The sequence below is a fragment of the Schistocerca nitens genome, chromosome 4 (genome assembly GCF_023898315.1).
Source record: "Schistocerca nitens isolate TAMUIC-IGC-003100 chromosome 4, iqSchNite1.1, whole genome shotgun sequence".
Taxonomy (NCBI): Eukaryota; Metazoa; Arthropoda; class Insecta; order Orthoptera; family Acrididae; genus Schistocerca; species Schistocerca nitens.
Genome location: NC_064617.1, coordinates 159,416,029 through 159,488,117, shown reverse-complemented (window position 1 = coordinate 159,488,117; position 72,089 = coordinate 159,416,029).

The window sequence follows — 72,089 nt, the reverse complement described above, 5'->3', positions numbered from 1 at the left end:
CTGTCAGCGTGTCTTCGGTTACTACCACAGGCTCCATGGAGGCACAAGAGATTGTTTCCCACAGCATAACACTGCACCCACCAGCCTGCTTCCGTGGTGCACCGCCGTTTGCCTCGATGATAGCGTTTCCGGAGACGACCATCAACCTAGTGCAGCAAAAATGTGATTCACCCGATGAGCCGAGAGGTTGGACGATCGAATCCTATTGGTTCTGTGCTCACTGCAGTTGTAATTGACAATGTCGTTGGGTCAACATGTGAACACGTAGAGGTGATCTGATGCGGAGCTCCATGTTCAACATTATACGATGAACAATGTGTTCTAAAACACCTGTCTGTACACCAACATTATGCTCCTTCATCCATTCTACTTTTTCTAAGCGTCGTGGAGTCAAACCATTTAGCTTGTAGTGGTCGTTTCACTTTCCTTCTACCTCTTTGCGCAGATGTTCACGATAGTAGCAAGTGAACGTTAGACTAGCTTCGTCGTTTTCGAGATACTCATTCATAGGTCTGAGAACTAGTAATCAATAATCTGCCCCTCTTCAAAGGCACTTACTTCAAACGATTTCGCAATTTGCAGCCCATTTCTTCGGTAGGGTGTTCCCCCGTTCATGTCTGCTCCGTGTTTGTTACCGCGTCTCATGCTCGCTGCGCCACCAGGCGGCTTCCAACGTCGCAGTGGGCAATGATAATATTGTTTTGACTGTTCACTGTGTTATAGACTGCATTTACCTGTTCACATTATATGACGACGCTGTGTATAATGTATGTCTTTCTTCGCCGATTTTGCGGAAAATCTCTTCTTTCCTTACCACATCGGTCCATCTAATTATGAATATTCTTATGTAGCACCACATCTCAAACACTTCGATTGTCTTCTGTTCCGGTATTATTACTGTCCATGATTCTCTACCGTACAATGCTGTTCTCCCAACGTACATTCTCACTTTGATTCTTCAACTTAACCCCTATGTTTGACACCAATAGGCTCCTCTTTGTCAGGAATGCCCACAACGCCGTTGATAGTCAGCCTTTTGTTTCCTTCTTGCTTCCTCCGTCACCGTTCATTTTTCTTCCACCTTACATAATTTCCTAATTAGGTCTGCTTTCAGATCAACAATTTTGACATTAAGTTTCTCGATATTCTCGTCTCTCCTACCTCACATAATTTTTTGTTTTTCCTTTTTACCCTCAAACCATATCTTGAACTCATTACGTTATTGTTTTCATTCAACAAATTCTGTAATTCCCTTCACTTTCTCTGAGAATAGCAATGTCATTAGCGAATCTTGTAACTGATATCCTTTCACCCTGAATTTTAATCCTACACTAGCACCTTTCTTTCATTTCCACAATTATGTCATCCATGTTTAGGTTGAACTATAGCGGTGCCACAATGCACCTCTCTTACATAGTTCTTAATCGGACCCCATCGTTCTTGGTTGTCGTACATATTGCGTATCACCCGTCTTTCCCTATAGCTTTCTCCGATTTTTCTCAGAATTTCGAACATCTCGCACCATTTAACACTGACGAAAGCTTTTTCCAGATCGACTAAGGTGACGAGAGTACGTTTTATATTTTCTGTCTTGTCAGAACTGCCTTCCTGGTGGCTTAAACTTTCCTTCTCGACATCTAACACATCCCCAATTTTCTTTCCCAGTCTTCTGCACATTATTCTTGTCATCAGCTTAGAAGTCTGAGATAAAAAGCTGATTGTGCTATACTTTACGCACTTACCTGCCCTTGTACCTTTGGAATTATGTGGGTGATAATTTTGCGAAGTGTCATGGTACGTCGTCTGTCTCGTAGACTCTACTCACCTAGTATAGTCCTTTGGTTGCCATTTTCCCCAACGATTTTACAATTCCGATAGTGTGTTATCTACACCTATCAATACAGTATCCTATTCTGGAGTCTCTTTCTCACCATAGGTAATCCAGCTGGTATCTTCCTATGGCTCATGGTATTTTCCAGATAAACCTACTCGCCTAGCGATTTTCTAATAATTTACTTGTATTTCCTCTTTATATCTAAAATTATTCCTGAACTCAAAGAATTTTCCCATCTTATATAGTAACTATAGAGATGTCCTGTGCTACCTACAAAATTGCTTTTATTTGTGTGATTTTATCTGGTTCTAAGTATGGAGGCAGTTTTTTTTTTTACAGTTCTAGGATGGTTAATAGTGTACACTAAGGACTGTTCACTTCATGTAAAAGCAAGACATAATGTATCACGCGAAACGATGGTTCCATTGAAATAAGGAAGAGTTTCACGTAACAGGCCTATTCGTCCTTACATTCCTTTCTTTCTTTTTGATTCTGTGTTCTATCATTTCATTTACCTCTTACTACAGATTAGGCTTCAACGTTGACGTTGTTGATATACTTCGTAACGTTACAGCATTTGGCTACCGTAAACACAATTCTACGTTTTGCTACACGCGGTATCATAGCGATGTCACGCTTGCGTTAAAAGGAATCACGAATAGTGTGAATTGTGCGCTACATGCACTGTTGAAAACACAAGAAACTTTACAATTTAGTGAGGTTATTAGTTGTGTATATTACGCTGAATCTGCAGTAATAACTTCAGCTTGTCGAAGACAGAAACTTCTCTACTTCAAAAATAAGAAAGAAATAGATGTTGAGCAACGTCTGATGAAGAGGGTCAAAGTAGTTTTAGCTACAATCTCTGGAGGTTTATCCCATTGGACACAAGGTACGAAAAACATTTTAATACAAAAACAGTTCGGTTTCAAATTCCATGTATTGAGAGAAAGTATGGGTTTACAATTAGTTATCGAGAGAACATCACTGGGAAAATTAAAGAACAATTTCTATTCTGGACGCATGGAATTGTAAGATCCAGAGAGTTCCATATTTCAGTAATCAGATGAAGCTTTTTGAAACAGCTTTAAACATTCCGTTAATCTATGAATGAGGGTAATCTCTAAATATAGAAAAATGTAGGTTACTGCAGACGGGTAGGTAACCAATTCCGAAACTTCGAATACGGCAATAGCGGAGTACTTCTTAACACAGTCAGGGCAATTAAATATCTGAAAAGCAATAGAAATGCAACGACGACACGACAGAGTACATTAGAGCAGCAGGGAAAGCGAGTGGTCGAATATTTTTCATAAGGGGAATTTTTGGGAAGTATAGTTCATTTGCAAACGAGACCACGTATGGAACACTACTGTGACCCGTTCAGGAGTGAATTTTGGTTTCGCATTACACAGCGCAGGTTGTGCAAAGGGGGCCAAGATGAATTACTGTTAGTTATACCAAAACACACAACTTAACTCCACGAAACAAATGCACAGTTTTCTCTTTAAAACAACAAACATCAATTCACGGCTGAGAGCCCAAGTAACTTCTCCAAATAAGTTTAACTAATTGCTTCTAAAACACCAGGATTTAGAGAAACGGCTGAGAGCCTTACTTAATTAAAATTGCAATATCTTTTCGGCTGAAGGCCGAAGTAATACTTGAGATCAGCCAAGGAAATTCTTTAAAAGCCAAGCATTTACAAATTTCGGCTAAAAGCCATATTAAGAAAATTCAAATTAACTATTGGACTGAAAGCACAATAAAAATTTTTCAACGTAATAAAAGAGAGGCTTTAAGGATAAACCTTTACACAGTGCAAAAGGAAAACATGTTAAGAAAACATGATGTATCTTGTCAACTGAAGGCCCAAAAAATTACTCAAAAGTAATTAAAGAGAGCCTTAAGATAATAATTTACAGAACGCGGCTGAAGGACGCTTCAAGAATTCAAGATAATTAAAGAGAAGTCTTACAGACAAGGATATACATATTAAAGCCACAGAGTCTGAAACAAACGTGGCTGAAGTTCTAAATACAGAGCAACAAGAATTTTAAATGAAACACGGGTGAACGTCTAATCTTAAAATAGTTGACATGAAGTTCGGCTGAAGGCCATATACTGAACATAAAACAGACAACATTAATACACGGCGGAAGGCCTGGCATAGCACCAGCGACCAAATAGAATGACAGTCACAAACAACAAACAGTGGTGCACAGGAGTGTTCCAAGGGTCGGCCTGGGGAGGAAACTCTAAACACAATTTAGGTGAGTCAGGCAACCAAGCGTAACGCTAAACAATCGGGTGGCAACACCACCTACAGACGGCTGAAGCAAAACCAACAGCCTAATCAATTCCCTTCCACCCGACACACTCGCTGCTCTGTTTCAACCGATCGACTGACTACACCATTACGCAGACAGTATTCGTCTGATCAGTGGAAATCACAGAAGATACAGACGGTTCCATGTAAACACATTTTCACAAGAACTCGAATAATCGCAAAAGCAATCACTGTGGAACAACAAGGGTGAATCAATTCGGCACACAGAGAGTTTCCATAAGCGGTCGGCGACCAAATACACGTCGTCCGATTAGACGTACGACCGAACGATCAATCCAGGTCGATGCCCGTACGTAATTCGGAGGCACGGTGACCCTGGCACACTGGCTCGGACCCATCCATGAAGAGGTTACTATTACCCACTGGCCACAATATCGCTGCACAAGGAAGGAACCGACCCACGTCCGGCACGATGACCAAGTGACGAGGCCCAGAAACGGTCAAAAGAACCCAATACACGTCACTCGATGAGACGACCAACGGAACGACCATTCAACGGCCGTCCTTCTCCAATCTCCTTCCGTCGAACAGTTCAGGTTTTTCACCAGTGGTCGGCGAGCACTGGCTGTCTGCACCTCAGTGGCGCTCCGTGCCCGACTGCTGCGTTCCGACCCAACTCCAGACACACGACGACCCGGAAATATTAGCGGTCGCTCCAGAGATTGTACGACAGTGCACTTACCGATAAACGCTGCTGCTGCTGCTGCTACTCACGGGCAAGCAAACCGAGAACCTAGTGACGCCAGTAAATCGAATTAAAAAAGAAAGCAAGGTGAGAGAACCACGAAAACAAGATGGCGAGCAATAAACGGCATGACCTCGAGCGATTCAAGGCTCAATGAGTACTGCCGAGGTACTGGGATCCTCACAGGTCAGATTAAAGGAAGTTATCGAAACAGCTGGGCGGCATGCTATTGTTACGTTCACGTCCGATCAGAAGAGAATTTATATGAGCTCAAGGGTAAAACCCTGGAGCGAATACGAAATTTTTGGTGGAACACTATACAGAAAATTTAGAGAACTGGAATTTGAAGCCGACTGCAAAACTACACTACCGCCGCCGTCGTACCTTTCAAGCAAGGACTTCTTAGGGCTTGTATCCAGGAACAAGGCAGTCATGTCTTTCCCGCTCTATTTGCAATTGGAACTGGAAAGAAAATGACTAGTTGTGATACAAAGTGCTCTCAGCAAAGGACTATATGATGGCTTGTGGACCATATATGTAGATGTAGATGTGTTATGTTTCTGGTCTAGTTTGACCTCTGAGGTTACATACATGCAAGGGCTGATGCTTGCCTACATGCAGAGCCAATGACATCAGAAATATGCGGGGACATTCAAAATATATAAGACAGCGCTGGTAGAAAATATGAAAGTGCAAGTTGGTGGGAAATTTAAAATAAATTTAAAAAATTCGAAGATGGCAGTATCAGAGCAGTTGCATTTTGTCCGCCTTTCTCTTGGGGATAAATTTGAGGAGAAAATGCACACACACTGAAAAAATCGGAGCACCGAAGAATAATGTAGAGTACAGATATTTCAGAAATACATTTGTCTAGGTAACGGACTTAAGTGATTAACACTACAAGATCACAGGTTAATGTACGCACGAGACAAACCATTGCAAATGTGAAATGCTGGTACATTAATTATCAGCGTAACCACCAGATTGTTGAATGAAAGCGTGTAAACGGGCCTGCATTGTGTTATACAGATGTCGGATATCAGTTTGTGGGATTGAGTTGCATGCCTGTGGCACTTGCTGGGTCAACACAGGGACGGCTAATGCTGTTTGTAGATGACATGGGAGTTCTCGGCCGATGACGTCCCATATGTACTTGAATGGAGACAGATCTGTTGATCGAACTGGTCAACACACCTTACTGCCGCTCTGTAGAGGATATTGGTTCACAGCTGTGGGGTTATCCTGTTGGAAAATACCCTTTGGCATGCTTTTCATGTGTTACAGCACAAGTAGTCGAATCCCCAATCGACATACCTATTTGTAGTCGGGGTGCATGAGGCAACCACGGGAGTGCTCCTGCTTTCATACGAAAATATACCGCAGACCTTAATTCCAGGTACAGATCCAGTGTGTCCAGCAGACAGGTTGGTTGTAGGCCCTCATTGACAACTACGCAGAATCAACTTTTCTTCTGAAAGCACAACAGACTGCCACCCTGCCCTCTAATGAGCTTTCGCTTGAAAGCACTGAAGTCGGAATTGGAGGTGGTTTGGGGTCTGTGGAATGCACTCTACGGGGTACCTGGCTCGAAGTTATCCTTGAAGTACCCTATTTGTAATAGTTTGTTGTGTCAGTGTGGTGCCAACTGCTGCTCACATTGCTTCTCCAGAGCCGTACGCCGAACAAGATGGCCCTCTCTCTCGGTAGGGTGGCCGTGTGGAGCCCAGTCTTGTTGTGAGCGTATATTCTCCTGACCACTGTTGCCAGCAATGATGTGCAGTGCCTATATTCCTGCCAAGGCTTTCTGCAGCATCGCAAACATCCAGGTTCTTGTAGCACTGTCTCATGGTGTCATTCAGACTCTGTGAGCTGTCAATAACGGCGTCCTTATCGCGTTAAAGGCATACGTGACTTGTTCATTTAAATTTTGAATAGTGCATTGCAAGAGAACAGTTTGATAGCTTGAGCATCAGTTAGCCCTGTGAGCAAAGAATTTCAATTAACGGAGCAATAAAGTATTTTCTGTTATGGATGGACGGAAGTACTTTTACCTGGTCTCAACAAATGGTGAAGATGATCTGCGTTCAAGGGGCTTGTATTGAGGCATGTATACTGCACCTGCTGACTGCCTATTGCACACGTCCCTTTTCTAAATTTTGTTGCTCTGCTTCTAGTCAGTTGTCTTAGTGTGTGCACTATGTTTCAATATGTGTGAACCGCTAGAGGAAATGTCTCTAACCGAAGTTTCACAGTTTAAGGTGCACGTGACAGAACATATGCTGTTCAATCACAGGCAATTGACGTCGTCACTGAAGAAGCAAGCATCACCGCTGCCGGTAGCTCCTCCAAAATTTCTTGTATACCACAGCCATGACGAAGAATGGTCGCACTACAGGGCGCAACTAGTGGCACAGTTTCCCGCCTACAAACTAATAGTTGTGGATTGCGGTGCTTATTTTTCGTCCTCCGTTGGCCCCGAAGTGTATCGCCGCTGTGTTAAACTCTGTGGAGAAATTGTTACCAAGAAATTCTAGTACGACGACATTGTGAAACTACTAGACAAATACTTTAACAGACAAATCCATGTAGCAACTGCATGGTTTAATTATTTTTGTCTCAAGCAGCATCCTGCTCAAACAGTGAGACAGTGGGTAGGGGAAATCAGAGTTCTCACCAGAGACTGCAAGTTAAGTGTTCATGTTGAATTAAATACATTGAAGGTAATATTACGTGATCCCAATACACAGAATATATCCGACTCACACAATGGTGCATCTTTTTCACTGCTAAATAAGGAAACATACGCCAGACTTGGCAGCCTACCGCTACAGCAGCCTTATTTTGTCGGCATACTATGGACTACAAAATCCCAGTAGCTAGCGGGTTTAGTGTGCCAGAAACTTTTGAGTGAGTGACAAAGTGTGTTTCATTACATGTACTCAATTCTAAAATAAGTAAATTCGTGCCTGTGCTAGATCTATTTGATTTGATCAGACTGTGAATTCAGAACAATGTTTTACTAATCAGTGTTTCTGTGCCTCACGCAAGGGCTTCATACGTGCGCAGTATGAACAGTGAACTATTCGAACCATGTGTGGGAGGGACAAAATACGTCGAAAGCTCACATCAATGTGAAAGACAATGCACAGCCGCGAGTCTCCCCCATGCAGAATGTGAGGGAGTTGCTTAGCAATCACAAAGACAGTGAGACAACGCCGTTATCCAACCCTTCTCTGCAATTGGTATCGCCTTCGTTCATTCTCAACAACCGTTCAGGGGTTTTACGTTAGCATGAGTACGTTAACGCAAAAGCAAACCCACAAAGTGGTGAATTTCTTTCTTCTTCCACATCCGAAGGAACTGGAGCACGTACCGTAATAGGGCAGATGGGTTTCAAAGGTAGATTTGGGAATGGCATATGTACTGTTATCGCTCGACGAACGGTCCCAGCAATACTTTGTGATAAACCTCACTTAGGATTTTTCCCGTTTTAAAGACTATCGCTTGCAAGTGCTTTATCCCTTGTAATTCTTCAACAGCTCCTGGAAGAGTAAACAGCAAATGTCCCTTATTCTACAAACCATTTTGACGATATTGTAGTCGTGAGTCGTACACTTATGGAAAGTTTTGCAAATGTGGACTGTTTAAATCATCTTCGTTCTGCAGGTAGTTTAAAGTGCAACGAGGAGAAATACTCGTCCTTCCAACAATAACTGAACTATTTAGGCCACGTAATTAATGCAGAGGGTGTTGTGTCTCTTTCAGAAAGCATAGACACAATGAGGTAGCTAGGTGCACGCTAAACTAACGCAGACGGGCTTGAAGTTCTGGAACATGAGACTTATTAATGAATAAGAAGAAAAGTACATATAGGTTTGTTACTTAACTTTTAATGAGTCCTTGGAATACATCTCTCTTGAATATTAGTACGCTATAAGCACTGATACAAATGGCGCCTTGCTAAGTAGTAGCTATGGACTAAGCTGAAGGCTATTCAATCTGTCTCTCGGCAAATGAGAGGAAAGCTTCGTACGTCTGGTCGCAAGCTATGTAGTCCGTACAACTGGGCGAGGTCTAGTCCGTGTCTTGTGACCTGCCATGTGGTGGCGCTAGGTTTGCGATTACACAGTGGCGACACGCGGGTCCGACATGTACTACAGGACCGCGGCCGATTTAAGTTACCACCTAGCATGTGTGGTGTCTAGCGGTGACACCACAGAGGGTATACTCCCAACTAAGTCCCACTTAGCTGCAATTAGCAGTCTATGTTTGCCATGTAACATCAAGGAGCTCCAGTTAGTGATGGCGAAGCTCACCTAGCTCCTAGAAGAAGCTCACCTATTATATTAATACTGAGCAAATTGCTGCAGCGCTTAATAAGGGGGTACAGAAAAATGGTCCTTTCGTGTGGTCCAAAGAATGACACAATGAATTTCTGCAACTGAAAGAGACGTTCATAAGTTGTAGAAATTTGATTCACCTTGACCCAGATAAGCCTGACGTGTTAGCTGTGTGGACAACACGTTATGGGACCGGACCAGCGTTCTCTCATAAGACTGTTTCTTCTGACAGACCTTCTGCTTTTGCCACGACAACTCTTAATAAAGCGCAGTGTATCTACAGTCAACTTGAAAGTTCTATTTGCTGATAAATCATCCACCTTTGGGGCCTTGTACAATCCTGACGAGCATATCGTACCACAGACAGCGTGGAAATTGCAGCGTTGAGCTTTTATATTGTCTGACTATCAGTATGAGTTGCTGTACAGGCCCACCGACGAACATTACAATGCAGAAATTATGAGTCGGTAACCGACCGGTAACGACACAGCGTTTGATTCGTCTGATGAATCATTTTTCCAAGTTGACTTTCAGGATTATGGATGTCTGCAAACTGTCGTTTGCTTTAATCATAAATGTGTCTCCGAGTGATGTTAAATGTTATTGTCTTTACTTACAGAAAAGTATTATCTCTTCAATAACATTCAAATTTATTGTTTATGAAATTAGTGAATTTACTCAAGGCACATTCGTTGCCTCTGACTGCGGTCACTTTCAAAATTCAAATTAATAATCAAATTAACTAATTTAATAAGTTTTAACATTGAATTTCTGGTTCACCCATGTAATACCACAAAAATATGACACGGTCAACAGTTGAGGGGGTAACCTCTTAGCTGCCAAGAATTCTTCTGGGTTGTATGGCCTTCGTCCATGGAATTCTTCTATCCCTGACGTTTCGTCCAAAGCTTCGTTGGACATCTTCGGAGGTGCTCCTGGTTGGGCTGAGTCTTGCCAGTCGGCACAACCAGGAGCACCTCCGAAGATGTCTGAAATGCCCTTCCTAAGTCGCAGGACAGAACAGATAGAAAAAATTGCGGAAAGGGGCCGAAGAAAGGGGCTGTTTAGTTGCACTCGAACATACAACTTTATTATTTGATCAAACACTAAAAGAGCCCAAAAAAATAGTAAACACACAGCTTTCATCTTTGGGACTTAGTTACCAGCTGAAAGCCACTTTCTTTTAAAAACGGCTGAACGCCAATAACTTAAAAGGCAAGCAATTTGAAAGGCAAGCCTCATCTTAAAACAGTTCTTTAGTTAAGTTGAAGTAAACAAGTTAAATTCAAATCGGCTTAAGTCCGAACACTTAAAAATCCAAAACATTAATTATTTTAATACCAAAGTCCTTACGTGAAACAGTTCTTTAATTAAGGCTGATGACTTTAAATTCAAAAACTTTTTAAAATGGCAGAGGGCTTACGTGAAACAGGAATTTAAACTGGGCTGAAGGCATTAACAGTAAAACAAATCTAATTTATAACTAGAAGCCATACAAGTACCAACAAATGGAATAAATTTAAAAATTAGGGCAGTACACCGAAGGGCGCCAGATGTTCGAGGGTCGGCCTGGAATTCAAACACAAACGCTCGCATAGGTGAGACAGGCAGTCGGCCCAACGAATTTCAATCCGCTGGGAACCCAACAGACAGACAGTCAACAGTCCAATGATGAAGATCTGTTCCGCTCCACACTTGCACCAGAACTCAAACGATGCTAACAGCATCACAGACAACCCATAAGCGGTGGACGACCCAAATATACGTCGTCTAATCAGACGACCGACCAAACGGCCAAGCAAGGTTCAAATGGTTCAAATGGCTCTGAGCTCTATAGGACTTAGCATCTAAGGTCATCAGTCCCCTAGAACTTAGAACTACTTCAACCTAACTAACCTAAGGACATCACACACATCGATGCCCGAGGCAGGATTCGAACCTGCGACCGTAGCAGTCGCGCGGTTCCGGACTGAAGTGCCTAGAACCGCTCGGCCACCGCGGCTGGCCAAGCAAGGTCGTTGCCACTCAAACGTGTTTATCGGCAAGCGTTGGGCAAGTGTTGGCTATCCTGTCCTTCCTCTCGACTCCACGGCAGCCGACCAATGCAGAGCCAGTACGCCGATAACGTTTAAATAACTTGCCAGTTAAACCACGTAAACTACACAAAGTTTCACGAACACTAGCACGAAGAACTAGGCCAGGGCTTAACAACTGGCCGGTTTTGAGCACGAGTACTCGCGTCTGCTCAGGCACCTGCTCGCGAGCAGCTGCAAGGTCGCGGAGTGGGGAGGGAGGGGAGGGAGGGGAAATGCGCGCGCACGTTTGAATAGGGCCGCAGCGTGCCTATTGAATTCGCGCCGACTGTGTAACGTTTAAAGTACTACGATCAGCTCGTAACAGTCACTTCGCTGGTTAAGAATCATGTGAAGTCGCCGTTGTGTAAGTCCAACCATGCTTTCGCAGTTCAACCCCCATTGGGAGGAATTGTATCTGTTTACTGAAAAAGTTGGTGTTGCAAAATGATTAGTATGTCACAAAACGCTGAATTCTTTTACGATATTTAATTTGCAGCGACATTATATGTCGTACCACGCGAAAGACTACGGACATGGAAAATGTGATTGACCAGATCGTGCACAGGAAGTTATTAAACTTAAAAGGAAGCTATCCGAAGAAGATCTGGACGACGAAGGAAAATCAACTGAGGCAGCTCTCAGAGTGGGTTACAAAACTGCTTTGCTTTTAGCAAAATCCTTGCGCCCCTTAACTGATGGCCATTTAATAAAAGAATGTTTGGTAGCTGCAGCGGAACAATTGTGTCCATCTCAAGTTGAACAGTTTCTGATTGTGCCATTGTCTAACATGACCATTATGCGTCGCATACAGGACATGGCAGACGACGTCCAGAGCCAGTTTGCAAATATCTGTAAAGATTTTATGGCGTATTCTCTAGCTCTGGACGAAAGAGTTGATATCACTGGAACAGCGCAGCTTGCCGTATTTATTAGAGGTGTTAATAGAGATCTTCAGGTGAGGGAGGAGCTCCTAGACGTAGTAGCCATGAAGAACACTACAACCGGAGGTGATATTTTAAGTAGTGTTGAAGAAAGTGTTGAAAATATAGGATTCTCGTGGAATTCTTTAGTTTCAGTGTCTACAGATGGTAGAGGCATACACTAAGCTAATAAAATTATAAGGCACGTGTACATTCTCCTTTATTTGTTTCATTTGTCGCAGTAATAATTCGTGAGTGATATCCCTGCAGGTGGCCGCGGATTTACATCGACTGGCGGCAGCTGTTGTGTACCCCACGTGACTCTCCCCACTCTCCGCTCTGGTCCGGTAGTGGGGGTAGCGTGCTCGCGCTGCTCCGTGCTCGCGCCTTGCTGCTCACAGCTTCCTCCGCGAGCACGTATGTTGTGAAGCCCTGAACTTGGCAATGCTAACGGCAGTGACTGAGCAAAACAAGAACGATTCACGAGTTGGCACATACAGCCAACCCATAAGCGATCGCCGAACAAATACACGTCTTCGAGTAAGATGACCAACCGACGATCAGCCACACCGTCCCCAGCCATGTGTGCCGGCTACGGTCGGGCGAGTCATGGCTATACGAATCTCACTGCCGCTCCAACCCGACCGCACTTCTGCCGTGTTCCAACTGCCCGACTGCCAGGTCCGAACTCCACTACTGGTGCGTTCCAACTGACTTCATTGCCCGGTCCGAACTGCACTGCTGGCTTGTCTCCAACTAACTGCCAGGTCCGAACTAACTCACAACACACGACGACCGGGAGGTAATAGCAGTCCAGCAAAGATAATACGGCAGGGCCGTTATCGATAAGCGCTGCTGCTGCCGCTCACGGGCAGGCAAGGCAGCAACTCAGTGACACCACTAATTGAAAATTAAGATAACTAAGTGCCAGTACGGTAAAATAAGATGTAAAATAAGAAATGGCATGAACACTAGCAATGTACGGCTCAATGTCCGACGTAGCTTTGGATAAAACGTCAGGGTTAGAATAGTTCCCTGGACCACTGCCACACAACCCGGAAGAATTCTCGATTGCTGAAACATCCGGTCGTGAAAGCCTTCATTGTATGAGTAACCTTTTAGCACTACAACGAGCTAATAAATCTTACAAAAAAAAATGACGACAAAGATCAGAAAATGGATGGTGCCTGATTGTCAAAGCATTCATTGTGGTGGAATAACTATACAAATCCTCCCCTGAATTAATCCCTGTTTTAACGCAATCTGATTTTGTTTACATGAATCCACTGTGACGCCCAATGCTATTCAGATGGAATCAGCTACGACCTAGTACACCGCAAACTACGGTTCACCAGAGAACTGGCAACTGTGAATATCATTTAACAATCCTATGCAGTAACGCTGTACCGTTTCACCTACATTCAGGCGGCAGCATAAAGCGGCATGCTATGCATGAGGAGCGGCGCGCTAAGGCAGCTATAACGTTCTGTCGCTTCCACCACGAAAATTTGCGAATTAGGTGGACTGGCGTTCTGATTATTAGAAGGCAGGATGCTTCTCTATCAGAGCCCTGTAATCCCGGCAGATTTCAGTGTGAGGTACATCCGTTCGTTCGTCTGGTCGAACCAATTTGACTCGCTGTCCCTCTTAAATGGCTTCCTCCTTCCACCTCCCACCAACGGTCCACCTTCGCGACGATCGGTCACCTGGCCCATGCAAAGAGTTTTGCGAACCGGCGACCTCCTGCTCCGACCCAAAGTTGGAAGAAGGGAGTGCCACGGCCTGAAGTCCCTCTTCAGGTACAGACAACAGAGGGCTGCGTCCCAGAATCACTCGCGCAGCTAGGTCGCTGGACACCGCATTTATGACCTGCAATCCATCTTTCTCCCTGTTCTCCGTCGCCTGCACTACGCACCTGTGGTACAAGTTCTCTACAGGCTACACATGCAATTTTATGAATTTCCTCAGGTAAAATGTCCTAAACCAAACATATCAGGTGTGGTACTGGGGAACACCGAGATCGTGATCTGAAAGACGACTATTGACTAACAGAGTTATTAATGTGAGAGAGTGGCGTGCCACCTCTCAAAGCTTCAGACCTTCCCCTCAAATTTCGGCGTGCTTTCGCATCAGCAGCTTCTGACGCAGCTCTTGAGGCTTTTTGTAATACGAGCGACATTGGTGGCCACACCATTCGAGAGAAATTCCCGACCTAGTGGCGCGACGCTATTTTTCGCGACTTCCGCGCCGTCACGTGTTTTGCTGTAGCCCATAGCGAATGACGATGCATTGGTTGTGATTTGTCAATCCCTACAGCGGGTAGTTCAGTCTTTATTTCACCAAAGTCACTGGAGCTTAATTTGCACAAAAGAAGTCATCATTCGTTATCATACTTGGCAGGGCACAGACGCTCTAATTAAGCAAATAACCGCTCGATTCAGAGTTTGTGCTGTCGGCTCGGCCGCCACGCTTTCTTTAGCACCACATCCCTTCGGACATTGGAAGTGTATTCATGTCGATGTGGCTGGTCCATTCTGGAACATGTGAATTTTTTTTTTCTTTTTTTGGTGGTTGAAATCACATGGAGAAGCTACGTTCCTCCCACACACTGGACCAGTCAGTGATAGTTTTTCTGTCAATCAACTGCTCCTTATCTCGTGATGGGAAGTCGACAGCAGAATGTGTGTGTGTGAAATCTTATGGGATTTAACTGCTAAGGTTAAGGTGCTGGCAGGGAGGTACCATCAACCACAGTTGCCCACACTTGCTTCTCCTTTGCGTTGGCATTTAGCTCTCCACTCCTCCCTTCTCTCCCCCCCCTCCCCCGAAACACACACACAGACCGTCGTCACATTTAACCGCTCTATATGACGGCAGTAGGTGACGAATGTGACATCGTGCAGACATCGAGTTGCCAAACAGATAGCTACCCGAATCAATATGAGAGACATTAGCTCCTGAGGAAGGTAACTCTTCATTATCAATGCAGCTCGGCCATGCTGATGTCAATATAGTGTCGAGCCGCCAAAAGTTCACGCAGTTCACGATCTCATCTGAAGGACGAAAATTATAGCTATCGCCTCTGATGAACTTGTTGATTTTAATGTGGAACATTGTGCTGCAAGAGAACAGTTTGGTAATGTGACGATCAAGTGATGATTTGCTCGTTAATGAGAGTTGTAAATTATCAAGTAGTCCTGTGGTAAAGATTTTGATTTAACACATCATCGGGCAATCAAAGAACCCACAGTTGTGGTCAGACGAAAGTTTAAGCTGCTTGTATACTACGACCGTTGACAGCCTGTTGCACGCGTCTTATTTTCTAAACTCTGTTCTACTGCTCCTATTCAAATGTATTAGCTTGGATCTTATGTGTTTCAACATCTCTAAGCCACCACAGGGAATGTTTTGAACCGGACTTACAAGCAAGCAGCACCGCTGCCAGTAGCTGCTCCAAAATTTCTTACATACCACTCATAGGCCAAAGAATGGTCGTACTACAGGACCCAACTATAGGAACACGTAGCCGCCTAGTGGAAAAAGAGTTTGCAGACGTAAAGATATTTTGGGAGCACAGTATATTTAACTCCACGTTATTCAACATCGATTATCGTTCGGCCATAAAATATGAGTATCAATCTATAAAACGTCATCTGGTTTCGACATGAACTTAATATCCAGCACTACTGAACATCTTCCTGTGAACTAAGGCTTTTCAGATATTTCCCTGATACACCGATTTTTCATTCGTTTACAGCAATTTCTAATGTCAAAGGCGCAGTGTGTTATACTAAACGGCAGTGTGTGTTATACTAAAAGGCACGTTATTGGATACGGTGAGACGGCACAGAAGCAACGGAACTATACATAACAGCATCCCTCGCCACCCTATGACGTCTTGAGGTAGAAGAAGCTTCTTTTAATACGTCTTAGGTTTCCGAAAAGTACTGAATTTAATCACTATAACCTTGACACACTTTGACGCCAAGAGTGGACAAAAATTAAATGATCATTAGAATTGTAACCTTCTTTCGGTTAAGTGTAGCACACCAGATAGGCTCTATATTGGTCCAGTTTAAAATTTATTCTCAGATCTCCGACCGTGTAGTCCCACTTTAAGTATCCTACACAAACATATTGTAAATACTTAATGCCTTCTATTGAAACTTTGTGTAACTCACTTATAACACATCACCAACCAGTTTTGAATACGCCATCACTCCTCTTTCAGTTCCTTTGTCTTCAATAAATCTCAACATTCTTGTTCTCGTAATTCTTACATCGATCTCACTTAACTGGTCGTCGTTCTTAAACTAAATGCCATACAAGTACATAATATTTACATGCATGTAAAATTTTCGTATACTCGAGGCTATAAGTGATATTAATTACGGACAAAGCATAAAAGTAATTAATAAGAAAAATTTCGTTACACAACGCCACTTAGGGTACGTTTTTCTGATTACATAAACATTTCATGGTCGCTGCTATATATGCGTGTCCTACTCATTTATCTGCTGTCTTACGTATTACATTATCATAGTTCAAAATTATTAAATATATTATTATGGAGAAGATCTTGAATGTGTTTAATGAATTGTACGACTCTTTTTTGGGCACGTACACTGCTGAACCTAACCATTATGAGCACAATCAACAGAGAGATTGAATACTGCGTGTTGGCGGTGTATGCACTTCGTTCGTGAAGAAGGAATGTAAGGAGAGCAGAGAGGTATGGGGAATAATTCCAGTGTTGCTGAGGTGCGCAAATGGGGTATTCCACGCTTATAAGTGACTTTGACAATACGCAGATTGTTATAGTCGGACACGTTGAAAGGACGTAGTTGGTAGGCTGTCCGAAGGCTAGTGGCGTGATCATATGTGAAACAACGATTAGAGGATACTTTGTAGGACGTCCTTATGTCATCACAGAATAAAGAAGTCGGCTGGAAGCCTGCCCGCCCAGTAAAGTAGTATAAGTGTCGATCTGTGGCAGATCTGACGGCAGAGTACAGTACTCGTGCAGGCACAAATGTTTCAAGGCACACATTGTAGCGCATATTGTAGAACGTGTGCTCCACACCAGATGGTCCCTACATGTTCCCATGTTGACTCTACTACTGATCATGGAAACTGGACTGTGGATCAATGAAAATGTGTCACCTGTTCGAATGAATCATGTTGCTTGTTACACCAAGTCGATGGCTGTGTCCGGTTGTGACGTCATCTAGGCGAATCGCTGCTCGGAACACGCACCGCACTACAGATGTGGACCAAAGGGGGGCTTTTTCACTTGGGTTTCCATGGAGCCTATGGTAGTAATCGAAAGCCTCATTAGAGCTATGGACCGTCCGCGACACACCGTCAGGTGGCTTGCTAAGTATGGATGTAGATGTAGAATTCGTCTACAACGTAGTGGACCTATATCCCTTCATGTTTGACGTCTTTCCCGATGTGTATGGCTTCCTTTAGTAGGCTAACTGTCAGTGTCACAAAGCCAAATTAATGCCACAGTGAGCACTAGTGGATTCACATTGATGTCTTGTACACAAGATTGCTCTGATCTGAACTCTACGGAAAATCTGGGCTACTATCGGATACCAGATTCACACCAAACAACTCCCAGCATCTATTTTAGGGTATTAGCTTCACCTGCGTGCAGGACCGTATACTTATCGATACCATTGCCAGCAGGTGGCCACAATGTTTTGGCCTTTCAGTGGATAAGTGCTGCTCGTGTGAGAGTCATTAGTATAAATGAAAGTAAAGGAACTCTGCAGGTGTATTCTGGGGCGTGCAAATTCATTGATGCAGCCGAACGTTGACGGCACACACAGTACGCAATCGCTAGAGACCCATCCATTTGCTGGCAAGCGAGGTCGCAACCGCAATAAGAAGCGGCAGAGGCCGCGGCAGCAGAGCGGGACAGCCTCCTGCAGATCAATGGCGCCGCTTCCCCCGCTCCTCCCCGCATTGCTCGCCAAAGCTCTGCCTCGCCCCAGCAACGGCCACGCTGTGCCCTGGTCGGTCGGGCCCTGGCGCCGGGGCGCCTTGGAAGGCGGCCAGCCCGCGACACAGACGCAGACACAGCCGCTACCGGAACTGGCGTCGCCAGAAACTCGTCCTGCGGCGGCGTCGCAGGGATTGCCTGGTCTCGTGGCTCTGGCCACTCTTCAGCTCCTCACGTTTAAGGCGGTTCAAAGGTTTTCGCGTAGATATACGTGAACTGTTGCACAATCGGCTTCACAGTTCATATATACTTATTGCTGAAAAGAGTAACATAAACAAGTGTTTAAAAGAAAATTAGGTCTCTGATATGTGCAGTTCGGTGGTAGAATAGCAAGAAGGAAAAAAATTGCTATTCTGAAGGAAAATAACTTTTGAACAGTTTGTAAGATCTTGAGTAATTGCAAGGAAGCAGGAAATGGCATATTGGTTCAAATGGCTCTGAGCACTATGGGACTCAACTGCTGAGGTCATTAGTCCCCTAGAACTTAGAACTAGTTAAACCTAACTAACCTAAGGACATCACAAACATCCATGCCCGAGGCAGGATGCGAACCTGCGACCGAAGCGGTCTTGCGGTTCCAGACTGCAGCGCCTTTAACCGCACGGCCACTTCGGCCGGCAAATGGCATATTCTCAAAACTCTAGTAATTATCACGAAGCATAACTTATAATGTTAAAAAAGTAGGAGAATAAAGGATTTGTAAGGGAAAAACATACATTTGAGTAGAGAAGCAATCAGATGTCGTCAAGGGTGAAATGTTTCAGTATTTATTTCATTATTTGTATTCGAAATGAAAGTTCAACACTCTTTAATTCCTGACACTGAATTATGTGGTTTCTTGTGGAAGAAGATGCTTTATATTTGTACACAGAAAAACTGCAAAATTAATTTTTTCTTTGCTTCCTCACTGCATCATGAGATATATTCTACTTTCACAATCAGTCTTACAGCAGATACCTGACACTGCTTAATGTAAAATGCACAATTAAATACGAAGACACAGAATAGTAGTACAGAGCGAAACTATGGATCCAGATGTCATCAGTTCAATTCCTATTTAGTCCTTTAGATTTTATCTGTTACATATCACTTCTTTTTCCTCTGGCAATGTTCAGGATGCACCTTAAGCAGCGCGGCTTAGTCAATTAAAATTTCGGAGGAAGTCGATGTTATAACAGTTCCAATAGGTCATTATTTAGTAAATTACTGCTGTCTTCAAACCAATCCTCAGAATTCTGACACTTTTACATTTAATAATAAAGTGACAGTAATGGCTTTAATGAAGTCAGTTCTGATGCTAATAATCTAGACTACATTTAAAATAAATCAGTATATCTTCATTATAGAAAAAGCGTAAAAGTTATAGAACACTCAATATACAGCAAATTTTCAAAGAGATACATATAACCTCCAGCAAAACGAACGAGACCGTAGATGGAAAAATAACATAAGAAGCCTACAGAGAGGCCAAGGGAATTGCATCCCACCCAAAGATGTGGCTTTCTTGCTCTTCACTCGTTACATCGAAGAAACAATGGCAACAAAAATCAAAGGTTGTGCGATGGGACTAAATTTGTGAGTATAAGGTTGTCAGATATATTATTCGCTGATGATGTTGCTGCCCTCACACAGCGACAAGATGAGAAACCTGTTAAATTAAATGGCAAAAATAAACGAAAATAATGAGAAGTACGAGAAATGAGATTAGCATCTCATGGTGATAATAAAGTAGATTAAATGAAGGAATTCTGATAGTTTCGAAGCAAACCAACCAACGGTAGAGAACCAAGGATCAGGTAGAAAGTACACTAACACAGAAAAATAAGAGTTTCATTACGAAACGTAGTCCACGACTATCAAAGACAGGCATTAATTCGAGAAAGAACGAATTATAATACGCATGTACGGAACGCAGTATCGTGTGAAGTGAATTATGGACTAACCGAAAAGAAGAAAGTCGAAGCCTCTGAAAGGTGGTGTCACAAAATCATGGAAATATTAAGTTGAGTGATAAGATAAAAAACGAGAAGATTCACCAAAGGAAACAAATTTGAGAAAACACTGACAGTGAGAAGTAAACGGGATGGAAGGACATGACACAAGAACTATAAAATTCATAGCGCCAGAGAAATCCAGAGACTGCTATCAAAGTGACCAGACAGACACAACAGTCTTTCTTCTTGGTCATCAGTCTTCTGACTGGTTTGATGCGGCCCGCCACGCATTCCTCTCCTGTGCTAACCTCCTCATCTCAGGGTTGCACTTACAACCTACATCCTAAATTATTTGCTGGATGTATTCCAATCTCTGTCTTCCTCCACAGTTTTTGCCCACGTCTTTCCCTCCTGTCTTAACAGATGTTCTATCATCCTGTCCCTTCTCCTTAGCAGTGTTTTCCACATATCCCTTTCCTCTCCGATTCTGCATAGAACCTCGTCATTCCTTACCTTATCAGTCCACCTATTTTTCGACAATCGTCTGTAGCACCACATCTCAAATGCTTCGATTCTCTTCTGTTCCGGTTTTCCCAAAGTCCATGTTTCATTACCACACAATGATGTACTCCAGACGTACATTCTCAGAAATTGATTCCTCAAAATAAGGCTGGTATTTGATATTAGTAGACTTCTCTTGGCCAGGAATTCCCTTTTCGCCATTGCTAGTTGCTTTTAATGTCCTTGCTCTGTCCGTCATTGGTTATTTTACTGCCTAGGTAACAGAATTCCTTAACTTCATCTGCTTTGTGACCATAATAAATTCTGATGTTAAGTTTCTCGCTGTTCTCATTACTTTCGTCTTTCTGCGATTTACTGTCAATCCATACTGTCTACTCACTAGACCGTTCATTCCGTTGAGCAGATCATATAATTCGTCTTTACTTTCACTCAGGATTTCAATGTCATCAGCGAATCGTATCACTGATATCCTCTTACCTTGAATTTTAATTCCACTCCTGAACCTTTCTTTTATTTCCATCATTGCTTTCTCGATGTAGAGACTGAACAGTAGGGGCGAAAGGCTACAGCCTTGTCTTACACCCAGCAGTTATCGAAGAAATTATGGTCTAAGTGCTACTATGCGATAAAGAGTTAGTGGAGAGGAAGCTGTATAAATTAGCAGCATGCCAGTCAGTAAGCTGATGTTAAAATAGGATCGTTGTAAATACTTTTTCACTTGCATGCTGTTACATGTTAATGTATAATTTACTACGCACGTCACTTTACAGCTAAATGCCGTATCCTATACTTTTAAAAGAAGTAACCGAATTCAGGTCACAATAGGATTTCAATTCTGTTACAGTTTTTCAGTAACAGGAGATCATCCTCTCCAGTGTTCTAATAATTTACTCCAGGGTCTCAGACTTCACCGACAAGTACTTGAGTATAACACAAAATGGTAGACACACGTTAATGCTTCTCAGAAGGAGAGGGGAGACGGATAAGCGGTACAAGGCCACCCCAGCATGTTTCTCATCAGATAAAATTTTAGGTAGTCCAGATCCACAAAAAATGAAATGAATGCTAGTGAAGCTTTAAACACTGATAGGTAGCATGAATCAAAGTAGCAGAAGGCATATTGATTGTTATTGAAACCATCCAATTTAAATTTTCGTTTTAATGTTAAATGTATGATACATGATTATTCTAGTTGTATATGTGACTTCACCATATACTATCGGAAAGGAATTTTACCATATTATTTTTGAAAGGGAATATGGTGTGGATGCGTATCCTGTACTGAAGCAATGAGGCATTGGAAATGTAATATTAATCGAAATGTTTTCTGTTGGATCGAGAGTGGTGATGACCTTAATGAATACTGCCAAGAGTTGTGGTACATTCAGTATGGCCACTTGACAGTGGTTATGATGTGACAATATTTTCAGCAGGTAGTGTTGAACAACAAAGTGTAGGAACTCTTCATTGTAATGCACAGCAGGTTTATTCTTACAGTCGGTTTAGGCCATAATTTGACCACCATCCATCCATAAAATACGTATTTAACTGCACGTATCACAATTGCAGTCATTAATCAAAATTTTTACACTTTCATTTTGTTATAGCTTGTGATACAATTTTTCTTGTGTTCTGTGAACAAGGTACTCTTCGAGCAACGGTAGTGCCTTGTCTACTCCTACAAATGCCCCTTATAATTAGTTCTCGTAAAATTATAAAATTCTGGTGGTGCTGACTGTAATGTTCTCCCATTTTGAGGGGGATTAAAGTCGTGTGATTTATGGGTCCACATTTACTAGGACAAAATGCCTAGCTGTTCGTAAAGTCATACACGTATGCATGTGGCACTATGAACACAGTTATTGTCAACTAGGTCGATGGAAATGTCGACAGCATACTCATAATCAGTATGTAGAAGGAAAGGCAACACATAGTCACCAGTTATGTTGAATTAAACGTCCATGTTAATTGATTTGATGAAATTACATTTTCCTGGAGACGTATTGAATCTGATCTGTCTTTGATAAGGATCGGAGCCTAAGAAATGAATTAAAATTTGTGCCAAGGCCAGGACTTGAACACAGATCTATCTATGAAGCAGATGTGTTATTGAATACGCGACTCCAGAATTGTGGCTCTCCATTATTGGAACAGCAGTCCAGCATTGTACGTAATAGGGCATTGTACGTAGAAGCTGAGGTGAAAAATGAATTTAGTGTTAGGTAAGGCGTTGGACTATTGCAGTCCATGCAGCGTCGTTAGCCAAACTGCCAGTGTGGTATGGTGGATAACATGTCAGCTTGATAAGCAGGAGACCTTGGCACAAATTTTAATCCATTGCTTCAGATTCTGTATTTATTCCACTTAATGTTCACAGTAGCCTGAATCACTGGTTCCATGGCATGATATGCGAAACATTTCGACAACGTTACAGACCCACCTTTGACCTGAATTATACACTCCACACACTGTCGATAAAATGTCTCTTGTAGTGTTGGTGTACTCAGCTCATTCTTCATTTTGAAAAGACAAATCGTGACTCGTCGGACCACACTACACTCGTCCTTGAAGATACAGCCCAGTTCCTATTTTCACTGATGTATTGTAGGCGTGCAGCTCCTGAGCCCAGTGAGGAACGCTTTTTTCACTATCTGTTTCCCAATTTCCTTTGGACGCGTTTTCCTCCTTAAAGTTTTCTCGGAAACTGATTGGGAAGCATCTGCATATATTGACTGTTCTGAATTCCCGTCAAATTTGAAACCAGTTGTCAGTGACAAGGAGTAATACTCTTCTCCGATCCCCATAGGTTAAGATGATTTTAAGATCACTATTCTTACGCCGTATTACATGGCTGCGAATGATACGCCTTTTCTTTTAGGCGGGCAGTCTGCATTGATCCACCAACACATCCGGTAACTGCAACCAAGGTGCGGGAGTAAGCACGTCAAAAACGACAACCCTTTCTGCACGTGTGTCACTTAACGTAACTGATCCATCTAAGTGTTACAATTTCGTAAAAACTACTGGCACTTACACTTTAACTTACTCCTATAACGTATGTCAGTACTGAGGAGACACGAACACCTGGTACAAGTCCTACACTAGCTACAGCGCTACCATGCTCCAGTTGTTTTCCTGAGTGAATGACTATCACGTACAGTAACATTACATGTGCAGAGCTTAAAGTAGCAACCGAAGATGTTACTAACATCTCGTCACTGGGACAAGAACTGAGGAAAAACAGATGATTTAGCAGGTCTCACACGGTCCATAGCATTGTAGGTCCAGCAGATAGGGAATGCAGTAACAGAGAATGCTAGCACTCTGTCGTAACAGATCAAGCATCTTCCCACCAAACCACGGAGGCCACCAAAAGGCAGTAAAATGAGATCGGTTCCATTGCCCGAAATGTGGGAAGGACATACCTGTAAGACAGCAGCCAAACAACTTCCGAATGCTTTCTGGAGTTGGTTAGTCATGTATGCTAATTAACTGATAGCACAACTAACTTGGTTGACAACGGCCGATACACGAGAGACAGCTCTGAAGTCTTGTGTCGAAACAGACGACGAACTGATACGTGCAGCAGCGGAGTACGAATTTCGAAAGGGGAGTAGCCAGAAGTAAAAGCTACAGTAGACGTGAATGAACAGTAGTACTGCATAGCACTAAAGTGACCCGAAAGCTAGGTTTTGAGACGCACAGCTCCCATTGAGTCTCTGTTGAACGTTATATCCTCCAGTACCCCTCTCCAACCTTCCCGAACTTCGTGGACAGTCCTCTGCATACCAGAATACGGTTCAAATGTCTCTGAGGACTATGGAACTTAACATCTGAGGTCATAAGTCCCCTAGAACTTAGAACTATTTAAACCTAACTAACCTAAGGGCCGGCCGCTGTTGGCCGAGCGGTTCTGGCGCTTCAGTCTGGAACCGCGCGACCGCTACGGTCGCAGGTTCGAATCCTGCCTCGGGCATGGATGTGTGTGTTTTCCTTAGGTTAGTTAGGTTTAAGTAGTTCTAAGTTCTAGGGGACTTATGACCTCAGCAGTTGAGTCCCATAGTGCTCAGAGGCATTTGAACCATTTTTTTTAACCTAAGGACATCACACACACCCATGCCCGAGGCAGGATTCGAATCTGCGACCGTAGCGGTCGCGTGGTTCCAGACTGAAGCGCCTAGAACCGCTCCGCCTCACCTCTGCATACCTTGCTGGACTAATGCTCCTCGAGGACACGACGTTACTAACAAAGGTCTTAGTCACAATCTATTGATTCGTTTCCTCTGTAGTGGAGTTGGGGCTGATTCCAAGCTTCTTAACACATTAAAACTGTGTGCCGGATGGGACCTCAAACCAGAAATGCCTCAGGCAGTAGAAGGATTGTCCATAATAGAAATGGTTTCGGATTAGAATCCTGGTACAATAAATAATTTAATTTCTTGAGGAATTTCAAATGAGCTTCCACGGAACTGCAAAGTCAAAGAATCATTCAGGAAATTCCTTCCATGTTTATTTATTGTTGGTGTCCTTGTAGAACTGTTATCAAGAAACTAAGTCAAATTATAGGATTTTATTGTTTCTTAATATTACTAGCGAAAAGTTTTGTTTCTCATCTATTCCAAAATAAAAAATCATTTTCAGCTAATTGAGGAAGTACTAAGGCGTCAGTACTTACTAATTGATTTATAAACGTACTATATACTTCGTATCCTTGGTTATTTCGTAAATATAGTTAACATCAAAACAGATACTGCAAGGTGTACGGTCTCTGACAGTAAAATAATATTTTTGAAATAAGGATTGCCTCGTCATTCAACGCCGAAGGAAGGCGACATGGGACTATCAACATCTATCGAGATGCCAGACTATAAAGGAGGTATTTAACCTACGTTATTGTATGCACATCTACTACATCTAGTGGTTTAGGGTTTTGTGAAAACTGTAATTAAGCATGTATGTATTTTTTCTGTTAACGTTGCTCATCTTGTATTATAATGAATTTCTGTTTGCAGATATAACGTAATGTGTTACGCCAAACAAAAAAATGTTATTTCTTGTTTAATATTATTTCCATGCATGTATGTAATTTCACTGAAATTTTACGAGCTTCACCCGGTTACGAAAATTGCTGTATCTGAATATCTTCACGAAGTTGAGGAGCGGTGGTGAACTATGTTGGGTGGCAGTTGGGAGTAAAGCAGAACACTACAAGCGAAACAGACTGCCGTCGTTTGTAGGAATGGGTATAGACTGGTTAATATGCTCAAAACTGTACCGGAATCTGTGTGTGGGCCTTGATCTTAAAGAGTTTAATTTTATAGAAGTGAAAAAAAAAAGTGGACTGACTGGACGTCGGGGACGTTGCTTGGCCAGCCATCCACTGCTTCTTCAGAAAACCTATGTTCTTATTATTAAATTCACTCACCTGGCCAAATCCGTTCCGTTTTTGAACCAGTAAAAGTTAATCTACGGTGTATTCTGACAAACCACCGATTTACAATAGAGCTGCAGTGACAGATATCTCGCAACAATCTTCTCATGTAGAAAGCTGTAGAGCGCACATCTCTCCACTCAGACTGTCGACTGCCAACTAACATTTTCTAGTTGCTGGGAATCACTAAAAATAGAAAATATTATTAAAGTGTTTCACATTACCTGAAGCCAGCTTCAGATTTATTTTTCACCATTGCTCCTTCAGTATCACCATTAATTAAATTTCTGGTGGTAAGGTCAATTTCAGATTTAGAAATTTACTGAACTGTTCCATAACGAAGTGCGTTAACGTTTATGCTGAGTACACTAGCTCTCCTTTACCTTGTTAGTTCGTGGTAATACCAAAGCCATAATTTAACTAACGATATGTTGAAGACACTGAGGATAAAGACTGTACGTTATTGTTCTATTCATACTGTGACCTCACGTTATTAAAGATGATTCTGATAATGCAATTGGGGCATTTCTAATCAGTTAATAACGACTTCAAGTCCATACATTTTACAGCAGCGTCATTCAACCAGGATCATCACTCAATCATCACTGCTGATATTAACTCTTATGTCTATCAGACGTGATTTACTTGTTTGTCGACTGCGCTGCTTAATAACTGATGTTCCCCACTAGGGACATTGTGAATAATAACACATGTAAGTTGCTAGTTTTGGTAAGGAAATACGCATCAAATTTATTAGCCTGGTGAAAGACTCTTTCATATAACAAAGTTGCGCATCCCCCTCACATACACACCTTCATTGTCATACAGTAATCCAGAGTTAATTATTGGCGCAGCAGCACTTACCAAATAATGTTTGGTATACTTTTATGTATTTATGTTTTTTGTGATTATGACTGTGAGTCAAATATGCGATCTGAGTCAGTGTTTCTTAGAGACAGACACTGTCTACTGGAAAACGTCAGTGAAAAATTAGTCCAGGTTACAAAGATTCTTCTTCTCGACAGCTACATGGCGCTTTAATAGTAAACGTTTACAAGGTGTTCTGGTGAACGTTTGCGACAGAACCTTTAAGGGTTATGGACAGTAAGGAGCTTGCCGATATACATTAAGTGATTGGGGGAGATATCAGCTGCGTATTTATTTATACGATGCAGTAGAAATCATTATAGAACACGCAGCCCAATGACAATTCCTTTAGTTTTTCACAAAAAAAGTTTTAACCGTGGAGCAGTGGTAAACTGGAATCAGTCCAAGTTACTTCCTGATAACTTTTATTCTGATTCCTGTAGTCTTCAACGGATCATGTTGAGTGTATAATAGATAATACACAGAAACATATTGCTATCCTTGTTACTATATTTCGGCATTATAGTTTTTGATGAAAAAGCAAGCTAGAAACTAGAGAAGAGGCGCTGCGAGACACAGACGGAGAAAGAGACGTTATGATTTATGAGGCCTGCCTACCTACAGCTGTTTTTCCTTTATGGCCACAGCTATATTTACTCCGGAATTAACAAGACAATCAAAATGCTACTATGCTATCCACCATTTCTACATAACAATTTCTGTGATTAGTTTTTATACAATAAATTAATTCGCCCTCTGATATTCTACACAATTGGAAGCCAGAGGCAAAGTTGATTTCGCTCCAGTTCATTCCAGATTGTCATTCCCTGGTACGCTGAAGCGTACTTGACGAATCACAGGAACTGTATTTCGATGGTATTTTTATTCGTCTCTCCCTTACGGTACTGTACATATAGGGAAACAGGTTTCTGTGGTGCTCTCTGGAAGTCGATTCGTGGCTCTACCGGAACCTACGCTCTCTCTTAGTGCGTGTCGTTTTCGAGATATCTTTTTCTACATAGCTTCCTTTGATTTTCTGCCGGATCCTAGAAATCAATATGAACAGATCTTTCGTCGATCAACCTACCCACCTTCTTTAGGCCAGACGGCTCTACTCGAGTCCTGCTGGATACTTTTGCAGGTCTCTTCTTATTGTTATTTCAGTTCTTCACAAAGGAGAGGGCTGTCATCAAATTCAATCGTAATTCAACCAAATATTATACCAATTGAAACATGTTTTAAAATATAAATAAATAAATAATGACGATGACAACAAATAATTTTTAATGACGTAAATTGATGGACAATATTTAACATTGTTGCATGAAACAGATTGCAATGAAGTTAAAAGAATTACATCACTGGACGATACTGATGACTTAATGCATGGTCCAGACACAGTAATATTACCACCACCTACGTTCGATGTCAACGTACGTTAACCACTCACTGATGCCAGGTAGCAGCCTAGTAGTGGAGGATACATAAAGCGTTTCTGGGGCACGATGGGAACAGTATATTCGTTGTCGTAATCCAAAACTGAAGTGATTCATTTGATGTGCAAAATGGCATGATTACTGGCATTCGGGCGAAGGGCAGATGTATATCTGAAACGGCTTAGTTTGTGAACTGTCCACTTGCCTCTGTGGTTAAAGTACACCATGCATGGCGAAATTGCGCTATCCGGAACCGGTGCCGTACTTCAATGTGTTAGAAAGCTCTCTGTGTACGTGTGTGGTTCGTAGAGTACCAGAACGCGTTTACTGTAGTGTTCTGGCCATCAGACTCTGCGTATTTAAGCCCACTGAGGAACTACGGGACCACCTAGATCCAGCTGCTCGCACCTTGGGCGCTCAACCGAAAAATCAAGCACAGCTGGTCATGGTTCTGGAGTTGGCAGAGTTCCACATACCTGTCAGTACCTTCTAGAACCGCAATGAAACTCTGAGTCCTGCACATGTCGTAGCGGTCTGCCCTGCAGGAGCTAGTTATTCAGGCTTTCGGCAAATAGTCACATCCATGTGACTGGACAGTGAATAATCACCTATGATAATGTGAATGATGGAATCGTCTAATGCTGATGCTGGTGATGCATGAAAGTAATAGTGGTTATGATGGATGTGAAAACATTACTACGCGGCCCTGTGGAACCACAGGTTCCGAATAAAGGTCACAAAGATGGAGGAAGAGGGATGGAGGTAAGTGGAAGGATGGTGTTAGTTGCAGCGTTATGACTAGGGTTGGGAAGAGGGTTATGCCTCTCGACAGATTTTATCGTTGGAAAGAGTGAGTTGGTTGAAATTCCACTGGAAGAGGATAGTTTGGGAGTGGAGGTGCATATAATGTGGAACATGGATTTATTGATGCAGCAGGGTACCTGTCTTGGTGAATAGTTGCTTTGATATTGAGTGCGAGGAGTGGGGTTCATGGCTGACGTATTCGATCAGACGGTGTAGTGGTAAGGAAATGTTCAAATGTGGGTGAATTATATCTTTACATTTCCACGAATTCCAGAGCATCTAATCATACAACACATTATGATGCATAGATCGATGTTCGAGCATGTTGCTAATGTTAGCGTTAGTTGCTTGATTTTTCGAACACTTGAGCTGATTCTCAGTTAACTGCACGGCTGACATGTAATCGGACTTTACGACTATTGTTTCATCCGTGATCACCGGCCAAATATAAAGCTTTAGATGAGATGGTAGTAGAGTTTGGGCTCTGCTTTCGTAAGACGTATAGTTTGGTTTTTGAATCCCAGTAGGCACTACCAATTCCTAAAGCAGACTTGCACTAGACATCTTCAACTTTTGTAGTCCTGTGTACCCCTCAGTTGCGTGTAATATCACAGTATATTAATAATTTCTACTTATGGACCGTCTGACAGCAACTGAATAAAACACAATTTTAGTGCCATATGCGTTTCGCCTTTATTTTCTGGAAGGCATCATCAATGGCAAGTTGCGTATACAATTTCTTACATATTACGTTCCTGTTGCATTTTTGTTGTTGTTCTTCTTCTTATGGTTGCTAATTTGCGGTTTCAAGCATTCAGTTCATAGTGTTATGGAAAGTGGGAAAAAAACAGCAAATTGGCAATCATAAGAAGAAGAACAACACCAAAAATGCAACAGGAGCGTAATATGGAAGAAATTGTATACGCAACCTGCCATTGATGATGCCGTGCCGAAAATAAAGGCGAAACGCGTATAGAACTAAAATTGTGCTTTAGTCAGTTGCTGTCAGACGGCCCATAAGTAAAAATTATCAATATACCGTGAGACTTGCACTTATCTGTGTATATTACGCACGCCTCTTTGCTCGGAGCAAGAAATTCAAATGAAGACCTGACTTCACGGCCAGTATTTGCAGCCTTGGTGATTTACTTTAGGTGGCCATTAGGCAGCAGATCGAAGCTTGTTTCTGGGAGTAATTCGTTTCCTAATGCCAGAGACATAATCAGGGATCGTAAAGACTCAGAGAATAGATTCATACATAAACAAGCTAGCAGTGGATACATTCAAAACAGTATGTTGATTGAGCTTAATTTGAACACTAGTATCTGAGTCTCCAGAGCCTCTAATCAATTATTCTGTCCTAGGGGACGGCAGGTAGAGAAACAAATCTCAGATTAAAGCCTAATACCCACATATTAAAAATCAACAAGTATTTCAGTACTCTAGCGTTGCGAATATCATGGCTCTGAAGCCATTAGCTTCTACCAACATCCGTCTGCCGAGTCGATGCTTCTTATGAGACGACATAGTTCCACATGAATGACCCACTTAATACGCTGCTACTTAAATGATGCTTTTTTGCTAGTATTCTCCAGACAGTTATTGCTGTTTTACATTTAGCAGAATACAGAGAAAGAGTGACTTCATTGCTCGAGAACGTTGTTTGGGTATTTAACATCAGCTCGTTAGCTGCAGCCTGTTGGTGCCTTCATTAGAACACACAGTATTTGGAACTATCATCCGTGCGACTATACAGAATTTTTTAATCGTGAGGGCAGATTACGACGAGAGCGCTGTGGGTGTGGCTTTATTCACGCTAGTTCGAATACAACGCAGAGCTCTACGGTCGTGTAACACATTGGCGGAACGACAAGAGCGTTCTGGAGAGGGACACGAAATTGACGCCCCGTCCTCGGGCACTGATGAATGGAGCGGCGCTAATTACTGGGGTGGCTGGAAGCTAGTGGCATTTTTCCGCCCCATCCGGCTCGTCAGTGGCCGGGGGCAGCTGCAGTTTGTTAGGGGTGCGTGCAACTGCCTCAATAGAGCGAGCGCCGCCCCCGCGCCCTCCGAAACCCTTGTCACGAATGTCACGGTTTTGTGGGCACCGCATCGGCCACAAAACAGGAAAAAAAGAACAGGAATCTGTTGTCCAACACATTCCCCGCTTCAGAATAACCAGAAGACAAAACAGCACCGCTTCGTGCCTCGAATACGGACGACGCTGATCCCCGAAATGACACTGTTTGTACGCAAACATCGTGACCCGTTTCTATTACCCATGCTACGTTGATAATGCACTGCAGAGACTGCTGCAGACCATGTGCGTGGAGTGTTTCGCCGTGAGCACTGTTCGCTGATGCTGTTGTCTTTATACGGGGGAGCCCATCGAACCCGTTCATTCCTTGACTACCACGGGTGTTTCCAAAACATACATCCCATTTTATAACAATATATATTCAATTAGACAAAGCGTTTTTACTGGCGTATCTTCTACCCTTAACCTACGAAGAGACTTTTCTGTAACTCGTGCTACAAGGTGGGGGGTCTGGGACCCCTATGTTTACACCTAGATTTAAGGCGCAAAAAATTACAAATTGTTGGCTAAAATATTGTAACATTTATTTTATAAATATTTAAGTGTAGTTTAAATGTTTCATGTTGATTTTATTGCCCTAAATCCAGCTTGCAGCATTGTACTTTCTATGGCACAAAATCACATATTTTTGAGTGGTTTTTCAATAGTACACGTAAACTAATTCTCCGAATCTGCATTTCATGTTCTGATAAATTATAGTATCTCTGTAGGAAGTAATTTTCCACATAAAACCAAATTCGAAGGATTTAACTCACACATACAATCGGCCGTCGATGTATCCAAAAAGTGTTTCTTCAAAGGTGACTTCCAATGCTGGGATCTACATTTTCCTTTATCACCATGCAGAACACGTTTGATTTTCTGAAACGCTTTACATATTTTGTTGGAGAAACAGAAAAGTCCCTATCATACTTGCTCAGAATGATCCCTGCTAGCAGAAATATGATCACCAGCTATTGTAAAATCTTCTCCTTTTTCATAGTTTCTTGATTTGTATCACTGACACCTTCTTCCACCAACCGACTAACCATTTCATGAAATTATTATCGCTTTAACTGATACCTTCTTGCGATTACATTGTGTATTATATGGAAGGAAACGAGTACCTACTGTACGAGGCGCGACCTATGAGGCCCTGGTAAGTGTCAATAACACGTGTCAACAACAAGGAAAGAAGACGATAATGTAACCGACAGCAAAAAATTGTAGGGTTGGCAATTTAAGAAGGATAGCGGGTTATGGAAGCATTCCGTCAGTACTGACCTTCGACTTAGAAAATTTCGGAGCAGTCCGAGAGACCACACCTCGCGAGCTAAGGGTTTACTTACATGATGCAGCCGTGGCGAACTCTTTACAGTTACGTCTAGAATCACAGTTTTCAACTATCTTTCATATTACGAGTGGAGATCATGTGAATAGGAGAGTTTGGGGCGCTTACACTGGCATACAGAAAGTGGTTTTCGCGTCGCTCTATACGTGGCTGGCGTATGAAGGAAAATATATGACAATATTACTATGTACCCTCCACAATTCCCTGTAATGTGCTTTGGATTGCATATGCTTAAATACAGACAGTTGTTCAATGACGTGCTACTCCAAAGGACACGACAAACATCTATAGAAGAGTCACACTTGTCCTACTCTTTTTATAGCATGTTCTTAGGTACTCCATCCACTGCTGTTAGTAAATGCCAACGCAGTTCGACCAAAACTAATGGAAGAGTTACGCATGAAGTGTTTCACAAACACACAAATAGCCCATATCGCCAACTGTGCAATGTGAAATTCTACGTGCATCATCCCTGGCATTGTGATTTGCTCCAGCTAAATATGCATGCCCCGCATGGAGGATATCGACACATGACCAGAAGCTAGATGCAGCACGGAATGACTTATGTCGATTAATAACGGGATGCCTGAAGCCTACAAACCGTAATCTTCTTTATATGTGTTCTGGAATACTCCCCTCCCCACCCACCACAGATCAGGTGCCAGACGTTGGCGATGGCCGAACGAAGCAGGCAGTACGAAGATAGAAGACTTCCCCTGTACGCACATCAGCCAGCAGTGACAAGACTTCAGTCTAGGAAAGATTTCCTAAAAGGTGAACGTCCACTAAACGAAACTCATTCTACAACTAGAGAATAAATGTGGAAACATAAATAGGATAAAGGTAACTTCCTGCTGGATCACAATTGCAATCTAGAGTCTGGAAGAGTCTAAATAGACTTAGATGTCAAATGGGAAGATCAAAGGTTAACCTGTTAAAGTGGGGATACGCAGAAGAAGAGCCCTGCCAATGTGGGGGAAAACAAACGATGATACATCTGTTGACCTGTCCATCTTTGCTGGCCCCATGCACTTTCCAAGACCTGTGATTGGCCAACGACGCTGCAGTGAAGTGTGCCGAACACTGGAGAGAGATATGAGCCTTGCTGTAGACAATAATGACGACCTACGATATGTGAAGATCATGAATGTGTATATGAATGTATAACAATCATTTAGTTGTATTTGTAACCTAGTATATACAGTATATACAGCCTATTAATTAATTATAGATGTAGCTATGACACGATTAAATTAAATTTATTGCATTAAATCTGGAATTATATTAACAAATTCTACCAATAATCAAAACCAGTTATTTAAATTTCGTTATTCAGTACTATTTTAGTTAGCTGCATTGAAGTTTAAACATCAGTAAGTGTACCTTTTTTGCAATCCTTTGATACCAGGCATCATTTAAGTTTCTGATTTATAATATTTGAAGTAAGGTAATTAGAACTTGAATGATAGATACTGTAGTCAGATACTTCAAACCACAGCAAACTCCTAAATTTGTTCCAGGGACTTAAATTCTCTTCGAAATTCGAAACAGATATTTTACTAATTAATGTTTTCCCGGAAAACAGACTACGAAGCGTGGAATTACAACAAGGTACCCTTAGAGCAATAGTGATTCTGTGTTGACAAGAACAGAGCGTCTTCGGGTTTATCCTCACTCTGAAACAGATGAGTCTGCAGTTTATTTTAGGTGTTCATATGAAAAGTGGAAATTAAATTAAAGCGCAGAGGTTGAGAATACCACTTCAGCTGAATATTACTTTATTTTCAAACGACCGGTTTCGGACTGTTATAAGCCCATCCTCATGTGTCATAGCTGTACTGTGGTCCCCGAGCGCCGCGTGTACCAGGCGCGGTGTGCTGCCTATTAACACGGAACAGCGAGTCTTAGATATTAAATCTGAATCAAATTTGTAAGTTGTGAGTGAAAAGGGAATGAATAGTGCAGTATTTTATATCAGTGTTTGATAAACTTCGTCGATGTATGAGTTAGTTCCTGTCTACATCTACATCGTACTCCGCATGTCACCTAATGACATGTGGCTGAATGTACTTTTGGCACCGCTATCTGATCCCTCCACCCCTGATCCACTCGCGATTAGTACGTGTGAAGAATGATGATCGGTATGTGTACTGGCTCTAGATTCTCGAATTTTCTCCTCGTATACGCGAGAAGCATGTGGGGGGGGGGGGGGGGGGAAGTAATATGTTGTCCGACTCCTCCTCAAAAGTGCTCCGAAATTTCAATAGTAATTCTCTCCATGACGCACAACGCCTCTCTTGCGAAGTCTGCCAGTGGAGTTTGTTTAGCATCTCCGTAAGGCTCTCTACACAATTACGTGACGAAACTAGCCGCTCTTCGTTGGATCTCTACCTCCTCTGTCGGTCCTACCTGATAAGGACCCTAGATAGATGAACAATACTCAATAACCGGGCGAACTAGCACCTTATAAGCCACTTCTTTCGTGGATGGGTTACAATTCCTTAAGATTCATCCGATGAATCTGAGCCTGGTAACTACTTTTCCCACTATCTGTTTTATGTGGTCATTACACTTAAGGTCGCTCTGCATAGTTACGCCTAGATATTTTACGGCAGAGGCTGTCCCATTCTGTTTGTCATCAGCAGTGTAGGTATACAGTACTGGATTTCTTTACCCATGTGTGCGCAATATGTTACATTCATTTACATTCAGGGTCAACTGGCAGAGCCTGAACCATTCACCAATTCTCTGCAGGTCGTTCTCAAAATTTTTACTATCTTCTTTCTTTGCTACTTTGGTATACAAGACGGCATCATTTGCGAAGAGGCTTATAGAGCATCCGACGCATTCTACTAGATCATTTATACAGGGTGTTACAAAAAGGTACGGCTAAACCTTCAGGAAACATTCCTCACACACAAAGAAAGAAAATGTTATGTGGACATGTGTCCGGAAACGCTTACTTTCCATGTTATAGCTCATTTTATTACTTCTCTTGAAATCACATTAATCATGGAATGGAAACACACAGTAACAGAACGTACCAGCGTGACTTCACTTTGTTACAGGAAATGTTCAAAATGTCCTCCGTTAGCGAGGATACATGCATCCACCCTCCGATGCATGGAATCCGTTATGCGCTGATGCAGCCCTAGAGAATAGCGTATCACAGCCGTCCACAATACGAGCACGAAGAGTCTCTACATTTGGTACCGGGGTTGCGTAGACAAGAGCTTTCAAATGCCCCCATAAATGAAAGTCAAGAGGGTTGAGGTCAGGAGAGAGCGGAGGCCACGGAATTGGTCCGCCTCTACCAATCCATCGGTCATCGATTCAGTTGAGAAGCGTACGAACACTTCGACTGAAATGTGCAGGACCTCCATCGTGTATGAACCACATGTTGTGCCATACTTGTAAAGGCACATGTTCTAGTAGCACAGATAGAGTATCCCGTATGAAATCATGATAACGAGCTCCATTGAGCGTAGGTGGAATAACATGGGGCCCAATCAAGACATCACCAACAATGCCTGCCCAAACGTTCACAGAAAATCTGTATTGGTGACGTGATTGCACAATTGCGTGCGGATTCTCGTCAGCCTACACATGTTGATTGTGAAAATTTACAATTTGATCACGTTGGAATGAAGCCTCATCCGTAAAGGGAGCATTTGCACTGAAATGAGGATTGACACATTGTTGGAGGAACCATTCGCAGAAGTGTTCCCGTGGAGGCCAATCAGCTTCTGATAGTGCCTGCACACGCTGTACATGGTACGGAAACAACTGGTTCTCCCGTAGCACTCTCCATACAGTGACGTGGTCAACGTTACCTTGTGCAGCAGCAGCTTCTCTGACGCTGACATTAGGGTTATCGTCAACTGCATGAAGAGTTGCCTCGTCCAATGCAGGTGTCTTCGTCGTTATAGGACTTCCCCAGTCGCGAGTCATAGGCTGGAATGTTCCGTGATCCCTAAGACGCCGATCAATTGCTTCGAACGTCTTCCTGTCGGGACACCTTCGTTCTGGAAATCTGTCTCGATAAAAACGTATCGCGCCACGCCTATTGCCCCGTGCTAATCCATACATCAAATTGGCATCTGCCAACCCCGCATTTGTAAACATTGCACTGACTGCAAAACCACGTTCGTGATGAACACTAACCTGTTGATGCTACGTACCAATGTGCTTGATGCTAGTCCTGCAGAGCAATGAGGCGCATGTCAACATAAGCACCGAAGTCAAAATTACCTTCCTTCAATTTGGCCAACTGGCGGTGAATCGAGGAAGTACAGTACATACTGACGAAACTAAAATGAGCTCTAACAGGGAAATTAAGCGTTTTCGGACACATGTCCACATAATATCTTTTCTTTATTTCTGTGTGAGGAATGTTTCCTGAAAGTTTGGCCGTACCCTTTTGTAACACCATGTATATATTGTTAACAGCAACGGTCCTACACTCTTTCCTTTGGTACTCCGGATATTACCTTTGCATCACTCGATTGTTTTTCGTTAAGAACGACGTTTTGAATTCTATCTACAAGAAAGTCCTGAACCTGGTTCGCCTGCGTAGCGCAGCGGTAGCGTTATCGCCTACGAAGCAAGAGGACCCGGGTGTTGTGTGTCCTTCATCATAATTTTCATTATCACTGACACGCAAGTCGCCGAAGTGGCTTTAACTAAAAAGACTTACAACACGGCGGCCGAACCCCGTAGGGGATATCCCGGCCTATAAATGCCATACGATCATTTCATTTAATTTCTTAAATCTTATGACTCCGATACTCCGTAGTTTGGTATTTTTTTCATTAAACGGCAATGCGGAACGGTGTCAAAAGCCTTACTGAAGTCAAGTAACACGGTATCAGCCTGAGCGCCGTTGTCCACTGCGGTGGAGATCTCATGGACGAACAGAGCGAGCTGCGTTTCTCAGGATCTCTGTTTGCGAAATCCATGTTGATTTTTATAGAGGAGCTGTGCATTTTCCAAATACGTCATACTTCTTGAGCATAAAACATGTTCTGTAATTCGACAACAGATTTACGTCAACGATATAGGTCTATAATTGTGAGGATCTATCTTGAAGCCTTTCTTAGAAACGGGAATGACATGCACTTTTTTCCAATCGTTAGGTACCTTCCGTTGCTAAAGCGATATAAAACAAATTACTGCAAGAAGGGGTGCAAGTTTTTTTGCATAATATTTATAAAATCTTATAGGTACCTCATCTGGTCCTGCGCCTTTCCTCTCCTTCGCACCCCTCTCATATTCAGTTATAAGTTGACACAGTTGATAGGTCTTGAAAAACTGAACACAGATCAATCGATAAAACAGGAAGAAGTTGTGTGGAACTATGAAAAAAATAAGCACAATATACAAACTGAGTAGTCCATGCGCACGATAGGCAACATCAAGGAGAACGTGAGCTCAGGAGCGCCGTGGTCCCGTGGTTAGCGTGAGCAGCTCCGGAACGAGAGGTGCTTGGTTCAAGTCTACCCTCGAGTGAAGAGTTTAATTTTTTTGTTTTCAGACAATTATCAAAGTTCAGGCACTCACACATAATCAACTTCGCCTTCCAAAATTCCAGGACAAGTTCAGATTTGCTTGGACATATGCAGGATTTGACGGTCTACGCACGGAAAAATTTGAAAACGTTAAAAACATATGTTTTGACAGAGCACAGGGAAAACTGTGCGACTGTCAAACTGTTGCATTCATTTTTTGCAGTTTATGTGACAAACTCTTATGTTTTCATCACTTTTTTGGGAGTGATTATCACATCCACAAGAAAACCTAAGTCGGGCGAGGTAGAAGAATCTTTTTACCCATTCGCAAAGTGTACAAGTTAGGTGGGTCGACAACTTATTCCTGTCATGTGAAGCACATACCGTCACCAGTGTCGTATAGACTATATCAGACGTGTTTTCCTGTGAAGGAATCGGTTGACCTATGACCTTGCGATCAAATGTTTTCGGTTCCCATTGGAGAGTCACGTCCTTTCGTCTACTAATCGCACGGTTTTGCGGTGCGGTCGCAAAAACCAGACACTAAACTTATTACAGTGAACAGAGACGTCAATGAACGAACGGACAGGTCATAACTTTGCGAAAATAAAGAAATTAAAATTTTCGCTCGAGGGTAGATTTGAACGAAGGACCTCTCGCTCCGCTGGTGCTCACGGTAACCACGGAACCACGGCGCTCCTGAGCTCACGTTCTCCTTGATGTTGCCTATCGTGAGCATGGACTACCCAGTCTGTATATTGTGCCTATTTTTTTCATAGTTCCACACAACTTCTTCCTGTGTTCTCGATTGATCTGTGTTCAGTTTTTCAAGGCCTTTTGCCAACTTATAACTAAATCTGAGGGGGTTGCGATGGGGAGGTTCCCTTGTAAGTGATTGTAGCTGCTTTTCAGTTCCACGAACGGTTATCACAATATATGCCATTTCGCATTTCGATATTCGTACGACGATTGAAAGGAGGGACAGTGAGACAAATTCGGAAGACCGAATTCAGGATTTCAGCCGTCTCTATGTTATCTTCCGTTTCGGTGCTGGTGAGGTCGCTGAGAAGATGAGTAGATGATTTTGATCCACTTTTGCGTAATTTATTATGGTTTCTACTCAGGTCGATTGACAACGTCTTACTTTCGAAATAATTGAAAGTTTCTCTTACTACTCTCCTTACGCTCATTTTCCCTTCCTTCAGCTGTGTGTCAGTGAGGTTTTTATTTCTCTTGAATCTGAGATAAAGTGCTCTTTGTTTACGTAGCGCCTTTCTAAGACGGTCCATTCCTTAGAAACTTACTCGGAACGTACTTGTCTATAACACTCTGAACGATGCCTTTGAATTTTTTCCATTTGTTCTCCTCATGTTTATTCTCATCACCGAATATTTGATGCTCACTGCTGAGATATTCTGGAATTTGTAACCTGTCACCCTCGCTGAACAGATATATCTTCCTACCTTTCTTAACATTCTTTGTAGTACCCGTCATCATAGATGCTGTCACGGCATTATGATCACCGATACCTTCCTCTTTGTTCAATGATTCGATAACTTCAGGTCTGTTTGTTGCCAGGAGGTCTAAGACGTTACTCTCAAGAGTTGGCTCTATAACTATCTGCTCAAGATAATTTTCAGACAAGACATCCAGAACAATGCTATACGAATCTCTTGTGCCTTGGTTTATTAATGGTATCGTATCTTTGGTGTGGGAATGTAGTAAAATTCCATTCTGGATTTAGTTTGTTGAATTATACTACAATAGTCATACGAGAGATGTAATCGTCTCCATGTATATCGTGGTCAATGCTTTCTTTAGCAGCACTGATTAGACACTGTGGCTCTCTCTAAACAGCAGTTAACAAGACCTCAAAAATTTCAAAATGTACGCACCAACGAAGGCCGTTTGCAGGGTCCAGGTTACTGAATGTGTACATTTCGCATGATCCATCTGTCGGTGAATGTTTTAAATTATCACACACATATGGAGAAGAGTCCCAAACTGGATATACGTGAGATATTGCTGGACAATTTCCTCTTCAAACTTCATGAAAACTATCGAGTTTCAAAGTATCACTATGACCTCTCCAGATTTCAATCAACAATGCGGCATGGGCAGAAAGAATGATAGAGTCTATTGCAATGTTTATCTAAGGGACCATAGTCCTTGGTATGTAACGTAAATTTAAAATTGGTGGATATGCGTTCCTAGACGTATAGGCAGACAGAGGCATAAAAAAACAGTATATTATTTTCGTGTGATATAATTACAGATTAACGAATTTCGGACTTTCTCCCTTTACTTCTACAGTGAAAACTTGGTTCATGCCCCATATTATGATTTCAGGTCAATGGGAAGTACCCTTTACCTGTTGAGGTGTGAGTTCAAATGGTTCAAATGGCTCTGAGCCCTATGGGACTTAACATCTCAGGTCATCAGTCCCCCTTAGCTTAGAACTACTTAAACCTAGCTAACCTAAGTACATCATACACATCTAATCCCGAGGCAGGATTCGAACCTGCGACTGCAGCAGTCGGTTCCAGACTGAAGCCACATGGAGCTTCGGGTAGTCCTGTTTGCTACTAACTTATATTACGAAGTAGGATTGTGCCCCATATATTTACGTTGTGGCGATTGACAGTTACCTGTAGCTTCATCGTTGAATATTAAACATAAGAGACATTATCTTCCATTACCACACCGAGAATGAATTCTAAAAACGAAACTTTGTCTTAAAGCCACTGTAGCGAAACTGGTCATGGGAAGGTGGTGGTGGAGCCAGGTTGAGTGAAGTGTCCACATTTTAGGATCATCTTTAGACATAAAAATTACCGCTTAAAGAGAGGGTAAACTGAGTTCCTATTATACACACAATTGTTCCACTCTGTAACCACCACCTTAATCTAAAATTTGTAAGTAACATTATTTCAAAAAAGAAAAAAATTCAGGACACAACAACCATTTATAAGATACCACAAGGCACAGTTTCAACATTTACAATGCTCATAAATGAATACAATGTGTAGGCTACTGGACCAGGTGCTGGTCACGATTCAGATTCACGTATTACATGAATAGCACTTTTGTGCATGCTACACTTGTCAAGTAAATGTTCAGTTCACTATAATCAACCCAAGATTTAATTCAACTGCGCCAATATGGTCAAGATCCAGTTTCAGTTATTATTTGGATGAAAGTTATTGGAATACCAAAATTCTCAAGCGAAGTTCAGTCAGTAGAAACGATTACGATCCTTAATTGAACGGCGCAAGTTCTGGTCAAACTCCAGCTTCAGTTATTACTGAATGGCACTTAAGAGGCGTACCAGAATTCTCGTGCAAAACTTCAATCGGCTAGAAGTGGATGCAACAGTTAACCAAATAGCACAAATTGTTGTCGAATAAAAGCTTCAGTTACTGCTTCAGTGTCGCTTAAGGTGCGCACAGAGATACACCAAAGATGTCACTTTGACTACAACAACTCCAACTCTGCGCATCGTAACTTCACGCCGCTAACAGTTACTCCCGAATGTAGAGAATAAACGGCGTAAGACTAACCGCATCTGGAGAGCATGGTGAAGTCGTTGCAAGAGTTAACCCAATAGCACAAATTTTTGTCGAACAAAGGTTCAGTTTCTGCTTCAGTGTCATTTAAGGTGCGCACAGAAATACACCAGTGATGTCAATTTAACTGCAACAGCTCCAAATCTTCGAAACGTAGCTTCACGCCTCTAACACTTACTCCCTAGCGTAGAGAATAAACGGCATAAGATTAAGCGCATATGGAGAGAACGGTGACAAGATGCACATTAAATCTCAAATTTGGTCAATTAATATCAAGGAACTAGGAGGGATGGTGGGCAAGGTATGTCGTACATAAATGAGATGTGCCTAGCTTTTAAATGGACTGCCTTGAAAAATATTGTGGTGTCACCGCCAGACACCACACTTGCTAGGTGGTAGCTTTAAATCGGCCGCGGTCCATTAGTACATGTCGGACCCGCGTGTCGCCACTGTGTGATCGAAGACCGAGCGCCACCACATGGCAGGTCTAGAGATACGGACTAGCACTCGCCCCAGTTGTACGACGACGTTGCTAGCGACTACACGTACGAAGCCTTTCTCTCATTTGCCGAGAGACAGTTAGAATAGCCTTCAGCTAAGTTAATGGCTACGACCTAGCAAGGCGCCATTTGTACCATTGCATGGATCTCAAGATAGTCTCACTTGTATCATCCAGAATGCTGTATACCAAAGGACAATATAAAAGTTAAGTGTTCTAGTAGCTACGTTCTTTTCTTTATCACATTCATTACGAATCCTGTTCCAGACTTAACGCCAGACGGCGTGAGTTGACGCGTGCCCTTTCGGCTACTTCACTGTGGACTGGCTGCCTTAACAGTCCACTACAAATATTGTAGTTCCTTTCAGAGGTTTCAAATTCACTCAACATTTTTTGTTCTAACAGTGCATATGGAGTACATCAAATGATTAAATTTACAGATCAATGGCACGATCCGTTCTAAGGTATCAGGTATCGACCCATGATGAAACATCCACGTGATGCAGACAACAGGGGGAGGCAATGCGCGAGATGACTCTGCCATCCAGTCCGTTTTACACATGGCGTATACTGTTCTGGGATACATTATGCCACGCTTGCTCCACCTCTTCCCGTAGTTCTGTAACAGTTGTCGGTTGACAAGTCGTAAGAGTCACTTCTCATTCCATCGTATCCAACACGTGCTCGATTGGAGACAAGTCCAGAGATCATGCACGCTAGGCAGTTTAACAGGCGCTGTGTGAATGAGGATTGTCTTGTTGGAAGATCACCTTCCCGTTGAAAGAATGGCAAAAAGGACGGGTCTAACAACATCCTGTACTACCGAGTGCTGGTCAGCGTCCTCTCCAGGAACACAAAAGGTAAACGACTGTTGAAGCTCATTGCACCACAGATCATAAGGCCTGCATTGGGGACAGTGTGTCTTTGACGACTGCACTCTACGAGGCGAGACAACGCTCACCAGGTCTATGTCGTACAAGCTAACGTCTGTCACTCGCTTGCAGGCAGATTCTGCGCTCATCGCCGAAAAGCACAGCACGACGCTTAAACCGCTGTCATTACATTCACCATCCAGCAGGTGGCATATGCAGTCTTCTGGCCTTTCCAGATGCATTTCGTTTTTCAGTGAACAAGAGCAAATATTCACAGATGTCATTGTACCGCAAGATCAAAACGACAGCAGACCCCAACATAGACTTGAACCGATCTGTGCCTGCTTGTCTGACACGCAAGCCGTAACTTACGAGTGTAACAACTTACGAGTGTAACAACTTACGATTACAGCACTTACTCTCCACTTGGTTTTGGCTGCAGAAGTAGATGTACTACGTTAGATTTCTCGGTTCAGGGTCTATGGCACGAACGCAGATGCTCCATAGGGTTCACGTCCGGGGTATTTGGTGACGAGAGGAGTACGGTAGACATAGCCTGGTACTCATCGAACCAAGCAAGTACACAGCTAGCTGTATGACAGGTTACATTGTCTCGTTGCCAGATCTTACGTACCGAGGAAAATCGAACTGCATAATGGATTGGACACGGTCCCCAAGGATAGAAAAATGCTTCTGTTGATCCATTATGCCATCCAGAACGACGGGATCACACAGATAATGCAGCGAAAACATTCCACGTACCATAATGCTCTTCGTTTCTGGCCTGGACACTTCTGACGAATTTTTCAAGGTGTTTTCTTTCACACAAATCACGTTGTACAAGCCAACAGCCATCTGTGAGTTGCAGCATAAAACAATATTTTTTTCCAAAACCCACTTCTCACAACTCAGTGGAATTCCAGTTGCAGTATTGGCATGCAAATTTGAGCCTTCACCGCCGAGGAGCAGCAGTCAGCATGGGTGCCTGTTGTGGAAGCCCATACTCCATAATCTGTATAAACAACGTAATTTGGCACACAATCCTTTCATGAGATACTGTTCAACAAAATGTAATTAGGAAGAAGGCTTTATTAAATATATGATAATGATTACGTAACAAAATGCGTACAGTACCACTGTACAGTACTAACATCACCTAATTGCTAGTAAAGCCGAATGGAATATTTTTCTTTGTCAGCGCACATACTGTGCTTACACAACTGCCCGCCAAACGGGTGCACAAAAGCCGGTTCACAATTACATGACATGAAATGAATAATACCTGTTATTGGGTATACTCAGCTCTTTTGACACATATACCATCATATGAAAGGAGCTATAGAAGAAACATTGAATTGTAATGAATATGAATTTATTATGAATATAATGCTACGTCATTACATAATGTAATTGGATATTGAAAACAAGAGGATAGCAGCTAATAACATGGAAACAAACGTTTTGTAGCGCAGGAGTTGTGCCTGCACATTCCATCCGCCAATTGGGAGCACATAAACCGGCTCACAGTAATACTGTATATTCCGACACGGAAGCCCCTACTGTCAGTGGACACGGTCAGCGCTGGTTTCCCGTGTATCAAAAATGTCTCTGAGCACTATGCGACTTACCTTCTGAGGTCATCAGTCACCTAGAACTTATAACTACTTAAACCTAACTAACCTAAGGACATCACACACATCCATGACTGAGGCAGGATTCGACCCTGCTACCGTAGCGCCCAGAACCGCACTGCCACTCCGGCCGGCTCCCGTGTATCGTCTGTTCGTATGAGCTACAGGCGAAACTCCATTACTGTAAGTTCCAACTCCGAAAAATATGTCATACGACAGCACAAAATTTTCCTTGTTAAGAATGAGTCAAATCTTCATCGTGTGTACGCATCGGAACAGCTGTGTAAATGGAGTCAAAGCACACACGACTAACGCACAGAAGCAACGGTCCGACCATAGTAGAATATACACTCCTGGAAATTGAAATAAGAACACCGTGAATTCATTGTCCCAGGAAGGGGAAACTTTATTGACACATTCCTGGGGTCCGATACATCACATGATCACACTGACAGAACCACAGGCACATAGACACAGGCAACAGAGCATGCACAATGTCGGCACTAGTACAGTGTATATCCACCTTTCGCAGCAATGCAGGCTGCTATTCTCCCATGGAGACGATCGTAGAGATGCTGGATGTAGTCCTGTGGAACGGCTTGCCATGCCATTTCCACCTGGCGCCTCAGTTGGACCAGCGTTCGTGCTGCACGTGCAGACCGCGTAAGACGACGCTTCATCCACTCCCAAACATGCTCAATGGGGGACAGATCCGGAGATCTTGCTGGCCAGGGTAGTTGACTTACACCTTCTAGAGCACGTTGGGTGGCACGGGATACATGCGGACGTGCATTGTCCTGTTGGAACAGCAAGTTCCCTTGCCGGTCTAGGAATGGTAGAACGATGGGTTCGATGACGGTTTGGATGTACCGTGCACTATTCAGTGTCCCCTCGACGATCACCAGTGGTGTACGGCCAGTGTAGGAGATCGCTCCCCACACCATGATGCCGGGTGTTGGCCCTGTGTGCCTCGGTCGTATGCAGTCCTGATTGTGGCGCTCACCTGCACGGCGCCAAACACGCATACGACCATCATTGGCACCAAGGCAGAAGCGACTCTCATCGCTGAAGACGACACGTCTCCATTCGTCCCTCCATTCACGCCTGTCGCGACACCACTGGAGGCGGGCTGCACGATGTTGGGGCGTGAGCGGAAGACGGCCTAACGGTGTGCGGGACCGTAGCCCAGCTTCATGGAGACGGTTGCGAATGGTCCTCGCCGATACCCCAGGAGCAACAGTGTCCCTAATTTGCTGGGAAGTGGCGGTGCGGTCCCCTACGGCACTGCGTAGGATCCTACGGTCTTGGCGTGCATCCGTGCGTCGCTGCGGTCCGGTCTCAGGTCGACGGGCACGTGCACCTTCCGCCGACCACTGGCGACAACATCGATGTACTGTGGAGACCTCACGCCCCACGTGTTGAGCAATTCGGCGGTACGTCCACCCGGCCTCCCGCATGCCCACTATACGCCCTCGCTCAAAGTCCGTCAACTGCACACACGGTTCACGTCCACGCTGTCGCGGCATGCTACCAGTGTTAAAGACTGCGATGGAGCTCCGTATGCCACGGCAAACTGGCTGACACTGACGGCGGCGGTGCACAAATGCTGCGCAGCTAGCGCCATTCGACGGCCAACACCGCGGTTCCTGGTGTGTCCGCTGTGCCGTGCGTGTGATCATTGCTTGTACAGCCCTCTCGCAGTGTCCGGAGCAAGTATGGTGGGTCTGACACACCGGTGTCAATGTGTTCTTTTTTCCATTTCCAGGAGTGTATTACTTAAAACAGTGACAATACAATGCGTAGCAAAATATAGTAGCTACCAAACAACAAAAACGAAACCAATAGTGAAAAGGTATCCAGCGAACACCCGGAGGTATTTGAGGTGTTCGTAACACGTAAGTACCGTACCATACAAGAGTAAGTAAAATAAGAAAACAGCAATCGGCAAGAGTCAATCTAAAAGCATACTCTAGGTATGTCACATGGCTGCTAGCGAGTGTAGGAAGTAAAACTAATAAGCAATAAGTAATGCTCTCCAACACTTCATACAGTGCATTACCAAATGTTATAACGTATAGACTAAACAGACAGGGAGAAAACAATGAAATAACATCTAAAAACCTTAGAGACCAGGCCGCCCACGACAACTGCTTGTAAAGCCTAATTTTCAGTTTGAAAGAAAAAAAATGGAAATCAGTATATATTTTTTGCGGAAGTTTGTCAAGCCAAAATATGCAGGAGGTGTAAAATAAACCTGTTTATTAAGCTCTCTGTCGGGCTGATGGTTGTTACATCCATGTATGTCCATTGCCGCAGGAGGCGAAGAGTAAACTTCTGGACCTAATGCTGTCTAACTCATGTCAGTTCTCACACAAATGTACACCGTGCTGACCCATTCTGTGATCGCAAGTGCTCTCTAAACCTCACATCTAAGGAACTAGCAGTCTGACTCTGATAACTCATTTTTCTTTCCTATGTTGTGTCTAATTTTTGGTCTAATTGATTATTTTATGTGGAAGCCACATCTGATGTTGGACCTTCTAAATCCCTCCTTGATTTGTTGTGATACTTTGACATGAAATGTCGTAGCTACAGCTGTAACCTTGGCAATATTTTTGCTGATGGTAAAAAAATTCTCGAGATGTATTTACTTAATTTTACTATAAGGACGCATTACGTTTTTTTTATGTGTACTAGTCAGTTGTAGTTATCTGCTTCAAGGTATTAAATTCGACCAGTGTTCCCTCACCTGCTAAAAGCACCCTAGTGCTCGATAAATAATAGAGATAAAAAAGGCCTTTGAATGATAGAAAGAACTTAGATTAATGATCACATCGGTACATATCGGCTTGCAATATGTTGCAACCTGAATTCTGTTCGAGAATTTTGTGATACTGAAATCCAAGTAACTAACGGAACTTAACCTTCCGGTTCTGTGCAAAACCTGCTTTCAAATAAGATGTGAAAATTCGTTATCATCAGCATTATTAAACTCTAAACTCCGTGTGAGGCATCGATAAGTACAACGGGATGGACAGACCAGCGTGTCATCCTCAGCGGTAGGCTTCACTGGACGTGGGTGTGGAGGGGCATGTGCTCAGCACACCGTTCTTCCGGCCATTGTCAGTTTTTGTGACCGCCGTAGCTACTTCTCAGTCAAGCAGCTCCTCAATTGCCCTCATAAGGGCTGAGTGAACCCAGCACGTCAACAGCGCTCGGCAGAACGGTAACCCATTGAACTGCTGGCCAAACCCGACAACGTTTAACTTCGGTGATACGATGGGACTTGGTGGTATCACTGCAGCAAGGCCGTTGACATTAACATTACTATTATCAAAGATAGGGTATCGTCCACTTACCGTTTCTAATAGGTGACTTTCTCTTTCAGTTGTGGAAATTTTTCAAAGAAGCTACATGCCAAGTGGTTTGCAAAAATATCTGACGTCGCTCCAGTCAGACAGTTCTCCATACCGAGGTTACATTTTTGGCAGTATACTTTATCGTTAAAAGGAAAAACTCTCCAAGAAACCGTGTATTCCAATAGCTCTGTCAGCTTAATTTCTTTAGTGCTTGCTAAGGTTTCTACACTTCAGTAAATTACGTCTAATAACGTCATTAGTTTCTAAAACAGAAACTTTTGTGTATAATATTTGTATATCCACGAATGCTAGAGAGGCTACATCATGAATGCGCACATCCTTAATTTCGTTCACCAGATTTATGCTACATTTTACTGCACAGTATTCTTTCAAAGTGTACACTGCTTTCAACTTTAGATCTAGAGTCCTGTTCATTTTATGTGTGGATGACGTCACATTGTTCGCAGTTGAGCGTAACTATAGGGAATAGAGAGCGTAACTGAAGGAGTTTGCAGTTAATCATTTTTGCTGCATCTGTTCACGTATTGAAGAGAAAGTGGGAACTATTTTCTTTTCTTTCATAATTCCTTGAATTATCTTAGTCGGAACTTTTTGTAATGTTTTCCCCCTCCTCCTCAAAAAATTCCTATGTCTACCTACGTAATCTGCATCGTATATTAGCACAGCTGTCTTGCCCTTATCAGCCTTTATGATTATACCTTCACATTTTTCTAATGTCTTGTTTAACTTATTTAAAACCCACATGTCAGGATCTCTTTTGCTGTCTTCGAGTTTCCCAGGCAGTGCTGCACTAATTTTAACCAACATCTCTGAGGCACCCTGCTACAACCGCAGGACATGACAGGAGTCTGCATTGTGGAAAGGGACCAGAATAAGAGGCTGTCAAATTCACTCGAACATACTACTTTATTATTTGAACAAACATTACAAGCGCCCAAAAGAATTTATTTTTTAAACACACGGCCTTAATCTTTGGGACTTAATTACCGCTGAAAGCCACTTCAATTACAAACGGCTGAAGACCAAAATCTTAAAACGCAAGCATAATCAGGAATTTAAAGGGCAATCCATATCCTACAACAGTCTTTATTTAGGCTGAAGGCCCAAAGAATCTTAGATTTTCAGAGCAAAGAATTTGATTTCAAAATCGACTGAAAGCCAAAGAAATAAAAAAGGCAAAGCCTTATCTTAAAACAGTTCCTTAGTTAGCCTGCAGGCCCGAAGAATCAGACACTTTAGGAGCAAAGTTAAAGTGAAACCGGTTGAAGGCCTAAACACTTAGTCCGCAGCGGTAGCGTCGTGCGGTAGCGTTATCACTTCCCACGCCCGGGTTCCCGGGTTCGATTCCCGGCGGGGTCAGGGATTTTCTCTGCCTCGTGATGACTGGGTGTTGTGTGATGTCCTTAGGTTAGTTAGGTTTAAGTAGTTCTAAGTTCTAGGGGACTGATGACCATAGATGTTAAGACCCATAGTGCTCAGAGCCATTTTAACCATTTGAACCTAAACACTTAAAAACCAAAAACGTTAAAACCTTTATAATGCCAAAGGTATTACGTGATTACGTGAAACAGTTCTTTAAATTCGGCTGAAGGCCCACAGAATCTTACGCCTTAAGAGCAAAATAACCGAAATTTAAAAAAATAATTCGGCTATGATCCACACAAGTACAAACAACAAGAACAAATTTTAAAAAAGGGCACTATACCCAAGGGTGCTCAGATGTCCGAGGGTCGGCCTGGAATTCAAACGCTAACGTTCGGTTAGGTGAGACAGGCAGCCGGGCGAACCATTCTCAATCCGACGGCAACCCAACGGACAAACAGTCAACAGACCAATGATCAAGATCGGTTCCGCTCCACACTTGCACCAAAACTCAAACGATGCTGACAGCGGAGACTGGAACAACAACAAGAACGGACCACAGACCAACCATAAGCGGTGGACGACCCATTACACGTCGTATAATCAGACGACCGACCAAACCGCCAAGCAAGGTCGTTGCAACTCAAATGTATCGCCAATCGCCCGGTGAGTGATGGTTATCCTGTCCTTCGTCGCTGCTCCAAGCCAACCAACCAATTCAGAGTCAGTACGCCGACAACATTTGAATCACTTGTCCGTCACAACCACATAAACTTCACACAGCCTCACGAACACTTGCACGATGAACTAGTCGTTGCTGGCGGCAGTGACTGTGCAATAACAAGGACGAATCACGAGTCGGCACACACAGCCAACCCATAAGCAATCGCCGGTCAAATACACGTCGTCCGACAAGACGACAGACGACGATCAACCAAAGACGTCCCCCACTCAAATCATGTGTGTCGGCAATCATCGGCGAGTGATGGCTGTACGTGCCTCCGTGACGCTGCAGGCCCTACTGGTGCTACGACGCGACTGCGCCACCCGACCAACTGCTACACATTAGCACGGAGACAGCACTAAAATAACTGGGCAGTCGACATCACAGGCTACACGCAATTTCACAAACGGACGAAGAACGCGACCAATGCTAAAGCAGTGACTGTGAAGTCACAAGGACGAACCACGAATTGAGATCCACACCGCCGACCCATAAGCGATCGGCGAGCAATACACGTCTTTCGGTAAGACGACCAACCGCCGATCAACCAAGACCATCCCCACTGAAGCCATGTGTGCCGGCATCGGTCGGGCGATTCATGGCTATCCGAACCTCACTACCGCTCCAACCCGACCGAACTTCTGCCGCCTCCCAACTGTTCGACATCCAGGTCCGAACTCCATTCTCTTCATTGCCCGGTCCAAACTGGCGCGTTCCAACCCGTTGGACGACACACGAGACCAGGAAGTAATAGCATTCCAGCAAAGATTATACTGCAGGGCCTATATCGATAAGCGCTGTCGCTGACGCTCAAGGGCCGGCGGGGCAGCATACTCAGTGACACCAGTAATTGAAAATGAACATAACGAGGCGGCAGTACGGTAAAAACAGGGCGTTAAATAATATGTGGCCCGAACCCGAGCCACGCACGGCTGAATCTCATCTACTTCTACTTTACTGGTTTTGGCTGTTTCACAGATAACCTAAGAACCGACAGTTACCTCAGCAATAATTTTCTCTAAAAACTGTGAGGTAAAGTAATAAAATAGTACTTTTCCCACTAAATTCAATAACTGTCACATCAACCGTTATATAATAGTGTGGTTTTCTGTATTTCCTATAACGTCCACTCTCTTCTTCTGTTTCATAGCTGCTTTATTAATCTTCTAGCTGTGCCTGCTTTCTGTTTTCGCTACATTCTCTCTTACTCTATCGGAAAACTTTTGCCAAATGAAATGAATTAGCATGGATGACGATACGCTACTATGGTGGAAGAGGCACACAACAATCATTCGCAATACTATTAGTTTTCATTTCTCTTGCATATCTAGACTTCCGCTATGGATAGCCGCCTACAGTTCATTACAGACACAATAAATCAAAATGACAGTCACAATCGCGTTATTTATTTTGACGCCAACAGGTTTCAACCCTCGAAGGGGTCACCTTCAGTCAAAGTTACCAACCAGTGTTGTTACCAACCGTGCACAGGCAGGGTGACAACTCCAGCAAGCGACCAAATAGTGTAAATTGCCCTGAAGATGACTTCATCGCGGGTAGAAACCGGTTGGCTGCAAAATAAATAACGCAATTGTGACTGTCATTTTGATTGACTGATTACAAGTTAAGCAATCGCTGCTATCTCCACGCAACTATGTTGTCATAAAATTTCAGACACAATCAAATGCTTCAAATGGCTCTGAGCACTATGGGACTTAACTTCTGAGGTCATCAGTCCCCTAGAACTTAATACTACTTAAACCTAACTAACCTAAGTGCATCACACACTTTCATGCCCGAGGCAGGATTCGAACCTGCGACCGTAGCAGTCGCGCGGTTCCAGACTGTAGCGCGTAGAACCACTCGGCCACCACTGCCTGCTCAGACACAATCCTACAAACTCGTGGCAGTACATGCCACCATGCGATCTTATTGGTGTATAGGTAGACGGCAGCTTGTTATGGAACTAAAATTGGTTAATTAAAAATGGATGTCCGCACCCGGTAGCTGAGTGGTCAGCGCGACAGAATGTCAATCATAAGGGCCCGGGTTCGATTCCCGGCTGGGTCGGAGATTTTCTCCGCTCAGGGACTGGGTGTTGTGTTGTTTGATTCATCATCATTTCATCCCCATCGACGCTCAAGTTGCCGAAATGGCGTCAAATCGAAAGACTTGCACAAGGCGAACGGTCTACCCGACGGGAGGCCCTAGCCACACGATATTTCATTTCAATTAAAAATGGAGATCATGAGCCTCCCGTATCAGTATGCCCTTATGTTTACAAGTTTACCGAATTGTGGTCTAACCCATTTTAACCCAACCTCATTTTTAAATACGCGGACAACCATCTTAATATAAAAAAAAAGAATGAAATCGGTTAGACAACGTACAAGTACAAAGAACAAGAACACATTTTTAAAAAAAGGCAGTACCCCCAAGGGCGCTCAGATGTCCGAGGGTCGGCATGGAATTCAAGCGCCAACGTTCGGTTTGGTGAGACAGGCAGCCGGGCCAACCATTCTCAATCCGACGGCAACCCAACCGACAAACAGCCAACAGACCAATGATCAAGATCAGTTCCGCTCCACACTTGACCAAAACTCAAACGATGCTACCATAATAGCATAATTTGGTGTTGGATTACGTAGAACTCACTGATGTTAAATCTAAGGAACTCATATTTTGTCTTAAATTACTAAGTTGTTTGAGTCTCTTGTATGCCTACTTGGCACCAGATTCACAAGACTCGACTTACTGACAATGAGATATTCGAGTGATCCGAAAAATATTTATCTTGATACAGATCCAATCGCGGACTAATGATGTTAATCTGTCAGGTTATTAGTAGTAGTCAGCACTTAACATATTCAGAACCAAGAATAAGTATGCAAAGGTAGCAAAGATTTCCATTTTACACAAATACAAAATTAGATATCAATTAAGCAAAGAGGACAACATTTCCGTACCTGCGTAGGTGCAGTGTCATTACATATACAGATGGGACAATCATACTGGCTCCGTCATGAAGTTACAAATTTTGAGTACCATGAACACCACCTTGACATATGTGTCGACACGTTAAGGAAACGAGTTGTAATGTCACAAAGCGAGGAGGGACGTGCCTGCACCTTGGCGCTTACACGTCGCTGCTGCACCTCATTTCACATGACTTCAGTTGAAATATTCTTTTTAATTAACGGTACAAAGGCCTTCCTAAGGATTTTACTGCAAATGGATATCAAAGCGCAGATGATTGAGCTTAAATACACTCCTGGAAATTGAAATAAGAACACCGTGAATTCATTGTCCCAGGAAGGGGAAACTTTATTGACACATTCCTGGGGTCAGATACATCACATGATCACACTGACAGAACCACAGGCGCATAGACACAGGCAACAGAGCATGCACAATGTCGGCACTAGTACAGTGTATATCCACCTTTCGCAGCAATGCAGGCTGCTATTCTCCCATGGAGACGATCGTAGGGATGCTGGATGTAGTCCTGTGGAACGGCTTGCCATGCCATTTCCACCTGGCGCCTCAGTTGGACCAGCGTTCGTGCTGGACGTGCAGACCGCGTGAGACGACGCTTCATCCAGTCCCAAACATGCTCAATGTGGGACAGATCCGGAGATCTTGCTGGCCAGGGTAGTTGACTTACACCTTCTAGAGCACGTTGGGTGGCACGGGATACATGCGGACGTGCATTGTCCTGTTGGAACAGCAAGTTCCCTTGCCGGTCTAGGAATGGTAGAACGATGGGTTCGATGACGGTTTGGATGTACCGTGCACTATTCAGTGTCCCCTCGACGATCACCAGTGGTGTACGGCCAGTGTAGGAGATCGCTCCCCACACCATGATGCCGGGTGTTGGCCCTGTGTGCCTCGGTCGTATGCAGTCCTGATTGTGGCGCTCACCTGCACGGCGCCAAACACGCATACGACCATCATTGGCACCAAGGCAGAAGCGACTCTCATCGCTGAAGACGACACGTCTCCATTCGTCCCTCCATTCACGCCTGTCGCGACACCACTGGAGGCGGGCTGCACGATGTTGGGGCGTGAGCGGAAGACGGCCTAACGGTGTGCGGGACCGTAGCCCAGCCTAATGGAGACGGTTGCGAATGGTCCTCGCCGATACCCCAGGATCAACAGTGTCCCTCATTTGCTGGGAAGTGGCGGTGCGGTCCCCTACAGCACTGCGTAGGATCCTACGGGCTTGGCGTGCATCCGTGCGTCGCTGCGGTCCGGTCCCAGGTCGACGGGCACGTGCAACTTCCGCCGACCACTGGCGACAACATCGATGTACTGTGGAGACCTCACGCCCCACGTGTTGAGCAATTCGGCGGTACGTCCACCCGGCCTCCCGCATGCCCACTATACGCCCTCGCTCAAAGTCCGTCAACTGCACATACGGTTCACGTCCACGCTGTCGCGGCATGCTACCAGTGTTAAAGACTGCGATGGAGCTCCGTATGCCACGGCAAACTGGCTGACACTGACGGCGGCGGTGCACAAATGCTGCGCAGCTAGCGCCATTCGACGGCCAACACCGCGGTTCCTGGTGTGTCCGCTGTGCCGTGCGAGTGATCATTGCTTGTACAGCCCTCTCGCAGTGTCCGGAGCAAGTATGGTGGGTCTGACACACCTGTGTCAATGTGTTCTTTTTTCCATTTCCAGGAGTGTATTATGTAACAGAATGTAATGAGGAAGGAGGCTTCTCTAAAAATAAATCTATGTGACAAAAATTATACAATACCATTGTATGATGCGATCTGCCATTAAAATAAATGCAGCCGAACAAAAGACCCTCTTCTATGTGTACTCATCGCACTCATACAAACCTACAGCCAAATGTGAATGCACTATCCCATGCTACGGAAAGAGCGAATTTCTTGGGTTATAAACAGCGCTATTTGGCACACGATGTATTCTCGGGCTACAGTTCAGTGTAATGTAACGACGAAGGAGGCTTTATTAAGTATCTGGCACTAAGTAGGTATAGAAAAGTATACAGTATCACTGTACAGCTGAAACGATCATTAAAAAAGTATGCTGCTGGCTGCTAAAGCAGAACGAAAAGATTTTCTTTCTCAGCGCACACACTGCGTTTATAAATACTTCCTGCCAAACGGGTACGCACAGACCAGTTAACAATTACATGACACGAAATAGGAAAACAATTGTTGCTGGCCATGGTGGCCAAGCGGTTCTTGGCGCTACAATCTGGAACTGCGCGACCGCACACATACTATGTATTTACATGAAACACACCATAAAGACTAAGTTTTAACAAAGAAAGATGTTTGTTATAAATATAGCGCTTACTACGTTCAGAAATTAACGGTACCATTATATAATTCTATTGGTAATTAAAAATAAAATGCGTGCAGCTAAGTAATAAAGTAGAAACAAAGACGATTTTAGAGGACGAGCTTTGCCTACACTATCCGTCCACCATTCAGGAGCACACATAGCTGCTCGTGGTAGTATACACCGAAATGAAAAAAAAAAGAAAAAAAAAGAAAAAAAAAAACGAGAAAAAAGAAAACCCACAGTGAACATATTCAGCACTGACCCACCACGTACTATCTGTTTGTAAAAGCAAGAGATGAAACAGATACGAAAATTATAACTGATATGAGCGAGGAAAACAGTTTTTTCTTGGACGCAAAATTATATGAAGTTGTCATAATTTTTATTCCCTCACTTAAAAAGCATAGCGTTAGGTTGACCTCTCTGATCACGTTTTCTAAAGCTAAAACTCTTCTGTATATTTTTCTTGTCATCAACTTCGATGCCGGCTGCGGTGGCCAAGCGGTTCTAGGCGCTTCAGTCCGGAACCGCGTGACTGCTACGGTCGCAGGTTCAAATCCTGCCTCGGGCATGGATGTGTGTGATGCCCTTAGCTTAGTTAGTAGTTAGTAGTTAGCAGTTAGCAGTTAGTTAGTAGTTCTAAGTTCTAGGGGGATGATGACCGCAGATGTAAAGTCCCATAGTGCTCAGAGCCATTTTTTAAACTTCGATGTATATGCTGATAATCTTTGCAGGCGATGGTTAACCCACTTACGCCTACCGCCTCGGTTGATCGGAAGCCTCTAAGCACTCTTATGTAACACAGAATAAGAAAAGTGATAGTAAAAGAAATTTAAACAATAGGAACTGGAGACGACTGTCTCCTGTCAGTGACAACTGGGGGCGGTAGGAATAGCTGCTATCAGAGAGTGTACGACCACCTCAACAATTTTCTGTGTGAACGTTGGACTTCTTAGAGTTGACGACAACGTGGTGGGCCGTTGCTCACAGTGATGAACAAAATAGTATGCATTCAACGCAGAATACAATACTGTCAGGAGACGGTTAGGTCGTCCAACGAGTCTCGATTAGACCTCGTTTCAAGTGATAATGCTTACGATGTTCGTCTGTGGGGCGCTCAACTTCGTGGTCTTCAGCCCCCGTGCAGGTTCAAAATCTTTCCATTCCCAATCTTGGCACTTGCCAAATGAAGATGAGATGATTACAGCACAGACCTCCAGTCCCAGGGTGGAGAAAATTCCCAACCCGGCCGGGAATCGAACCCGGAACTCCAAGTTTCCAAATGGTGCGTGACGTCTAGTGCACCGACGACTCATTCTGCGTTAAACCAGTAGGGCGGGTGCTGCAGCTCATGTTGGAGACGGTTCTGTGATGTTTAAGTAGTTCAACATAAATCATGATGCACGATGTTTATTTCAATACCGTCGGTGATCAAGTATTGTCTCTCTCTCTCTTTTTTTTTTCCTTTAAGATTATTTGCCTGCGGACGCTTCCCTTTTTCTCCATATGACCAAAGCCGAGCTCGAGAAACTCCACAAATACGAGGTGTGGCTAGAAAAAAACCGGACTAGTACTGGTGAAACAATAAAACGAATGCAATAAGGCTGAAAGTCGCGTGGCCTGTCACGTGACTCTCGCTCCACCTACTGCTCGAGTTTCATCTGCCTCCTGCACTCAGTCTGCCTGTGGCGTCTGTTTTAAGTAGTTGACGTTTTGTCTGTGCGTCGGAAAATGTTGAGTGTACAGAAAGAACAGCGTGTTAACATCAAATTTTGTTTCAAACTAGGAAAATCTGCAAGTGAAACGTTTGTAATGTTACAACAAGTGTACGGCGATGATTGTTTATCGCGAACACAAGTGTTTGAGTGGTTTAAACGATTTAAAGATGGCTGCGAAGACACCAGTGATGACACTCGCACTGGCAGACCATTGTCAGCAAAAACTGATGCAAACATTGAAAAAATCGGTAAACTTGTTCGACAAGATCGCCGTTTAACAATCAGAGCAGTGTCTGAGTTAACAGGAGTTGACAAGGAAAGTGTTAGGCAGATTCTTCATGAAAGTTTCAACATGAACAAAGTGTGTTCAAAAATGGTTCCAAAGTGTCTCACAATTAAACAGAAGGAACGCCGAAGTATGATTTGTTCTGACATCCTGGAAAACATTGAAAGTGATCCCACCTTCTTACAAAATGTTATTACTTGCGATGAATCGTGGTTTTTTACTTACGATCCCGAAACTAAACGCCAATCGATGCATTGGAAAACTCCTGGTTCTCCACGACAAAAAAAGCACGAATGTCAAAATCGAAATTCAAGGCAACGATGATTGTTTTTTTTTTTTTTTTTTTTGACATCAAAGGGATTGTGCACATTGATTGGGTACCAGAGGGACAAACAGTGAATCAGCATTACTACATTAGCGTCCTGGCTACCCTACGTGAGCGAGTACGGAGAAAACGGAACGATTTGTGGAGAAAAAAGTCATGGATCCTTCACCAAGACAATGCCCCAGCTCACAGTGCGTTGTCAGTGAAGACGTTTTTGGCAAAACACAACATTCCCATCTTAGATCATCCACCCTTCTCACCTGATTTGGCCCCATGTGACTTTTTTCTTTTCCCTAAAGTCAAGTCAGCTTTGAAAGGAACTAGATTTGAGACTGTTGAAGCAGTAAAAGAAAAAGCGACGGAAGTAATGTATGGACTTACCGAAAATGATCTGCAGCATTGCTATGAACAGTGGAATATTCGTATGGAGCGGTGTAGAGACCGAGGAGGAGAGTAAATTGAAGGAGATAACATGAAATTGTAAATAATTGTAAATAAATGTTTTTTCCAGCATCAGTCCGGTTTTTTTCTAGCCGCATCTCGTATGTTCTTAGTCTGACGTATACGCAGACACCATCTCGTCTCGACCGCTAAATTACTCTAACGTATACACTTACGAACGCTTCCGGAATACTTGAAACAGCGGGTGAATCATGGGAAAAACCTAATTTTCAATGTGTGGCTTCATCGCCATATGAACAACTTAAATAAACTTATGGACTATCTTTCTTTCTGAATGTAGGCCAGTGTCACCACTAGAGACGGTGTCACGTGGTCCTACTGTGAAATGTCCTAGTGTGGCTAATGTGCTGTGATGGCCGTACGATAAATCAGAGAACTGTCAATAAACCAATAGTTCGTTAGAGATGTGTCAGCATGAATTTTCCGCCAAAGAGTATCTGCATTCCCAATACTTCGATGTATCATTGACACCTCAGTACGGCACCGAGCAAAATTTGTAATCTGATTAGCATGATGACCACTGTCCCGTGATTTAGTCACTTATTTTGCTGACAGGTGTCACCTTCGGACTACGTAAGTTGTAAGGTAAAAAGCGCCACGATGTAACCTCAGGGCAGAGGAGGGGAAATAAAAGGATAAATATTCTGTAGTCTTCTTTAGGAAAACGTTTCATTTGTAGAGATCGGCAGGAACGATAAAACGAGTAGTAGAATCGAACCATCTGCAGTTCACATAATAGAAAGCAGTGAGCACACCGACTTGAATCAGAACGCTTTGTCACTATCATGTTTACAGTTACAAATTCAAAAAGCGTGCTTACAATATACACGTATTACGTACCAGTAGTTTGACGTTTGAATATGAAATTTACTGCCAAAACTATTCAAATCTCGACTATCGTTGAGTTTGGAGTTGCAAACACGATTGTGACAAAGCGTCTTTCTTCTATAGTCGATGAAGAAAGTGCTTTCTATTGTGTGACCTGAAGATGAGTATTTAACAAACCGAAGCTAGTAATCGCTGAATCCTCGGCTGTTGGCAAATAAAAAGTTTTCCTGAAGAAGATTCTAACACTATATTGAAAGATTACCTCCTACTACAGTGACAATGTCAGGTAATTAAGAAAATGATAACTGTGTGGTACTGTTGTACGTACATACTGGACAGTAGGTTCATGCTGAAGTTTGATGCAGCTATACATGTGTTAAATGGAAACAATGTTACTGAATTCTCGAATGTGAAATGTGAGTCATATGTGGGACTGAGTTCTTCACTTTAAAACTGGGTTTTCAGAAACGAGGAAGCTTCCTGGTTAACGTCAAAAATCTAATGTTTCAGTTTACTTTTAGACTACCGAGAATCAATGGTAAAATTTTGTTTGGAATCGACGAAATTATGCTGTTGGTTTATCTTTGTCTTCGTCTTTTAAAAAAATACGAAAAATTATGTGTTGTAGATTAATGGTTGAAGTGTGAGATGCACAGTTGTCGCACAGAAAACGTGCGACACAATACATCCCATCTCTGCCTGCCCCTCACTTCGCATTTTCCCCTTTCACAGAAACAGAGCTCATATTTCCACGTGGAATGAAACTTGATGAGTACCACCCGGCAGAAAATCTCTTTCGTATCGAATGGTGGGAAACAAGAACCAAAGAACAACAGTCCTATACACCACCATCCGATTGACACAGGGTAAATCGTGTCTTACAGGACACGGTCGTCGGAATGGCTGAAGGAAGACATCCATTGCATGTTGCAAGCATGAAAACTAGTAGACCGAATCGATTATTCGTGACGCGCACCAGTTGAATAAACTGCTCAAAGGAGTTTTGCGCAATTTACGTATCTGTTTCGTTGTATGTTGATATAATTCATGAGAACAGAAAATGAAAGGACAACTCATTAGAAATAAAAAGTAAAGTGTGAAATATATGGGGCGATCAAAAGGTTTCCTTTCGAGCGCCATACAGTCCGGAACCGGTACTCCAATCAGCAAATCCGCTGTGAGCACTGGGGCGCAATAGACTGAAGATACCACTGTGCTAAAAACACCGTGTCCTGCTGCGTAAATAAGTCCGTAACTGCCAACTGCAGATCCTTGTCAGACAGGAATCGTCGACTGATATGATAATCACATGGGGAGATACGAGGACTATAGCGCGGATGCTCCAACGTCTCCCACTACAACTGGCTAAGTTCTGCGTCGCGATGTTCGCGATATGAGGGCGAGAGATGTCAGGAAGCAGCAGTGCCCCTTGCCGCAGTTTCCCGCACGTGGTTTTCGACTGACATGCTGTGAATGGTTGTTCTTCATTGTACGATGGATGTCCACTGATGTTTGCTCATTGGTCTTGATTGAACGCCTTTGGTAATAATGCTGCCATAGTTCGCGCTCCCACATTTACCGCACGGACGCCGGAAAAATATGAAAGCCATTCTAACAATACGCCTACGTGTGGGTGCTTATCCATCTGCAAGGGAATCGCACTACATTGCATTTATTTCTGAAAGACATTTAAACCAGTAACTATAACCCTTTCTGTATTTCACGATTGCAATTTCCGCCTTAGACCATTAAGAAGTGAAGATGTTATGGCTAGTAGCCCATGACAAACGAAACTGAGCTGACACATTTATATGTCGTTGTCATTGCTATTAAATACATTGGTGACGCTGTTACGCAGTATGAGCACACATATCCATATGTCATACAACAACATAGTCTGTAGACACTCATGTTCGTTGGCCCATCACTAGTCATATATGCAGAGAGTGATATATGCAGCCGGCTGGAGTGGCCGAGCGGTTCTAGGCAGTACAGTCTGGAACCGCACGACCGCTACGGTCGTAGGTTCGAATCCTGCCTCGGGCATGGATGTGTGTGATGTCCTTAGGTCAGTTAAGTTTAAATAGTTCTAAGTTCTATGGGACTGATGACCACTGCAGTTAAGTCCCATAGTGCTCAGAGCCATTTGAACCATTTTTTTGGTATATGCACGAAGTTTAGTGGTTAAGGCCGAAACTGCAATCGTGAAACAAAAAAAGTGTTACAGTCACTGGCGTAAATATGATGTCTTTTATAAGTTTCTACATCACTGTGGATCCTAGGTATAAAAAGTTAAATACATATATAAGCGGGCAGTGCACGCCAGCCGAACCATTCCGCTGTGAGCTCTATCTGCAACAGCATTGAAGCACTATGCCTCGTCGACGTGTCTATCGTCAACGCCGACACCGCATGCCTGTCTACAAACACATAATAAGCCTCGAAAATAAACTTGGTACAAATGGAACAGCACAAAGTGTTATATTGAATGGACCAATATTTTTCCGTGGATGTCGTGTGAATTTCAGTCTCGATGCTGACGCTGGGAATACTGGAAGTGGATGCTTTACTCTAGCTATCGACCGATGTGAGAATGCGTCTCTACCTGGATTGGAATCATTCGCCGACCGAGATGTCATCGCTTACAAGACCTGACATTGCGGAATAGATGTTAAGTCCAAGTCTAGACCTAGTTATGTATATATTAATATGCCTTTTACATTGTATACCCGCTCCTGTCGTAAAGTTAGTAAAGATGAGAGAATACATGTGTGGATGAAAGGAGTTGGTGTACTTGCTGAATATGTAGCTCTAACTGGTGATGTAACTCTGTACTATAATTATTAATAAAGATTGATCTGTACCGTCAGCCATTAACCGGACAAGGGTACATCTCGAACCCGGGGCTCAAGGATGCAACAGTTTGAAAAAATTAATAAAGCATAGTGCCACATTGCCCGCTGGGCGCCTAGCCGGCTGGTTATGCAACAGTGCTCTCAAAAGGGTACTTGTTAATCACAGCTTATAAGATTAAAACGTAAAAGAAAGTTTTTCGAAATCTCGTGTTTCTGCACATCCATCAGATCAACTTCTGTGTTATCAACACCGTTGGAACGATGGTAGCTGTACTGTCTGCCATCGGGCTCCGTTAAATGGCCGGCATACCGCATAACAGTCACGCTATGAGGGAAACAAACCAACAGCCAAACAGGCGAAGACATCAGGTAAACACGCCGAAGATTCCAGTCGATGAATATGAACCTTTCCTTGCAGAGGTCGCCGCGACGTATCCGGCCACGGATTCCTACGCTGGGTTTCTATTGGCTCCAGCTCACTATATAGGCCCGGCCGGTCGAAGGCAGACCAGTCTTCGTCCGCTGCTAATGGCAACCGCTATAGCAGAGTCTCCGAGAAGCTATCACCGAAGCCGCTGTACAGCACCGCCGATCGAAGTACCAACCGACCGAGACGAACCACATCTCCGGCTAGATCGAAGGACGTCTACATCTATTGTACGGCCAGCTATTCTATTGTAGAAGCAGTTACGTTCAATAAACTGTTGGAGAATACAACAGTGGCGACGAGTAAGGATTCCACAACCCAAAGAAGATTAAACCACAACAACAACAAGCACAACCACAACTGCAACAGCAGAATCTATCAGTGCAGCATATACCGAATCAACTTTTTCAACAGTTCGCGATACTGCAGCAGCAACTGAATGCCGAAAATCAAAGACTTCACCGACCACAGACACTGCCAGCGTTCCCGGCATTCGATGAAGACGCTGAAGACTGGGAAACATACGAAAAGAGGATTCGTCAACATTTCCGGATTCATCAGGTATCCCAGGAAAATGATCAGACAGCCTATTTTGTTTCTTGTAATGTCTCCCGTACGTACGTGCTCCTGACGAAACTCCAGCAACGTGATCCTAACAGTCTTACCTTCACCTCCTACTATCGCCGCCGATATCACGTCATGGCAGCAAGAGTGGAATTTCACCAGAGTCGAAAGAAACCCGATCAGACGTACCGACAATGGGCTGCTGAACTCCAAGGTCTCGACCGGAAGTGCAACTTTGTCACCCGCATATCTCGGGAATCTTACGCAGATGACATGGTCCGGGATCACCTGATCCAATCAGCCCCCGTCGCGGTTTTCCTACACGACGTCTTAAAGTTGGAGGACCCACCGCTAAATCAAATCATTGAACTTGCATTTAAGTTTGAAGTTTCCACTGCAGCTGACCGCAGATTGGAAATGTGTGCCGATGTCGCAGCCATCCGAGAAGAGGCTTCCGACGTCCAGGAGGACGTCGTGGCCATATACGCACCTTCACGCCGCACTCCCCAGCGCAACATCAAAACATCTTCTCGGCGTACGGAAAAGAAAAATACGCGGTCGTTCCAGGAAGACAACCAGCAGTCACCGCCGGGCCAGCAACACTGCCGCAGGGAACCCCTGCGCCTTCCATCTTGTCCGGGATGCTGTTTCAAGCATGAACGCGAGGATTGTCCTGAATGCTGGGCGACGTGTCACCGTTGCGGTCTGGACGGGCACCGAGCATCTATCTGTCACACTGCCACGGCGCCGATCTCCAGGCGCTCCGACACCGAGGCGTCCATGGACATCAGCCAAGTGGTGTCTTCGGCGTCCCCCAAACTCTATATTTATATCATCATATTGGGTAAGCCAGTTCGAATGCAGGTCGATACAGGGGCTACGGTATCCCTGCGCAATTACACTACCTACACCGTTTTAGGAGCGCCAAGCCTTCAACCGGCTCCTCGACAACTCCTTACGTACAACAGACAGGAAATCGCTTTGTTGGGGCAGTTCACGACGGTGGTTTCTTACAAATCTGTGAGTCGTACGATTTCTTTTCTGGTAGTCAACAGTCCCGATGCTAAGAATCTGTTTGGGTTGGATGCTTTCCAAACGTTCGGGATCACAATCGACGATCATGCACGTTTCTCCACAGGTGCCGCTTCCCGAAGTTGACTGTCTCTGCACCGAATTCCAGGATCCCTTCTTCCCCGTCATCGGGTGCGCCACGAGGTTTGCAGCGACCCTCCACCTCCAGCCGTCAGACCACCCTCGATGTATCCGGTGAGGAAGGTCCCCATCGCTCTCCAGCAGCTGCTGCGCGACGTATTGGGCTTTCTGCAACAGGAAGGGGTGGTACTGCCTGTTCAGTTCAGCCCCTGGGAAACGTCTCTCGTCATCGTCCAGAAGCCAGGCAGGCGTCTCCGTCTCTGTGGCGACTTTTCAGCGACCCTTAAGCCCCAGATACAAGTGGACGACTTTTCGCTCCCTCGCCCTGATGATCTCTTCCGTAAATTAGCTGGTGGTCGTTACTTTACCAAAATTGATCTCGCTGAGGCGTACCTCTAGGTTCCTTTGGATGAAGCTTCTCACGCCCTCATCGTTCTGAATATGCCCGCCAGCCTGTTCCAAGTCGCACGCCTCATGTTTGGCCTGGCTAGCGCCCCGGCCATTTTCCAACACTTCTAGGAACAACTTATACAGGATATTCCCAGTTGCATTAATTACCTCGACAATATTGTCGTTACGGGCCCTACTGCTGCAGCTCATCTTACCAACTTGCGTCAGCTGTTTCATGGCCTCCGCCAGGCTGGGCTAAAATGCAATAAGGAGAAATGTTCCTTCTTTCAACATTCTATTTACTATTTAGGACATGTTATTTCGCATAAATGCATCTCTCCGTCATTTTACTATGTGGACACTATACACAGCCTGCCTCCCTCACGTGACATCCATTAGCTGAAATCCTTGCTTGGAAAAATATCTTATTACCGGAAGTTCCTTCCGTCGGCTGCTCAGGTGGCAGCCCCCTTATATCACTTATTCCGCAAAAATGTCTCCTTTAGGTGGTCCCCAGCCTGTGAGATGGCCTATTCCACCCTCAAACGCCAGTTGCAATCGGCCTCCGGCCTGATGCCGTATGATCCGGGTCTGCTGTTGCTCCTGGACACATATGCCTCTGATTACGGGGTCGGGGCTGTCCTCTCCCACAAGCTTCTGGATCGGACAGAACGTCCTGTGGCTTTTCTATCAGACTGCCACCCAGCTAAAGTACTCTCAGATCGAAAAGGATGCATTGGCTATCGTATTCGCCTGTTCCAAACTCATGCCTTTTTTATATCGACGGGCCTTTCATATCGTCACTGACCACAAGCCCCTCCTCTCCCTGGTTTCGCCAGAGGCCCGGCTTCCTACGAAGACGTCTCAGAGGCTTCAACGATTCGCCCTGTTCCTCTCACAATTCCGTTACACCTTGCATTTTAAGTCCACCTCCCAGCATGCCAACGTGGATGCTCTTTCCCGCCTTCCTCTTCGTCCCGACCCTTCAGACGTCCTCGTGTTCTAAGTTCATGAAGCGATCCACGACACCCTACGCGGGTTTCCCACCACGGCCTCCACGGTGGCAATTGTGACCACGCATGACCCATTGTTGCACTGTGTCCGCTCCAATGTTCAGCGTGGGTGGCCCAGCTGTGCCCCCACCCACTACCAGCTGCACCTTCGGTTGTTTTTTTCTATCCGCCATCAGCTGTCGGCGGTGGATAGTGTCCTATTGTGGTTAGACCCTACATCCACTTCGCGTGTTGTCGTTCCCCAGCATCTACGGACTGAAGTCTTGCGTCTCTTACATCAAGGCCATTGGGGAATCGCTCGCACCAAGGCTTTGCCAGTCTCACATCTTTTCGTTCGGGCTCACCAGGGACGTGACTCACATGGTTCAGAATTGCTCTACTTGCGCCCAACAGCTGTCCCAGCCCCCTCTCTTGGCCTAAGCCGGCGGGTCCCTGGGATCACATGCATTTGGACTTCGCCGGCCCCTTCCTCAGCTACCAATGGCTTCTTGTCACTGATACCTTTTCACATTATCCATTCGTTATCTGTTGTACCAGCACCACTTCGGAAGCGACCCTCGCTGCTCTCCAGAAAGTTCTTTTCCTTGGAAGGGTTGCCGCTAACAATTGTTACCGATAACGGCCCTCAATTCCGGAGCCAGGAATTCACGACGTTTTGTGCCAACGGCATCCAACACGTCCTCACTTAACCCCTTCACCTGCAATCGAACGGCGAGGCCGAACGCCTCGTCCGGACATTTAAGGCCCACATGACAGAATATGCCTCCGCCCACATTTTGGACGAGTTGCTGACGTTTTTTCTCAGCCCATCGGCTCCTGTAGTCCGGCGGAACTTTTGCATGGCTGGCAACCTCATACCTTGGACCCAAACAACGGGTTCCGACTGCAGAGGCTCCCTTTGTTGAGGGATCCCGTATCTGGGCGAGAGGTTTCGGCCTGGAATCGAGGGGTGATCGTCCGGCCGCGAGGCCGTTAGCTCTTTGACCTCCACATCGCCGCCACAGTGGTCCGCCGGCACCGGAACCAACTCTGGCGCCGGTATCAGGGTTTGGCGACCCCTTCTTCTTTCCGGCAAGCCGCTCCGCCGCCTTCTTTCGGCCGCCTGGATGTGCTCCCTTCCACCCACGGTCGGCATGCAGGGGCGCCAGACCCTGTCCAGCAGCAAAAGCTGTCGGCTCCACAGCGGCTGCAGTCTCCACTGGCTCCTCCGCCGACCCGACCGGCAGCGCCATCCACCATTGTTGACGATACCCCCATGCCCTTTGCACCGCCGCCACCGATGTCGCAGCCTAGCCAGCGACGCCCGCACGGTCCACTTTCTAGGCAGCATCTCGCGGACGTTGATGAACCTATGCCCCTGGCGCCGTCACGGCCGGCTTCCCCGCCTCTTCCACGACGCAGCTCCGCCTGTCTGGCCCGCCACGCCACGCCCTAATCTTTGGGGGGCTGCTTTTCACCGCCTCCTCCACGAGGCCGCCAAGGCCGAGCAGGACGACAACGCCCTCCACTCTCCCCCCCCCCCCCCGGAGGGGTGGTGTGTATGGTGTGTACTGTCTGCCATCGGGATTCCCTAAATGGCAGGCAGCACCGCATAACAGCCTCGCTATGAGGGAAACTAACCAACAGCCAAACAGGTGAAGACATCAGGTAAACACGCCGAAGATTCCAGTCGATTCATAGGAACCTTTCCTCGCAGAGGTCGCCGCGACATATCAAATGGCTCTGAGCACTATGGGAGTTAACATCTTAGGTCATCAGTCCCCTAGAACTTAGAACTAGTTAAACCTAACTAACCTAAGGACATCACACACATCCATGCCCGAGGCAGGATTCGAACCTGCGACCGTAGCAGTCGCGCGGTTCTGGAATTCGTGCCTAGAACCGCGAGACCACCGCGGCCAGCGCGACATTTCCGGCCACGGATTTCTACGCCGTGTTTCTATTGGCTCCAGCTCACTATATAGGCCCGGCCGGTCGAAGGCAGACCAGTCTTCGTCCGCTACTAATGGCAACCGCTATAGCAGAGTCTCCAAGAAGATGTCACCGAAGCCGCTGTACTGCACCGCCGATCGAGAGGAACCACATCTCCGGCTAGGTCGACGGACGTCTGCATCTATTATACAGCCACCTATTGTATTGTAGAAGAAGTTACGTTCAATGAACTGTTGGACAATACAACAGCAGCAACTGCAGCAGAACCATAATTTTCAATTTTTTTCCTTCAATATTAATACATTTGCATTAAGTTGTTAATCTTGAGACACTGAAGCTGATACAATCTTTTTATCGCTTCGGTAAATGAATTTCGTTCACTATTTGTCTATCAAGAGGAGGTCGACTACTTGACACGATAACATCTCGACAACCAAACCAAAATGTACATAACGTGTTCCACTGTGGAACGTGTTCGTTCTGGTTGTTCAGAGTCTGTAGGGTGGCGAGCCAAAATGTTGCATGCACGTACTTAACATCTTTGAACATCAAGTTTTGCTGTTAAATTTTATTGTGGCACGTTACTATATCCGCATGTGCTTTTTTCAGGTTTCATTCGGCCATGACTTCACTTTTTTGGGTGACAATGATCAACAGCTTCGAATAGTGTAGCGGGCGGAGATCTTGCGACGGGAGGACATTTGTCGACTAGACTGGACTCCTAGATCCTCCGACTTAAATCCCGGCGAGTACTACGGGATGCGTTGCGGGACATGTATTTTAGCACGTCCACATGCGCCAACGACCATCCAGCAGCTGTCAGCCGCTCTGTTGGTGGAATGGCACTCCCTACCTCAAAACCCCTTTACCAGCGTTGTGGTCAGCAGGGGAGCACTTTGCGAACCTTGCACTGCCGTCGGTGGCAAACACCCTATAATGAACCACATCCCGACTTTTGTATCGTCCAGCACATTATTATGAATCGCGGTATCTTCAGAATAATTTTCTATATATTTTTTTTTTCTTAATCGGGTTTCTTACTTGTTTGATGCGGACCGCCACGAATTCCTCTTCCGTGCCAACCTCTTCATCTCAGAGTAGCACTTCCAACCTACGTCCACAATTATTCCCTGGATATATTCCAATATCTGGCTCCCTTTACACTTTTGCCCACTACAGCTCCCTCCAGTACAATGGAAGTATTCCCTCATGTAATATGTCCTATCATCCCGTCCCTTCTCCTTGGGTTTTCCACACGTACCTTTCCTCTACGATTCAGCGCAGAAGCTTCTCATTCCTTACCTTATCCGTATCACTAGTTTTCAACACTCGTCTGTAGCAAAACTCTCAAATGCTTCGATTCTCTTCTGTTCCGGTTTTCCCAGAGTCCATGTTTCACTGCCATACAACGCTATACTCCAGAAATACAATCTCTGAAATTTCTTCTTCATATTGAGGGCTATGTTTGTTACTAATAGACTTCTCTTCGGCAGGAATGCCCTTTTTTTGCCATTGCTAGTTTGCTTTTGATGTCCTCCTGGTCCGTCCGTCATGGTTGTTTTACTGACTAGGTAGTTGAATTGTTTCACTTCATCTCCTTCGTGACCGTGAATCCTGATGTTAAGTTTCTCGCTGTTCTCGTTTCTGCTATACCTCATTACTTTCTTAGATTTACTCTCAGTCCATATTCTGTTCTCATTAGATTGTTCATTCCACGTAACACACCATGTAATTCCTATTCAATTTCACTAAGGTTAGCAATGTCAGCAGCGAATCGTCTCATTGATATCCTTTCACCCTGAATTTTCATTCCAGTCCTAAATTTTTCTTTAATTTCCATCATTGCATCTCCGATGTACAGACCGAACAGCAGCGGCGAAAGGCTATATCCTTGTCTTACACCCTATTAAATACGAGCTCTTCGTTCTTGGTCGTCTGCCCTTATTATGCCCTCTTGGCTACTATACATATTCTATATGATCCGTCTCTCCCTACAGCTTAACCCTACCTTTTTCAGTATTTCGAACATCATGCACCATTTTACATTGTCGAACGCTTTTTCCAGGTCGATAAATCCTATTAACATGTGTCGATTTTTCCTTAATCGTGCTTCCAATATGAACCGCAATGTCAAATTTACCTTTTCTAAAGCCAAACTGATCGTCATCTTGCACATCGTCAATTCTGTTCCCCATTCTTCTGTATATTATTCTTGTCAACTACTTGAATGTATGAGAAGTTGAGATGATTGTGCGATAATTCTCGCTCTTGTTAGCTCTTGCAGTCTTCGAAATGTGTGGTTGATATTTCTCCGAAAGTCAGATGGTATGTCACCAAATTATACATTCTACGTAGCAACTAGAATAGTCGTTTTGTTGCCCCCAGTGATTTTAGGAATTATGATGGAATGTTATCGATCCCCTCTTTTTTATTTGACTTTTAGTCCTGCAGAGTTCTTTCGAATTCTAGTACTGGATTCCATATCTCTTCTAAATCGATTCCTGTTTCTTCTTCTATCACATCAGACAAGTCTTACCCCTTATAGGGACTTTCAGTGTATTCTCTCCACCTACTCACTCTCTCCTCTGCATTTAACAGTGGAATTCCCATTGCACTCTTCATGTTACTTCCGTTGCTTTTCATATTACCGATGGTTGTTTTGTCTTTCCAGTATGCTGATACGGTCCTTCTGACTATCATTTGTTTTTCGATTTCTTCAAATTTTTCATGCAGTCATTTCGTCTTAGCTTCCCTGCACTTCCTATTTGTTTCATTCCTCAGCGACTTTTATTTTGTCAGCATCTCAAAAAATTTTTGTACTTCGTCTTTTCATCGATCAACTGAAGTATTTCTTCTGTTACTTATGGTTTTTTATCAGTTACCTTCTTGGTAGCTGTGTTCTTCTTTCCAATATTAGTGACGGCCCTTTTTGGAAATGTCTATTCCCCTTCAACTGTACTGCCTACTGAGCTATTCCTTATTGCTTTATCTGTAGCCTTAGAGAAATTCAAGCATACGTCATTCCTTAGCACTTACGTATCGCACTTCTTTGCGTATTGAATAATGTCTTAAATTTCAGTCTACTCTTAATCGGTACTATATCGTGATCTAAGTCCGTATCTACTCCTGAATACGCCTTCCAGTCCAGTGTCTGATTTCGGAATGTAATTAACTGAAATCGTCCCATCGTCCCGTATCATCCGGCCTTTTCCTGGTTTACTTCTTCATATTGTGGTTCTTAAGCAGAGTATTCGCTATTACTAGCTGAAATTTATTACAGAACTCCATTAGTCTTTCTCCTCTCTCATTCCTTCTCCCAGGTACATATTCTCCTATAACCGTTTCTTCTACTCTTTCTCCTACAACCTCATTCCAGTCTCCCATGGCTGTCAGATTTTCGTCTCCCTTTAGGTACTGTATTACCCTTTCAATATCTTCATATACTTTCTCTATCTCTTTATCTTCAGCTTGCGACGTCGGTATGCATACCTGAACTGTAGTTGTCGGTGTTTGTCTGCTGTCGATTATGATAAAACAACCCTGTCACGGAACTGTTCACAGTAACACACTCTCTGCCCTACTTTCCTATTCATAACGAATACTACTGCCGTCATACCGTTTCCCGCTGCTGTTGATGTTACCCTATATTCATCTGACCAAAAATTGTCTTCTTTCAATTTCACTTAATGACCCCTGTTATATCTAGATCGAGCCTTTGCAGTGTTTATCGTCGTAGCGTATCCTGATTGTTGTGTGACTGACAGTATTTTGACAAGTACCACGGTTAGGCTTGATTATACAGTGTGGCTCAGTTAAACGTTTCAGTGCAAATATCTGTGGAAAAGTATAGATGTTGAAAAACTACTTTGATGGGTATGAGCGTAAGGCAGAGGCTCACAAAAATATATCCTATGAGATACTCTAAAACGTAAGCTAAAGAAATTTCCAGCATAAAATTACGTTTCTTTTTTTTTAACGAACACCCCGTACTATTTGTTACGCAATCAATAACATTGAAAATCACAAAATGAATGTCGTTGGTAACATCGCAATACATCAATTACGTCCCCAGCCATTTGCATAGCGAAGTTGAGGCTTGAAGTAACTGAAACGCGTCGCTATTGCACATCCCAAGATACAAGTGTGACGCCCACGTATCAATGCTTTGGTCTTAGTGAGAAGCACGCCCGCATCTCGAGAGTTGCAATACTTCTTCGTTTCGTTTATTTCAAGCGTTAACTTCGCTTAGCAATTTCTAGGGATGTAATTGACGTACTGCAACCGACGCCATTGTTCCTGTGAGTTTTCGTTACTGATTGCGTATGAAATAATACGGGGTTTCCATTTAGAAAAATATAAGTACTTGTTGAATTTGCCATAGTATTTATTTTCATAAGCCCTTGTCTTACAATCATGCCAGTGAAAGTCGTTTTCCAATATCTATTTGCTGAGATATCTCCGCAGAAACGTTTAAGTGGGCCATCCTGTATATGGCTGAAGATAACCAACAGATGTAGATTACCATAGTTCTTGTGTTATTTCTGAAAGTGTGACATTTTACATTACAGTGACTGCTTTATTACATTTTTTTTAGGAACGTGGACACTTCATTGCCTGTTCACAGCTTTCACAGTTCCATGC